We start from the raw sequence: 72,089 nt of genomic DNA, 5'->3' as shown, positions 1-72,089 counted from the left end.
CCTCATTTGATTACAGGAAAGTTTTCGGCATTACCGGGAATGTACCGGGAGTGACGAATGGGTTCCGGATGTTCACCGGGGGGGCAGCCCACCCGGGGGAAACCCATAGGCCTTAGGGGTGCTACACCAGCCCTTAGTGGGCTGGTGGGCAAGCCCAAGAAGGCCCCTGCGCAGGATAAAAGAAAATCAAAGAGAAAAAAAAGGGGGGAAGTGGGAAGGAAGGGAAGGACTCCACCTTCCAATCCTAGTTGGATTAGGATTGCAGGAGGATTCCTCCTCCCCCCCCCTTCGGCCGACCCCCTTGGGGCTCCTTGAGCCTCAAGGCAAGGCCCCTCTCCTCCCACCTATATATACTGAGGTATTAGGGCTGATTTGAGACAACTTTGCCACGGCAGCCCGACCACATACCTCCACGGTTTTTCCTCTAGATCGTGTTTCTACGGAGCTCGGGCGGAGCCCTGTTGAGATTAGATCACCACTAACCCCCGAAGTGCTGTCACGCTGTCGAAGAACTCATCTACCTCTCTGTCTCTCTTGCTGGATCAAGAAGGCCGAGATCATCGTTGAGCTGTACGTGTGCTGAACGCGGAGGTGCCGTCCGTTCGGCACTAGATCAGAGCGGATCGTGGGACGGATCGCGGGACGGTTCGTGGGCCGAGTCGCGGGGCGGATCGAGGGACGTGAGGACGTTCCACTACATCAACCGCGTTTCTTAACGCTTCCTGATGTGCGATCTACAAGGGTACGTAGATCGGAAATCCCCTCTCGTAGATGGACATCACCATGATAGGTCTTCGTGCGAGTAGGAAATTTTTTGTTTCCCATGCGACGTTCCCCAACAGTGGCATCATGAGCTAGGTTCATGCGTAGATGTTATCTCGAGTAGAACACAAAAGTTTTTGTGGGCGGTGATGTGCGATTTGCTTCCCTCCTTAGTCTTTTCTTGATTCCACGGTATTGTTGGATCGAAGAGGCCCGGAGCGACATTACTCGTACGCTTACGAGAGACTGGTTTCGTTGCTACGAGCAACCCCGTTGCTCAAATATGATTGGCGAGTGTCGGTTTCTCCAACTTTATTTTAATCGAATTTGACCGAGGAGATCCTTGGAGACAGGTTAAATAGCAATTCATACATCTCCGTTGTGGTGTTTGCGTAAGTAAGATGAGATCCTACTAGATACCCATGGCAACCACGTAAAACATGCAACAACAATTAGAGGACGTCTAACTTGTTTTTCCAGGGTATGCTTGTGATGTGATATGGCCAACGACGTGATGTGATATATTGGATGTATGAGATGATCATGTTGTAATAGTTAATATCGACTTGCACGCTGATGCTACGGCAACCGGCAGGAGCCATAGGGCTGTCTTTCAACTAAAGTTTGTGTTTGCAGATGCGTTTACTATATTGCTAGGACGTAGCATTAGTAGTAGTAGCATAGCATACACGACAACCTCGATGGCGACACGATGATGGAGATCATGATGATGGGGATCATGGTGTGGCGCCGGTGACAAGAAGATCATGACGGTGCTTTGGTGATGGAGATCAAGGAGCACTTGATGATGGCCATATCATGTCACTTATGAATTGCATGTGATGTTAATCCTTTATGCACCTTATCTTGCTTAGAACGATGGTAGCATTATGGGGTGATCTCTCACTAAAATTTCAAGACGAAATTGTGTTCTCCCCGACTGTGCATCGTTGCGACAGTTCGTCGTTTCGAGACACCACGTGATGATCGGGTGTGATAGACTCAACGTTCACATACAACTGGTGCAGAACAGTTGCACACGCGGAACACTCGGGTTAAACTTGACGATCCTAGCATGTGCAGACATGGCCTCGGAACACAAAAGACCGAAAGGTCGAGCATGAATCGTATAGTTGATATGATTAGCATAGAGATGCTTACCACTGAAACTATTCTCGACTCACGCGATGATCGGACTTGAGATAGTAGATTTGGATCATGTACCACTCAAATGACTAGAGAGATGTACTTTTTGAGTGGGAGTTCTTAAGTAATATGATTAATTAACTAATTGTCATGAACATAGTCTAATGGTCTTTGCGAATACGATGTAGCTTGCGCTATAGCTCTACTGTTTGTATACGCTCCTAGAGAAAATTTAGTTGAAAGTTTATAGTAGCAAGCTTTGCGGACTGAGTCTGTAAAACTGAGGATTGTCCTCATTGCTGCGCAGAAGGCTTATGTCCTTAATGCACCACTCGGTGTGCTACACCTCGAGCGTCTTCTGTGGATGTTGTGAACATCCTACATACACATTTCTGATGACTACACGATAGTTCAGTGCAAAATACTTAATGGCTTAGAAGCAAGGCGCCAAAGACGTTTTGAAACGTCACGGAACATAAGAGATGTTCTAAAGAGCTGAAATTGTGATTTCATGCTTGTGCCCTTCTTAAGAGGTATGAGACCTCTGACAAGATTCTTTGTCCATGAAGTAAAGGAGAAAAGCTCAATCGTTGAGCGTGTGCTCAGATTGTCTGAGTTCGACAATCGCTTGAATCAAGTGGGAGTTAATCTTCCAGATGAGATAGTGATGGTTCTCCAAAGTCACTGCCACCAAGCTGTGAGAGCTTTGTGATGAACTATAACATATCAAGGATAGATACAATGATCCTTGAGCGATTCGCGATGTTTGACACTGCGAAAGTAGAACTCAAGAAGGAGCATCAATAGTTGATGGTTAGTAAAACCACTAAGTTTCAAGAAAGGCAAGGGCTAGAAGGGATACTTCGTGAAACGGCAAAACAGTTGCTGCACTAATGAAGAGACCCAAGATTAAACCCAAACCCGAGACTAAGTGCTTCTGTTATGAGGGGAGCGGTCACTGAGGCAGAGCTACCCTAGATGCTTGGTAGATAAGAAGGTTGGCAAAGTCAAAAGAAGTATATTTGATATACATTATGTTGATGTGTACTTTACTAGTACTCCTAGTAGCGCGAGGGTATTGGATACCGGTTCGGTTGCTAAGTGATTAGTAACACGAAATAAAAGCTACAGAATAAACGGAAACTAGCTAAAGGCGAGGTGACGATACGTGTTGGAAGTGTTTCCAAGGTTGATATGTTCAAACGTCGCACGCTCCCTCTACCATCGAGATTGGTGTTAAACCTAAATAATTGTTATTTGGTATTTGCATTGAGCATGAACATGATTGGATCGTGTTTATTGCAATACGATTATTCATTTAAAGAGAATAATAGTTATTCTATTTGCTTGAATAATTACCCTCAATGGTTTATTAAAACTCGATCGTAGTGTTACACATGTTCATAATATTGGTGCCAAAAGATACAAAGTAATAATGATAGTACCACTTAGTTGTGGCACTGCCACTTGAGTCATGTTGGTATAAAATGCATGAAGAAGCTCCATGCCGATGGATCTTTGTGCTCACTCATTTTTGAAATGTTTGGGACATGCAAACCATACCTGTTGGTATAAAATGCATGAAGAAACTCCATAGAGATGGATCGTTTGGACTCACTTGATTTTGAATCACTTGAGACATGCAAAACATGCCACATGAAACAAGAGAGTAACTTGTTGGGAGTAATGCATTTTTGATGTGTGCAGTCCAATGAGTGCTAAGGCACGCAGTGGATATCGTTATGTTCTTACTTCACTGACGATTTGAGTAGATACAGGAATATTTACTTGATGAATCACAAGTCTGAAATATTGAAAAGTTCAAAGCAATTTCAGAGTGAATATTGTCGTGACAAGAAGATAAACTGTCTACGATATGATCATAGAGATGAATATCTGAGTTGCGAGTTTTGGTACACGGTTAAGACAATGTGGAAGTTGTTTCGCAGTTCATGCCACCTGGAACACCATAGTGTGATGATGTGTCTGAACGTCATAGCCATGCCCTATTTGATATGGTGCATACTATGATGTCTCTTATCGAATTACCACTATCGTTTATGGGTTATACATTAGAGACAACCGCATTCACTTTAAATAGGGCACCGTGTATTTCCGTTGAGATGACACAATATAGATTATGGTTTAGAGAAACCTAAGTTGTCGTTACTTGAAAGTTTGGGGCTGCGATGCTTTGTGAAAAAGTTTCAGTCTGATAAGCTCGAACCCAAAGCGGATAAATGCATCTTCATAGGATATCCAAAATAGTTGGATACATCTCCTATCTCAGATCCGGAAGCAAAGTGTTCGTTTCTAGAAAACGGGTCCTTTCTCGAGGGAAGGTTTCTGTCGAAAGAATTGAGTGGGAGGGTGGTAGAACTTGATGAGGTTATTGAACCATCACTTCAACCAGTGTGTAGCAGGGTGCAGGAAGTTGTTCCTGTGGTGCCTACACCAATTGAAGTAGAAGCTGATGATGGTGATCATTAAGCATTGGATCAAGTTACTACAAACCTCGTAGGTCGACAAGGTCGCATACTACTACAGAGTGGTACGGTAACCCTGTCTTGGAGGTCATGTTGTTGAACAACAATGAACCTACGAGCTATGAAGAAGCGATGGTGGGCCCGGATTTCGACAAATGGCTGGAGGCCATGAAATCCGAGAGAGGATCCATGTAAGAAAACAAAGTGTAGACTTTGGGAGAACTACTTGATGGTCGTAGGACTATTAAGTAAATATGGATCTTTAAAAGGAAGACAGATGATGATGGTGATAAGTCGCTATTAAGAAAAGCTCGACTTGTCGCAAAGATGTTTCCAACAAGATCAAATAGTTGACTATGATGAGACTTTCTCACTCGTAGCGATGCTAAAAGTCTATTAGAATTATGTTAGTAGTTATTGCATTATTTATGAAATATTGCACATAGGATGTCAAAACATTGTTTCCTCGACGATTTCCTTGAGGAAAGATTGTATGTGATACAACCAGAAGGTTTTGTCGATCCTAAAAATACTAACAAGTATGCAAGCTCCAGCGATCCTTTATGGACTGGTGCAAGCATCTCGGAGTTGGAATATACGCTTTGATGAGATGATCAAAGCTTTTGGGTTTGTACAAGGTTTATGAGAAACTTGTATTTCCAAAGAAGTGAGTGGGAGCACTATAGAATTTTTGATAACTATATGTGGTTGACATATTGTGGATCAGAAGTAATGTAGAATCTCTATAAAGCATAAAAGGTTGTTTGAAAGGAGTTTTTCAAAGGAATACCTCGATTGCGCTACTTGAACGTTGAGCATCAAGATATATGGAGATAGATCGAAACGCTTAATAGAAGTTTCAACAAGATGCATGCCTTGACATGTTTTTGAAGGAGTTCAAAATAGATCAGCAAAGAAGGAGTTCTTGGTTGTGTTGTAAGGTGTGAATTTGAGTAAGACTCAAAACCCGACCACGGCAGAATAAAGAGAATAGATGAAGGTCGTCTTCTATGCCTTAACCGTAGACTCTAAAGTATGTCATGCTGATGCATAGACAAAACACTGTCCCTAGTAAGCCTCTAGTTGACTAGCTCGTTGATCAAAGATGGTCAAGGTTTCCTGACCATAGGCAAGTGTTGTCACTTGATAACGGGATCACATCATTAGGAGAATCATGTGATGGACTAGACCCAAACTAATGAACGTAGAATGTTGATCGTGTCATTTTGTTGCTACTATTTTTCTGTGTGTCAAGTATTTATTCCTAGGACCATGAGATCATATAACTCACATGAAAGTGCAGTCATGCCCTTAATCGTGTTTTGGTGTTGCTGACAACACACATATAGATAACTAATCACTAATCCCCTTTAAGCTGTTGTTAATGATCATGTGTTGATAAGGACTAGCTCATGTGCTAACAAGGACAAGATCAAGATAAGCATTCCTGAGTACTACATGCTTGAATCTTGTGGATGCTCACATGGTGGACAGATGAAGATGAATACACAAGCTAGGCTTTCCACATTGTGTATGGGAGAGCTTCTTGAAGACTTCATCATGTCTTGCTTTCAACTTGAGTCAAGAAGGAACAACAACACCAAGCTCAAGTGAAAGGCTAACTCAAAGGTATCAGTTCCTTTGACGTTAGTGGTGCGGAGTGATGATCAGCGAATAAAAGTATACACGCAAGTATAGATCATCGGTACCCCTTCTTTTTATGATTCTTGAGTCTTTAGGGATCCCGCACTATTAAGAGGGGATCACTGGGTATTGCGATAAATTTTCTCAAAACTACATCTCTACTTCTCTACTCAAGCCTCATCTCCTCTCCTCTTGTTTGATTCCAAAACAGAACCAAAGCCTCGGACATCCGGCTACCTCCGGATGCCCGAGGGCCGGACGCCCGACCACTTCGGAAAATCGGAGCCTTATACCTGATTCAAAATCTCAGACATCCGGCTTCCTCCGGACGTCCGAGGGCCGGACGTCCGACCTCTTTCGGAAATCCGGTGCCCTTGAACAGAGCTGAACTCTCGGACATCCGACCCTCTCTTCGGACGTCCGATCCTTCTTCGACTACACTGTGGCCAACTGATATGAACACTCCTTCGGTCGTCCGACGCCTGTCGGACGTCTGGAAACCGTCGGACGTCCGACCACTGTTAGACTTAAGTGACCCCAACGGTTACTTTAGTCTCCCCACTATATATACCCCCCTCCCACTTCGTGAGAGGGGGTCCAACACAGCCATATCTTCATAAGAACACATTTCTACCTCACACACATTTGCTCACACCAAATCTTAGATCCCAAGAGCATTTTTGAGCCCCTTTGAGAGTTGTTCCAATCAAAAGATAGATCGTCTCCCTCTCCTCCTCTCAATCCAAGCTATTTGAGATTTGAGCAAGTTCTGGGCATTCCCCGTGATCTTGTTACTCTTGGAGGTTGGAGACTCCTAGGCGGTAGGAGTTCTTCGGAGAGGAAACAATCCGTGTGATTACCCCCGGAAAAGTTTGTGACGGTTTGGAAGCCACCTCAAAGGCTTACCACTAGTGGTTGAGAAACCCCTTCTTTGTGTTATCTCAAAGGGAGAATAGGGTGAGCCTTTGTGGCGTTGGTGTGCCTTTGTGGTAACATCCACCTCTCTAACGGTGACTAGCTTCCCTCCAAGGAAGTGAACATCGGGATACATCTTTCTCTCAGTGACCTTGGTTATCCCTTACCCTAACTCCTTACTTGTGGTTTACTTGTGTTACTTGAGCATACATACTTTGCATATTGTTTGTGCTCATTATATTGTGTTGGCTATTTCTTTGTACAAGATTAATCGTTCAAGCATACCCTCTATATCCACACGTTCACACTTGCAGCTTTTGATATATCGTGTGCTATAGTGTGATCTAGTATCTTGTGTCGTTCACCTACTCGTCGTGTGATATAGATCAAGTAAGTTTGTGTAACTTACTTGTGCTTGTTAGTAACCGTGTTGGGTCCATCTTGGTAGATCGTGTTGTTGGTGCACGTTGCGGTGCCTATTGCATTTAGGATTTGTGCTTGAAAAGTATCCTCTTAGTTTATTTCCGCATTAGGTTTAAGCCAAATCCGAAAAAGTTTTTAAATAGCCTATTCACCCCCCCCCCCCTCTAGGCGTCATCGTGGTCCTTTCAATTGGTATCACAGCGAGGTCTCTCGTTAATTAGGTTTCACGACCTAGAGAGTATCGATGTCGACTATTGGACTAGTGCACAATGACACCTTTGACTTTGATGGCACAAATTATACCCTATGGAGAATTCGTATGCTCCATCACTTTCGGGCCATGGGCCCAAATATTTTACGAATTGTTCTTGTAGGGATTGCCGACAAAAAGGATGATGCATCTTCATCTACTAATGAAATGTATCTTGATTGTGAGGCTTTTCTTGCCATTCATCGAACCATAAGTCCTGAAGTGTTTAAGTCTATCTCGACTTGCAAGTCAGCTCATGAAGTTTGGACTAAACCTGAAGATATATATGGTGGGTCCAATCTTGATGAAGACGATATTATGATGAAGGAGTTGGTGCATGAGCTCTTCACTCTTTTCGATCATAAAGAGTCCACCACTACTTCCATATCCGATTGCTTGCACACCTCAGCATCTTCAATCTCACAAGGTAATGACATGGTGAGTGAAGAAATATATGTTGATGAAAATGTCATAGCCTCTATGGACACGAGCATATCTAACACCACACATAGTGTAAATAATTGTGCTGATAGGTCATCCATTTCACCTAAAGATCCCTCGACAAATGTCTGTGATGATATACCTGCTTTCCCGTGTCCTCTTGATCAAAATATCTTGTTTCTCCCTAGTCGCTCTATGACTAATCATTTACGGGAAATCAAGAAATATGAAGTACTTTTGACTAATGAAGAATCTGATTCACCAAAAGAATCATCATCAACTCCTCCAGTTCACATGTGCCTCATGGCAAGAGGTAATAATGAGGTATCATCTTCCCTGTGCAATAACAATGATATTTGCGATGAGGATGATGATGATGACTTGACTGAAAATATCTATGTGATCAGTAAAATTCTTCATAAAGCTAAAAATAACGCTCTTCAAAGATTCCAAGATGTTCTTGCTTACTTTGAAAATTGTAATGATTCACTTAATCATGAACAAGCTAAAAGTGAACAACTTGAACATGAACTTGAGAAGAGTCATCAAGCATGTAGAGACTTAAGATCTTTAAAAGGAGAGATTGAAGTTGCTCATGATAAACTTAAAAAGGATTTTGAGGTCCTTCTACTTGAATGCAATAATGTCAAGGGAGAACTCATCAAAACCTCTAAGATCTATGAGGAGCTTCAATCTACTCATGAGAAGTCTCTATTTGCTACTTACTCCTCTCATATTGTTGATGATGCTTGTACATCTAACTCTACCTCATTTGAAGTATCAACATTGAAGGAGAATGTTGAGCTACGTGCTCAACTTGATTTACTAACTAGCAATTATGGGAAATTGGAAGAAAACCATGTAATGCTCACAAGCTCTCATGCCGATCTTCTAACATCCCATAATGTGCAAAAGTTAGCTCATGAGGCTATCATCACCAAGGTAACATCAAGTGAGCCTCATGTGGACAATGGCACTACTTCTAGTCAAAGTACTATATTTCCATGTGCTAGTCCTCGTAATTCATCTACTCATAATGTTGCTAGCTCGTGTGATGAATTACTTTCCTTGCCTTGTTGCTCTAACATTGAAGCTTACACTTCCTCTAGTACTTGCGTTGATACTAACCATGCAGAGGAAATCGAAGAGCTCAAGGCCCAAGTCACTTCTTTGAAGGAAGACTTGGAACAGTGTCATGAAGGGATGTCCACACTCTACAACGTCCTGTGTGAGCAAACATCTCCGAATGACAAAAATGATGTTGGATTAAACTCAAACAAGAACAAGAGGGGCCTAGAACAAGTCAAGAATTCGGCCAAAATCATTTGCTTCGAGTGCAAAGTTAAAGGGCACCATGTTAGATCTTGCCCTCCGAAGATGAAGTCTCAAAGTCACAAGCAACAAGGGAAGCAGCCACAAACTCAATCACATACTCAGCTACAAGTTGAAGGAAGGCCTCTTCCCAATAAGACCCAAGCCAACACTCCCCGAGGTGAGAAATCAACTAGGAAGAAAGCAAAGGGTAGATGTTGCTACTTATGTCGTGAGAAGGGTCACGTCGCTTTGTCTTGCATGAGAGGTAACTTATCCAACCCAATCACTATTGATGATATCTATTCCCTTGGGAAGGATAAGGTTGGCAATGTGTTTGCCAAGTTTGTTGGTGCTCAAAATGGTGTCAAGAAAAGAACCATTTGGGTTGCCAAGCCTATTATGACTAACCTCTTAGGACCCAACGTAGTTGGGGACCAACAAGCTCAAACTTGATCAATAGGTGACTTTGGAGGACATTGGAGACTTGGATACACAATGAAGATTTGAGGACTCTTCATCATTTGTATTATCTCAAGCCAAGTCATTTGGATTATCTAGCTCATATCCCATATCCAATGTGCCTCTTTGCGATAACTTGTACTTAAATTGTTTACATTGAAAGTTGCCTGCCCCACTCCTTCTCATGTCTAGGTTTGGTAACTAGCATGTACTTTGACATGTTGCGCCTACTAGTATGATTGTTATGTGTTATCTATCATGTGTAGGTCGTTATGTATGTCATATAGTTGTGTGTAGTCCTGATCATTACTTTTATCCTAGTTGCACCGTTGTGTGGGTCTTTTGAGACGTTAATAGCTCATCACATTAAGGGGGAGTGTTCTGTTCTACGCACATCACTAACCCAAAATGTGTATATATATTGGACTCCATCTAGTATCCACGGTGCAAGATTATCCAATCATTTCGTTGGATGTCAAAGCCATCCGAAGTTCAAATTGGCATCCACTTATCAGCTTAGTTGGATGATTGATTGCCTTGTATGATAAAAACATGGATTATCACATTAAGGGAGTGTGATATGCTTTGTGCATGTCACAACCCTTGGTAAGAAAAACATCCGATGTATGCCACTCAAAATCTACCACATGGGGTTATTCTATAACTATGTGGCTTGTCGTGCTCCACGTGACTTAATTCGCATAATAACCCTTTTGGTGTTTAAATCCCTTAGATGTGCGTGAGTATGACATTCTCCTACACCTATACTCATGGCTTAGTCGCTAGATCGTACTTGAAGGAAGGGCATATATGATGCAAGCCTTTCAAATCATTTCTCTACACTATGTTCTAGCTAATTGGGATGTTAACGTATGGTATCTAAACATTATGCTTATGGATAAACTCCCATATCACACTTGTGTGAGTATAAAACGATCTGTGTGCTCGTTTGGCATCTACCACCACTGAAAATTCCAAATACCATTGTGTTCACTCACACATGGTATCTCTTGCTTGGTAGTGTTTCCATAGTCATCCTATTTCGGCCTTTCCTCCATTTGACCTACATAACTTGCCGAGAAATTCATGTGTCTTCCGGTAATCTCCCATGCATGTGTTTGAGGTTGTATTATTTACTTTATAATGTTGTGGGAGTTATAATCGTATTACCTACACTGATATATCTACTGGAGTGAGACATGCATGTAAGTTTATGCAAAATGCATACCTTACATGGTTTGATGCTTTGGCCGGTTCATGTGTTGAACTTGGGGTGCTATCATATGTTGATTTGTCACCATGATCCATCTTGGACAACATGAATGTTCCGTAATTAACAGTTATGTGTTCATTTGTCCAATTTGTATATTCTTGGTTTTTGATAGGCTTGTGTAGGCATATCTACTATGTGTAGATTCACATTCCTTGTCTATCGTATCTTTGATCCAATATATGTATATGGTAAATCTGACATATCCATTAAAAGGTTAAGGTGTGCATGAAAGTAAAAGTTATATCTATGAGCACATAATTAAGTGATTTTACCCTATATATATGGTAGTTGGACTAACTACTTCGGACCCAATGAGTTTGGGGACCATATTTTACTTGAATGGTGGTTTAGGTACTTTGGAGAAGCATTGCTATCTTGACTTATTCTCAGAAGAAGTTGGTGGTGCTGGTCACGAAGAAAGAGTCAAGGCAGGACTCCGCTACTTCTACGCCATATCAATGCTTTTCGGTAACAAGTATTTACTTCATGCATGTATAACATTAGAGTCAACCCTGTGTAGGTTGCATCATCGCATGAACATAATACTTTTTCCAGTGTGTAATTTCCTGCATGTCCTTGTCAATCACACTGATGAAATGCTTAGTGTTGGTGCTCTCTTAGCTCTCCATGGTCATATGTATGAGACAAATTTGTGCCATGGCCCTTGTGTCATGTGCCTTGCTCTTATAATAGGTTAACATGTGCATAACACTATGCACTCATGCGTCTGAACGTATTTTGGACCCACACTTATCATAGTAATCGAGTTAGAAGATTTACAGCATACCTTGTCCAAAATATGTTAGTTGAGAGGCTCTTGGTTGCTACACACGCGAAAATGCTCCTTATCACTTCACCATCATGAGCATGACAGAAAATGCTTAAGTGTCCCTGTCTCGATGTAGCACATCAACTTGGTGGTTAAACCCACCACATACTCCGTTGTTCGAGCGATGGGAAGGTATAGTTACTATATGAAATAACTGTTGGATGCTACCTCCGCTCGATTCACTCAAATCACCTCATCATCAAGATTCCAGAAATTGGCTCTGCCTACTTCCCTCTCGGACGTCCGACGCGCCTCGGACATCCGACGACTGACACACTCCGGACATCTGGCACCTGTCAGTTGTCCGACGGCTGATGCCCTCCGGACGTCTCACGCCCGTCGGACGTCCGACCCATCGGGAGCCTCTATAAATAGAGGGGCGCGGGCTGGCCTTGCCCTAGCCACCACGCGCCCTCTCCCTCTCCCTCCACAGCCGCCGCCAGCCACCACAAGAGCTCTTCCCCGCGATTTCTTCTTCCGGTTGCCCTCCTCCTCCGCGGGATCCTTCTTCCGGCCATACCCTTGGCTGATTCCATCCCTTTCTCCTTCCAATCTGCAGGTAAATCTCGGTTTCCCTCTTGATTGGTTCCCCTTCTCACTAGTTCATGTGTTCGTTCATGTGTCTTGACCGTGACCGTTCCCCATTGGGTTTCCAATCGTGTAGGCCTTCCAATCATGACCAAGATTAAGCACACTGCCCGGAAGAACTCTGCTGGCTCATCCGCTCGTGTCGCTCCTGGCACGGGATCGGATGACACCGATGTACCACACCGTCCCTACAAACGGGTCACCCGGCGTCCTCCTCCACAGCCTATCTCCTCGTCTGATGGCTCTGACTTTGAAGATGAGCTTGAAGCGGAGGAACGTGATGAGCTTGAAGTGGAGGAACGTGCTGAATACGTTGCCGTTCGGAAGACTGTGCCGAAGTCGGGGACTCGCAGGCCCTCATATATGCCACCGCCTCCTCCTGAACAGCCAGCAGGTGATGCTCGACGTATCTCCTTAGAGCCTCCTCCCTCCTTGGGTTGTGCAGTCAAGGACTTCACCAAAAAAAACCAAATCCGCCTATTTTACTTTTCGTAGAGATGTCAACCAATTCGATGCTGAACGTGATTCTCTGGATTCACGGTTTCGCACAGATGTCCAAGCGGACATTTTCTCTACTGTCATAGTTCCTAAAGGTATTTCAGTTCATCATTGCATTGACCTTGAGCACATCCGCACTCACCCGACGAAATATCCGGGTGCCATTGGGCTTCTTGAGTCCTCGGGGCTAGCTGCTCCCCTTGCCTTTAAGTGCGATTTTAACACTGGCGCCATCCACCAATTCTATGCCACTTGTTACTTTCATTCTGATGACTCCGTTAGCTGGATGACCTCTGATACGAAGTTTAGGGCCACTTATGCGGAGTTTGTTGCCGCTCTGGGTTTTCCCGACACCAGTTTCAAAATTCACAAAAGTGACCCTAACCATGCTCCCAAATCCATTGCGGCATGTGGGTCTCTTCTCAAACCACGTCATGAACTTGATGCTGATGAAAAACAGAAAGATCTCAACCAAGTGTCTATCTGGCGGTCTCCATACTTTATCATTTTTCAAATGCCTTATCCGCACCATCTACCCCAAGATGGGTGACACGGGAACCTCCAGCGGCTACTGCATTGATATCATGTCACACTTGCATGATTTTCCCAAGCGCAAGATAAATGTGCCTCATTTTCTGTGGCATGAGATTTGGCACGCTAGTCTTCAATACAAGCGAGCCTTCCCTCATGCCCCTTCATCCAGGCCTTCATCAACTTTATTGCTGCTTTCCCGGTTGCTCCTACTCACACGCACCACAAGTGGGTCATCCCCACTCATATGGCGGATGACTATGCTCCTAGGAAAACCCCATCCACCTCCACTCGTCGTGCTGCTTCAGGCCACACACTCCTTCATCCAGCTCTGCCCCTCTCAGTCGCTTTGCCAAATTCATTGGCAAAACCCATTCTGCCATGATGAAGGCGTTCTCCTTCCAGTGCGCTCAGAACTACGATGTGCTTTCGCGCCTGATCACCTCCAAGAATGCCCTCAAGGCTCGTCTGAGAGACTCAGGCAATCTTGATGTCAGTGACGATGAGGCTCTTCCTGCTATTCCTCCTTCTGATTTTGGCTTCCCATCTGGTCCTGAGTGGGCTGATTTTCTTGACGAGGCTGGTGGCAGTGGCTTGCCTGAGGATGAGGATGATGAGGATGATGGTGATGATGATCTCTGAGCATTGTGGATGTTTCTGATGCCTCCCTTTTCGGTACTTGATGCCAAAGGGGGAGAAATGTATCCTAGTTTTACTCTTTGGAGTTTTAACTTTTGAACTCAATTTGCATGTGGAACTACGATAATGTATGGATAAACGACAATGATGTACTATGTATGAATGCCATGCATCATCGTATGCTATTATGTTTTGTTCTATTACTCCATGTGGTGATCTGCTGCCATATGATTTCTTTGATACACATATTAAGGGGGTGCTCCCGCATTTACCTGTCTTACCATGCATATAATCAGGGGGAGTTTCGACAAAACTTACTTTTTTGGAGAGCTTTATGTATGTTGTCATCAACTACCAAAAAGGGGGAGATTGAAAGTGCAGTCATGCCCTTAATCGTGTTTCGGTGTTGCTGACAACACACATATAGATAACTAATCACTAATCCCCTTTAAGCTGTTGTTAATGATCATGTGTTGATAAGGACTAGCTCATGTGCTAACAAGGACAAGATCAAGATAAGCATTCCTGAGTACTACATGCTTGAATCTTGTGGATGCTCACATGGTGGATAGATGAAGATGAATACACAAGCTAGGCTTTCCACGTTGTGTATGGGAGAGCTTCTTGAAGACTTCATCATGTCTTGCTTTCAACTTGAGTCAAGAAGGAACAACAACACCAAGCTCAAGTGAAAGGCTAACTCAAAGGTATCAGTTCCTTTGACGTTAGTGGTGCGGAGTGATGATCAGCGAATAAAAGTATACACGCAAGTATAGATCATCGGTACCCCTTCTTTTTATGATTCTTGAGTCTTTAGGGATCCCGCACTATTAAGAGGGGATCACTGGGTATTGCGATAAATTTGCTCAAAACTACATCTCTACTTCTCTGCTCAAGCCACATCTCCTCTCCTCTTGTTTGATTCCAAAACAGAACCAAAGCCTCGGGCATCCGGCTACCTCCGGACGTCCGAGGGCAGGACGCCCGACCACTTCAGAAAACTAGAACCTTATACCAGAGTCAAAATCTCGGACATCCGGCTTCCTCCGGACGTCCGAGGGCCGGACGTCCGACCTCTTCCGGAAATCCGGTGCCCTTGAATAGAGCTGAAGTCTCGAACATCCGACCCTCTCTTCGGACGTCCGGTCCATGTTCGACTACACTGTGGCCAACTGATATGAACACTCCTTCGGTCGTCCGACGCCTGTCGGACGTCCGGAAACCGTCGGACGTCCGACCACTGTCAGACTTAAGTGACCCCAACGGTTACTTTAGTCTCCCCACTATATATACCCCCTCCCACTTCGTGAGAGGGGGTCCAACACAGCCATATCTTCATAAGAACACATTTCTACCTCACACACATTTGCTCACACCAAATCTTAGATCCCAAGAGCATTTGTGAGCCCCTTTGAGAGTTGTTCCAACCAAAAGATAGATCGTCTCCCTCTCCTCCTCTCAACCCAAGCTATTTGAGATTTGAGCAAGTTTTAAGCATTCCTCGTGATCTTGTTGCTCTTGGAGGTTGGAGACTCCTAGGCGGTAGGAGTTCTTCGGAGAGGAATCAATCTGTGTGATTACCCCCGGAAAAGTTTGTGAGGGTTTGGTAGTCACCTCAAAGGCTTACCACTAGTGGTTCAGAAACGCCTTCGTGGTGTTATCTCAAAGGGAGAATAGGGTGAGCCTTCGTGTTGTTGGTGTGCCTTCGTGGTAACATCCACCTCTCTAACGGTGACTAGCTTCCCTCCAAGGAAGTGAACATCGGGATACATCTTTCTCTCAGTGACCTTGGTTATCCCTAACCCTAACTCCTTACTTGTGGTTTACTTGTGTTACTTGAGCATACATACTTTGCATATGTTTGTGATCATTTTATTGAGTTGGCTATTTCTTTGTACAAGATTAATCGTTCAAGCATACCCTCTATATCCACACGTTCACACTTGCAGCTTTTGATATATCGTGTGCTATAGTGTGATCTAGTATCTTGTGTCGTTAACCTACTCATTGTGTGATATAGCTCAAGTAAGTTTGTGTAACTTACTTGTGCTTGTTAGTAACCGTGTTGTGTCCATCTTGGTAGATCGTGTTGTTGGTGCACGTTGCGATGCCTATTGCATTCAGGATTTGTGCTTGAAAAGTATCCTCTTAGTTTATTTCCGCATTAGGTTTAAGCCAAATCCGAAGAAGTTTTTAAATACCCTATTCACCCCCCCCCCCTCTAGGTGTCATCGTGGTCCTTTCAGACACCGGAGGAATACCTTGTGTGTATCAAACATCACAACGTAACTGGGTGACAATAAAGATGCTTTACAGGTATATCCGAAGGTGTCCGTTGAGTTAGTATGTATCAAGACTGGGATTTGTCACTCTGTGTGACGGAGAGGTATCTCGGGGCCCACTCGGTAATACAACATCACACACAAGCCTTGCAAGCAATGTGACTTAGTGTAAGTCACGGGATCTTGTATTATGGAACGAGTAAAGAGACTTGCCGGTAAACGAGATTAAAATAGGTATGCGGATACTGACGATCGAATCTCGGGCAAGTAACATACCGAAGGACAAAGGGAATGACATACGGGATTATATGAATCCTTGGCACTGAGGTTCAAACGATAAGATCTTCGTAGAATATGTAGGATCCCATATGGGCATCCAGGTCCCGCTATTGGATATTGACCGAGGAGTCCCTCGGGTCATGTCTACATAGTTCTCGAACCCGCAGGGTCTGCACACTTAAGGTTTGGCGTTGTTTTATGTGTATTTGAGTTATATGGTTGGTTACTGGTTGTTGTTCAGAGTCCCGGATAAGATCACGGACATCACGAGGGTTTACGGAATGGTCCGGAGATGATGATATATAGAATGACCTCATTTGATTACCGGAAAGTTTTCGACATTACCGGTAATTTACCGGGAGTGACGAATGGGTTCTGGATGTTCACCGGGGGGGCCAGCCCACCCGAGGGAAGCCCATAGGCCTTAGGGGTGCCGCACCAGCCCTTAGTGGGCTGGTGGGCAAGCCCAAGAAGGCCCCTGCGTAGGATAAAAGAAAATCAAAGAGAAAAAAAGGGGAAGTGGGAAGGAAGGGAAGGACTCCACCTTCCAATCCTAGTTGGACTAGGATTGGAGGAGGATTCCTCCTCCCCCCCCCCTTTGGCCGACCTCCTTGGGGCTCCTTGAGCCTCAAGGCAAGGCCCCTCTCCTCCCTCCTACATATACGGAGGTATTAGGGCTGATTTGAGACAACTTTGCCACGGAAGCCCGACCACATACCTCCACGGTTTTTCCTCTAGATCGCGTTTCTGCGGAGCTCGGGCGGAGCCCTGCTGAGATTAGATCACCACCAACCTCCGGAGCACCGTCACGCTGTCGGAGAACTCATCTACCTCTCTGTCTCTCTTGCTGGATCAAGAAGGCCAAGATCATCGTCGAGTTGTACGTGTGCTGAACGCGGAGGTGCCGTCCATTCGACACTAGATCGGAGCGGATTGTGGGGCGGATCGCGGGACGGTTCGTGGGACAGTTCGCGGGGCGGATCGAGGGACGTGAGGACGTTCCACTACATCAACCGCGTTTCTTAACGCTTCCTGCTGTGCGATCTACAAGGGTACGTAGATCGGAAATCCCCTCTCATAGATGGACATCACCATGATAGGTCTTCGTGCGCGTAGAATTTTTTTTGTTTCCCATGCGACGTTCCCCAACAAAACTATCATGTCTTGTAATCACCACATGTATCAACTTAACATCGTGGACATCACATGATAAACACGGGATCAAATCGATCTTGGTATTAACAATACCGTAATGATTATTACATAACCACAAGGAGCTTGATCTTTACCCGGAATCATCACATGACATCATAAACCACAACCAACTTCGGTATCCATGATACCACTTTGATCCTCTCATGATTACATAAATATCAACCAACTTCTTTCCTCATCGAACACAAGTTGTTTATTAATCAAGTTATTATTACTGTTGACTCATAGTGTGACCTACTACGAACTGGGCCCATATCCGCAGGCGCGGCTATCGCTAGATTATACACACTCTTCAGAGGTTAGCACACTGTACCCACACTATGGAACCCAAGGTTTCATGCTCCCATTCGGGTGGACCAGCGGCGTTCCGGCAAAACCGATCTATTGCAGGACACTCTCCCGGCCACTCCGACAAACTCCCCTTTGGTCTAAGTCATGGGTGGCCCTGGATGCCACTCTGGACATCACCTGGCCACTATTGTGGCAAAACAAAAAACGGTCCCAAACGGGGACAACGGTACCATACAACAACAACAGGCACACAAGGCTTATGGCTGCCTACCCGATCAAGGTAGCGCGCCCACCTACCCTTCCCTGGTTGGAGGCACCGGTGAGAGGCATGACAATAGACTGCATTAAGGCCTCTTCATACATGCAAGCGTGGATGCACTGGTCAGCTCGACTCGATGGCACTATGACTCAGCCAACAGGTGTTAAAGTTTAATTAATATCCAGCTAACTTGAAAAGTAATGAGCTGAGTCATAATAAAAATAAAAAGGATGAAATGACAATGCATATGAGCATGACATCAGCATGAACATGGATGGGAATTATAACCATTTAACATGTGAAGCGGTTGCATCAACAATAACAAAGCACTTAGTCTACTGGAAGTAGATGAACATGGCATAGTGATGATCATGCATATTACACATAATTTTCATAACTAATGATAATCATGCATCATATGAACAATACTACCAACAGGAAATAAGAATCATGACATATGAGAACAATACTAGCAAGTAATCACATAACTAACACGTTGCATAGGAGCATAGCATGATGGCATGCATGGATCCACAAGCATAGCCAAAACAGGAATAATATTAGTAACCGAGCAATCAATTATTACACATTCAAGTGGAAACCATGGCTACTGCAAGGCCATCATGCAAGTGGATATCGTGGCTTGCGTGGTGATGAAGGATTCACCGGGAAGAAGGGCGAGAGGCTCGTGGAAAGATTCACCAGAAATACTTCTCTCTCGAAGGGGGTTAAACAAGGGCAAGGGCAAAATGGTCATTTTCCGAATGTGACAACATCATGAAAATGATATCAACACAACAAGCTTGACAATACAAAGACGAGGGCTTTGGAATCACCTGAATCGATGTTACAGCCGCGAAGATATGGATGGACAAAGATCACGGACCAATGTGCAAAAAGAGCCTCACAAACAGGCCCGTGGATGAAAAACAAAAAACGCCTTTCATAGGAATACGCCTTCTGCAAACAGAAAACATACCTCAGCCCGAAGAAGAAGCAGAATACTCTTTCTAATTCGGGAGGCGTACTCTGGGAAATACACTTCTACTTAAAAACGGTCACCGCGCTGGGCCGGTCAACACCGAGACGCTGATGGGTGGGACCCACCGCAACGCCTCCCTGGTCATCTCCTAGCTTGTGATGGGGGAGCAGAGGGGCTCGGGCGCCGACGCCATCGTCGTATCTCTGCTCTAGGAGTCTGGTCGGCGGCGTGGGAGCCCAACCGCTCCTCACCGCGCCCAAGGGTGGCCGCGGGGGTAGTTGGGGCGGCCGACAGCACCATTGCCCCTGATGGGGCCATGGAGGCCAAGAGCTTCGAGTAAGCATCGCTGGCGGGGCTTCCTGGGGGAGAGCAGGGCAGGTGCAGCTTGAGAGCTTCCAGGGGGCTCTGGGCACAGAGGAGAAGAAGGGAGAGAGCTACGGGGAGGACTCGGATGAGAGGATCGCCGACGGCCACTTCGGCCATGGGAGCAATAGGGACTCCAGAGGCTTGGGGAGGGGCTTGAGGGTCTGCGGGAGAGCTTGGCCACGCTCTAAATAGGCAAGCGAAGGGATGTGGACGACGTGGGCAACATGCCAAGGCAGGGGAAGACGACGTGAGTCACGGGCATGTGTTGTTCCTCGACGGGGATGGCGTGAAAAGGAAAAATCCGGAGGGGGAGAGGGGTCCAGGCCGAGGGCGACGACGAATGGAAGCTGCTGGACATGGAGAGGTGGCACGAGCTTGAAGAAATAAACAAGAACACAGGAGTTCTACTGCGAGATGCGGCATTGGCATGCCATGTGCGTGGTCACGCGTGAAAGCAGCGGTGACATGCACTCTAGTCGGCCAAACCTTGTTTACCTAATGGGTCATTCACCGAAGAGTGCCAATATGCAAAAGAACAAGCATATGGACTCAGGATGTGACCACAACTTGATTGAAGACAATAGAACAACAAGGTGTTTGTTGCTTCCCGAGGAAAATTGGTCTGGGAGACACTCGGATCTTTGGCTAAGAGTGATCAATCACTAGGATGATCATCTATGCAAATTTTCACCTCAATTGGATGAACCTAGATAGCACTTGTTGTACAATGTACCCCACTGGACAAAAATGAAAATTAGGAAGAGGCACTCACATGGTTTCTTGTATTGATCTGAAATTTGGAGGATATTAATGGTTTGGGCATATGAACACACTGCAAAGAATTTATACGAACTAGATACACCAAAATGGTACTTCTTTTACAATGCTTATCTCTCGACATAAACTAAGAAAATTCTAGAGCCATATTGGCTGAGTGAAATGATACCATATTTGGCGGAGGCAAGATAAATGGGTAGGTAAAGGTGCTGGTAAATTTTCATCAATAATGAAGCAATATAAAATAAAGTTGCTTCACAAACTGAAAATTTAACCAGAAACTAAGATTTGATGCTGAGATTCAATGGATGAAGGAGAACTTCACAAATTTGGAGGAGAGCCATTATTTGAGCATATGAAGGTCATGTAAAAATTTCAAACCATTTGGATATGCCTAGATAGTACCTCCTTCATAAAGTTCCTTTCTAGACAGAAACTTTGGAAATTGTCTAAGAAAGATTTACTAGGAAAATTAAAGGAATATCATTGAATTATTTTTTAACTAGGCAAGGAAATATTTTGACATATTTGAGGAATATATGACCAAAAAAATTATGATAATTAATTGGGAATTTTTGGAGAGACATAAATATAGGTTGCTTCACAACATAGAGCAAATAGGGTGATTCCTTTAATAGAAAAAGGAATATTCCCAAGAAAAAGAATATGGCTTAGGGATAAGATGGAAATGAAATGGCCTTGGGAAAGGTTTGAGAATGGAAAGCCACTTTGGAGACTAGGAAGAGATGATCTTCCCAAGTTTCCAGACCACACAGCCACAGAAAGGAAAATTTTAAATAAAGTCTTGAAGAAATTAAAAAGAAAAATAAAGGGACAGAATCTAGGGTGTCACAATTGATCACTTGATCTGGTGGGTATAGGGGATATAAGAGGTTAAACGGAATTATAGGAGGAGGTTGATATTATAGGACTCATATCTAATATGTTTAACAATGCCCAAAACGACCACTCCAATGATTGGTCGTAGATCAAAGGTCTCCATTGTATCATAAGCTTGGGATCTGTTGTTTGGCGAGTAAGAGCAAAAGAGTCCCCCACGGGATGAATTATGAACGAGAATTAAGACCATGTTCATGAGACTCCATTCTCTAGTACCTTTTCAACTCGTCTTTGCTCATCTCCTTCTTCTCCTTTCAACTTTCAAATCACGGTAAAACTTCTATGTATGGACTTACACTGATCTAAGCAAATCCTTTGACATAATTATCATGCTTCAGAAATGTAAGCCCCAACTTTCAAAATGGATATTTCACTACGTCGAGTTTTCGAAAACATTTCAACACACGTCTCACCAAAAAGTATAACATCCTCTAAATTTAGCTTCCATTGCACAAACATCTACTTCTACAAGACCATGGCTCCGTATTTCATCCCATAGAAACAACCATACGCAAACACAAGAAAGTCGGTGGAAATACGGAAAATATAGTCGTCGCTCATCACACTAGAGAAACGGGAAGACCAGAAAAACATAGTCATTGCTCCTCAATCTAGAGAAGTCGACCATGCACCATGGTGTTGTCCAGCTATGCTCTGAAACCATCCTGGCATTGAGTTTTTGAAAGGATGGATGGTATCATGAGGTCACCCTGTCGAGGTAGTCTCTAGGTAGAGAAGGAAGGAGGGAAATGAGCAGAAGTGTCAACTTAGTTGACAATTACATTGACAAAATTAGTGTTGTGACAATGATAATGAGCATGATAACTCCTCCGACAAGTGTTGTGCTGGTGTCGTGGTCCTTGCGTATATAAGAAAAGAGACAACGAGGAGATGGGGTGACCGTTGTTGAAAATTGCAGTGACGACAAGAGGGTGGCGTATCAATTCCTCTCACATGTATTACGGTCGCACATGATGGGAGAGGTGGTAGATTCCATCATGAAGATGGGAAGAATTGTGGAACGCTTGGAGGGAAGACGACGAGGCAAGGATCCCATGTTCATGGGGATACAAGGACAATCTAGGTCCCACACGACCACCCCATGCAACCTGCATCAGCTAGCCACAGGTGACTGTGAAAGGGTAGATCCACTTAAACTCTTAAAATGACTTTCTATACAACTTCTAATTTAATTACATATCATAGTCTCTCAACCATTTGGACTGTATGACATTGTCATGGACAACAAAAACCATATGGTCTAAATACATAAACAAAAGGAACATTAAGATAATATACTCCAACTATATGTAAACTATGATACCATATTGTTAGATAGAGATGACTAACATAAATTTCTATCTCTCATAAATCTTATGTATCCATATCCTGAGCTTTTCTTTACCCTTATTTAATGCACAAATATACTTGTCCTAAAGACAATCCTATATATTTTTTCTATTAACTCTTTGTCTAGAGTTACGTTACCTCACATAAAATCTAGAGAACATAACTTCATAGGGGAGAAGAGAGTAGGAAAAAAAGCGACTGCATATCGATGGCATTTGCTATGTAAAGAAATGCTTACCAACAAAAGAAAGAAAAAAACTAATCTATACATAATAATAAAAGACGTTGCATTTCCCTGATTTTTTTGTTTGTCCACTATTCTAAGACACACATAAAGTTGAATTAAATTACCCACCGTGCCACCCGTAAATGAAAAAACTCTTCATTATTTTTTTAATTTTTATTTGTCTGTCATTGAAATTGCAGCTAAAGTTAAAGTAAATTACTGTGGAAGCTCAAGATGTTGGGAAAAGTCAAAATTTCCATTTGGAGATGTCCATATAACACTCTCCCTTTTAGAAGTACACTTGCAAATTGTCACATTCCGGTCAGTGGAGAATCTCATGCTGGATAGAGGACTCGAAGCACACTTTGTTTGGGTGTAAGCGAGCTAGATCGGTGTGGCTCGAATTGGGCCTCCTCAATCATATTAACGAAGCTACACCGATAGACAAAGCAGACGCGAAGGTAATGGAATTTCTCCTATGTGATGACAAGTTTTGCCAGAATTATACACACGTTGTTGATATCCTGGAGGTCATTGCTTCTACATGTTGGTACCTATGGTGGCAAAGAAGGTACATGGCCAAAGGAGAGCAGATACATGACCCATTCCGCACATCGATGTCCATTTGAGCACTGTCACTGAACTATATACGTGTTGTGAGTAAGCCAAGTCTGGTGGATCGTCACAAGACATGGAAGAGGGCGTAGGCTTGGGTGCAAATTTTGAATGTGGATGCAGCTTTCACCAAGGAAGATCACACGAGAGGGTGTAGGATGGTGGTGCGCGACCACGTCGGAGGGTTCATTGCGGCAGCAACAACGCTAATGAGACAAGTTGGTGATGTGATATCAACACAGGTGGAGGCCATGTGGTAGGGTATCATGTTTATACGGGGCCTTGGCTATGATAAGATCATGATCCAGTCTGACAGTACGATCAAAGTTGTCAGAATCGCGATTCTGAATCGGATCGGAGCTCCGTTACTAGGATCGTGAATCGTAGAATCTTAACTACTAGGATCATAGAAACTTAGATTCTGTGAGCAAAATCATAGAATCGGAGGGGCTAGTTTGGATCGTAAGATCGTAAGATTCTAAGACTTGAGTCACGATTCTAACAACTTTGAGTACGATCATCACGGATGCTCTAAACTTGAATGAAGAGCACACACTGATGGGTGCACCAATTCTAGATGATTGTCGTAATTTACTACTCCCTTCGTTCGGAAATACTTGCCATAAGAATGGATGTATCTAGAGATGTATTTTGGTTCTAGATACATCCATTTTTATTTATTTGTATCCATCAAGGCCTTTCAACAAAATTTACCTACCGCGTCACATGTAAGTGAAAAAAACTCTTCATTAATTGTTTCTCTAAATTTTTCACCTGACATCGAAATTGCCCCTAAAGTTAAAGTATATTGTTCACCCTGCAACCTGTAAAGGTGGAAAAACGAGCATCCCTCCGAATTAAAATACATCCATTCTTATGACAAGTATTTTCGTACATGGGGAGTACGTCATAGGGCCCTTTAGTGTTTCATCCATCAAGAGTGCAAGCGCTAGGCATCAGTCTACAGGCGTTTAGCATCCATCAGACTGCCTATGCGCCGTTGGATGCGGGTGATGGGATCCCTCAGATTAGATTAGATGTCCTGCTTCCTGAGGCTTTTAATACCTGTAATTAAGCTGTTGGGTGTACGTAATAAGTGGCCCTGAATGCACGCCCTGGACACACGCTTCCTCCCGCGGGAGAACAGTTCCTCTCCCCTGTGTCTTCTCCATTCAGATTTGTGGTGCGAGTGCTTCCATCAAGAGACAAGTGGCTGCAAAAATGGCGCACCTAAGACGAGATATTGAGTATGGAGGGATTTTGGATGCATTCTGGCGGCATGGATCGGGTAGTACGACAGGTTCGGGAGGCGTTTGGGGTGCTGCTGCTTCGAGTAATCGGACGAACATGAATCCTCCTGTGGTGAATATTGGAGATTATGAGGTAAAATGAACACCTTGATACATGTTCGCAGTATTTAGATTTCTATTTTCTGATGTTGGTTTTAGTTTTGATGTGTACTAGTAGTATGATGCATCATTTGGTTGGTCTTTTACACACCATGGGGGATTGCTGATGAATCTGTAGGATAAATGTGAGAGAACGTAGTTAGAAGCACTGTTTGTTGCCATTCGATACATTATAATTTGCTGCTGGAAGCTTAGATTTTAATGTCATGGGCTATGTTCAGACTATGTCGTGATATGTTTAGCACCGTATATGTCCAGATGCATTCAGATATGGTCTGTGTTCAGATATATTCAAATTTTGCCCAATGATTTGGCTCTACGATTTCATGTTTGCAATGATGATGCTAAAAAATATGCTTCATTGTAGGATGAAACCATGGAGGACATTGAAGGGGGGACATATATTCCATTTGCTGATGATGCAACAACTACTCGGCCAGATGCGCCATATGTTGGATTCGTCTTCGACACCATCGAGGAAGCACAAATGGTGTATAATAGCTATGCTAAGAAGCTGGGTTTTGGCACTAGGATATGTTACACTAAGAGGACTCAGAAGAAGGGGTGTAACCACATAATCAGGAGAGAGTTCGAGTGTGTTCATGCAGGAGGGGAAAGCACCCAAGATGGAGGAAAACAAGTTGTGTGTGATCCGGAGTAGTATGAAGCAGTAGAAGAAAATGTCACTGCATCAAGGAAGGAACCAGATTTTGGCAATAAAAAACTTGTAGCACAGGGGAAGAGAAACGGAGTCAATAGGCATGGATGCAGAGCACGGATGGCAGTGGTGTTGAGGTATGGAAAATGGGAAGTAACTGTTTTTGAGGAGCAACATACACACACAATGATGAGTAGGGGGGAATGGACAAGGTTTTACAGATCTGATAGGAAGGTACCGTATGAGGACTACATGTTTCTGAAGACATTGCATAATCGGTACATACCAACAGCGTTGATCATGGCAACGCTTGGAGACTTGCATGGGGAACTTGGCAACCTTCCGTACACTGCCAGAGATGTTGCAAACATTAGAACTAAGTTGAGAAATGAGGTGTCTTTGAATGATATGGCGAAAACGATGGAGTATTTTGAGAAGCTTCATGCAGAGAGTCCACGTTTCTTTTATGCAAAGCTGGAAGGCGAGAATAAAGCAGTGAGGGCACTATTCTGGGTTGATGGAAGGACCCGGGAGGCATACAAAAAATTCAAAGATTGTGTGTTCTTTGACACTACGTTTTGTACGAACAGGTATGATATGTCGTTTGCACCGATCGTTGGAATAAACAACCACATGCAAACCATAATGTTTGGATGTGCGTTGCTTCCAGATGAAAAAATTGAGACATTCAAGTGGGTTTTTGAGAAGTGGATGGATGCAATGGGGCATGACCCCCCAGGGTGTATAATGACAGATCAAGACCAAGCCATGTCAAAAGCTATTAGCATGGTTTTTCCTGGAATAGTACACAGATGTTGTAAGTGGCACGTGCTGAAGATAGTGAAGGAAAAACTGGGTATGTTGTTCAGGACAAGAGCAGATTTTGAGGAAGAATTCTAATACTGTGTGAATGGGACCGACAGTGCAGTAGAATTTGAGGAAGCATGGCAGCGGATGGTGTTGAATCATGAGCTTGGTGAGCACCCACATCTGATTAACATGTGGGAGTGCAGGCACACCTGGGCACCGGCGTACTTCAAAAGAAACTTCTTTCCCTTCACAGGCACGACTGGCAGGTCGTAAGGCTTGAACTCGTTCTTCAAGAAGCTTGTGCACCCTCATGACTCGGTGTGGCAGTTTGTGAAGCAGTACGAGTACATACAGGAAACTAGGCTTGACCGGGAGGACAATGCTAGTTTCCTTGGCGAGGCTACAGTTGCTCCGTTGTGGTCAAGGTATGAAACGTACAATTATACTAAATGTGGAAAAAATGTTGATATAATCTGCAACATGTGGAGGAAAAGTTTGCTTCTTATATGTTGTTATCATGCTTCTGTATTCCTGTTGAAAACGGATGTATTTTCTTCCGCTAGGTACAAGATAGAGGAGCAAGCATCAAAGTTTTATACCAGGACTGCCTTTGGAAAGTTTAAGGAAATGATGGAGGAGACAATGGCATTGATGATTAATCCGGTTGAAGGTAATCGGTTTAAGTTTGAGCTACGACGTTGCGATCCTGATTCAAGTAAAATACGTGTGGTTGTTATCGACCCAGTTGACAGGTCGTATGAGTGCTCATGCAACAGATTCCACATGAATGGGATCTTGTGTCATCACATTCTAAAGGTAATGGTGCATACTAATGTGCAAGAAATACCTGAGCAATACATGATGTATAGATGGTCTGAGGAAGCAACAATTAGACCTGCAAGAAGCGGAAATGTTGGTTCAGAGGTTCCGGAAACAAATACTCTCACGTACAATGACCTGTGCAGCCAGATGTGTACACTTGCTTCGGATGCATGTTTTGGTCCGGAGACGTACAAGATTTTTGTTGGTGGAGTGGTTGAGCTAAGCAAGCTGGTCTGGAAGTGGAGGTTGTGAGGTGGTTTGCCAGACCCAGACCCACCAGCACGTGTTGATGTTGAAGTAGTAGGAAGCAGAAATGTGAAGAATCCGCCAAAATCTGCCAAAAAAGGTAGACCAAAAGGTAAAGAGAAAAGGAGGAAACCACTGGTGGAGCTGAGGCAGGAGAAGGCACAACAAAAAGCAAAGAAGAAGGGTGTGTGTTCTTATTGTAAGGAGGATTGGCACGACAAGAGGAATTTCCCGTATCTCGCGCTTGAGAGACAGAGACAGAAGGTTGAAGCTGAAAAACTTAGGCAAGAGACGGAGTTGACACTGTAAATAATTTTTTTCCGAAGGTTACCGCGTACTGTGATGTGGTGTAATAAGTTGCTGAGATTGCGTAAAATAATTTAGACATTTATGGGTTGTAAGCGATAAGGATTTGATTGTGGTTAAGTCTAAGTTTTGTTTGGTGGAAACTATGATGAACTTGAATTTACTTTGGCAATGCAAAATAATATGTGGACTTCTGCTTCACAATTTTTGTGAATATAGTTCTGATATTTGAAGTTGTGAAAGTATGTTAACGACACGCTGGAAGCACAACGATTTCATGAAGCAGACTTCATGTAGGGTGGCTGCAGAATTCATGTGAATATATATGTTTCAGGTGAGTGAAGTTTGCAAGAAGCAAGCATAGTCATGTTTATGTACTGGGATTTTGATTGAGGATAAATCAAGGTTTTGTTTTGGTGGAAACTATGATCAATGTGAATTTTTGTTTGACAATGCAAAGTAATATGTAGCATTCCGCTTCACAAATTTTATGAAGATTGTTCTGGTAATTCATGCAAGAATGTATGTTTCAGGTGAGTAATGTTTGCAAGAAGCAAGCACAGTGAAAAGTAACGAACACTTTGTTTTCAGTGTTGGTAGTACGTAGACGACAAACAGCATCATGAAGCGAAAAAACAATGCTCTGTTACTTCCAGCTTGAAAAGTCATGATTGAGTACAAAATAGTACCAGATAAAGGACACAAAAATATCAGCACCAGTTGGTAACAAAGTTGAATTGTGTAATAAAAACAACTAGCTGGAAGTAAAAAAGAAACTTGGAAGCACATAGTTTGCACAAGCGCGATCGTTTATTCTGTTGAATGCTCGTCGGCGTGATTCTCTACGAGGAATATTATTTGTTTGATCGCGACTAAGACGGTTCCTCAGTTGGTCTTCAGTACCCTGGTTGGATCTTGGTTGTTGAGTTGCGAAGTTATGATTAGTTCGGTGATATTCGCCCGATGGTCATATGTATCCTGCGGTAGAAGTCGGGTGAGTGGTTAGAACAATGAAGCATGCACTTTTGTAGACGGGTGCACTGAAAAAAGGCATAATTGGTTGCATGCCAAAAACAAATATGATTGATGGAAACTTATAACAGTGATGATAGAAGCATTGAATTAAGACATGAGTAGCTGCTTGGTTTAGGAGGGTAATACCTTGGAAAAGTTGGCCATGTTCTTCCCATCCCATTGCTTCATGAAGAGCATTGTGAATATTCCACAATCGTAGCTAGCAAAAATATAGAAGAGAGCATCATACGTAGTGTGAATTTTCTTCATCACCGACTTGAGGTGAAAAAGATTGTATAAACTTACTGCATTTTCTGTTGGGGGCAATCAGGGGGGTTGAAGCACGTGAACTTCATGAAATCCAACTTTGTGAATGCTTTGGCATGCGCGGCCAGTGTCATAAAGTTGGTAACCTAAAAATAAAGGGATGCAAAATGTAATCGACGCATCACCAGAAAAACATCACACAGTAATTAGTTACTGTTAGTTTAGGAGAGTGCTCACCAGATTGTTTGACAACTCGTACACTTCATCATTTTTCAGCTTCTTGTCTGAATCGAATATGTTGATCTGTTTGTAAAGAAGGTTGATGCAGCATAGTATCCAATGTTGTTTGTGGGGAATGGTGAAGTAAAGCTGCAAAATATTATGGGTATGAAGGGTATGAATTTGTTTCCAGGTGGTCATAGATTGTAAATTTAAACGATGTCTTGTGCGTCAGTACATGATACGTTGCAAATTGGAAGTTTGGAAAAATTGATATAAAGTGATGAGCACAGTGTTTTATGGCGTGAGAAGTGTACCATATCCTTTGACTTGAGCGAGCCATCTTGGTAGGCATTGTTGAATTCATGAAGGCAGTTGGTTGCAACGAATTTATCCTCGGGCACGCTTAGTTTTGCCTGATGAAAGTTATGAAATACAATGTAAAGAATATTAAAATAAGTGAAGATGGAAAACCGAAGAGATGTGTTGCGAAGGTTGTTACCGTCAAGGACTGTGAGAAGGCGTATTTGGTAGGAAGGGCAGAGCTGCATGCTTCCATTGTTTGTTGAAGGTTGAACTGGCGAATGTAGAGCTCCATTGTACAGGTGTCAACCCATCCGCGTGGCTTGAGTGCGTCACGGAAGTGTTCATATGATATATGGTACCCACCGTAATCGATGAAAGGTGGCCTAATACAAGGGTGATTGCGAACAAACGTAATCAGATGAAGCATTTTTTGTAAGTATAAACACATTACTAGGCAACCAAGGAAGCATGAGTTGCTTGCAGGTGAATCATAAACTTAATATAGGGTGCGAGTGCACGGATGTGATAGAATGAAAAAGTTGTGAGATGTAACCTTTTACCAGTTTTTTGGGAGGCCTTAAACATCTGGCGGTGATGTACTTGTTGTACAGTTCTATCAAAGAGCTTGTAACCTTGATTTTCTTCAGCCTTGTGTCCTCAGTTTTCCGAAGACAAGCTCTCTTCTTCCTATTCTTCTTCTCCTGAGTTTGTGTGCCAATGGTGTGAAGGACATCTCCGGTGGTGGGTTGACCCCCCTGGATGGATGATAGGTTGTACAAATATTTTATCGTTAATGGTGTAGACTGAATTTTGTAGTAGGAGTGTGAGTGAGTTGGAAAAGGGTGGAACCGTACCTCGTTGACATTATGTCTCATGTTTGGTCCTTCGGATGTGTTATCCCAAGTAGACGCATGTAAATTGTTGGACACGTGTCTTCGCGTTTAAATGGAAGCTGCGAAAGGGGTTAGTGGATGCATTTTTCAGAAAGTGTAAGAAGGTGCACCTGTGTGAGTTGTGTGGGGGATGTTGGTGTTGGTGCATGTATTGGGGATGATTCGTGACTACTGTGTGCCAGATTTGCTTCCACTGTTGCCATGGTTGTAGGTCCTGCACGAGCAGATATACGTGCAAGTGATTTTATTGAAAAAAATAAGTGAAACCGAAATGAGATTGTAATATGGTATGTGATGCACGTACTTGCAGTTGTGGTTTGTACTACAGCTGTAGAAGCGTCCACAATTTCACCTTCATGTGTTGATGGAGGTGGTTCAGCGAAAGCTTGGGTCCAAGTCTGACCGGGGGGGTAGAAGACTGAAACTCGGATCTTTGTAAGAATCAATGACCCTCCGCAATGTTTCTTCATCGCTGGTGGAATGCTTCGTGACAGGAGGTGTTGTAACAGCGTCGGCAGCTTGGTCTTGATGTGATGAGGGACGTGGTTGGGTGCAAACTTGGTTCGCACCAGGAGCGGATGTTGAAGCTACATCCTGGTTATTCTGAGATTTTTTTGTAACGGTTTTCTCCACCTCATCGGCATATGCAGTTGCTTCCTTCCAAAACCTGGTGTCGGGAGTTTCTTTTGGACCAGGTGGCTGTGGTTGTTCGGTATGTGTGTCCTGGAGTACCCTATGAGGTGAAGAATAATTTGTTGGATCTGGAGCATTATCTTTTGTGGCCACTAAAACATCTTGTGCAAACTCTTCCATGCGCTTGGCGTGCAGTTTAGAAAGTCTCGATGTAGCTTTTGATATATCCTGTGCCCATTTTGCTTTGTGTCTTTCAATAATTTGTAGTAAGAAGGCCGGTAGTTCCGGCACGAAAGCATGGAGCATGTGGTGAATGATTTGAGAACATGATTGTGCATGTAAAATAATTCTGGAAGCATGTATAGTACAGCAGGAAGACATTTTTTATTAAGGTGGAAGCATGGGTTTGATGTATAGAATTTACTCTGGAAGAATGTGTATTACAGCATGAACAAATTTACTCTGGAAGCATTTATATGACAGCATGAATACATTTTTTATTATGGTGGAAGCATGGGTTTGATGTATAGAATTTACTCTGGAAGCAAGTATATTACAACAGGAAGACATTTACTCTGGAAGTTGTTACTTTGGAAGCATGCATATTACATCATGAAGACATTATTTTATTATGGTGGAAGCTTGGGTTTGATGTATGGAATTTACTCTGGAAGCAAGTATATTACAGCATGAAGACATTTACTCTGGAAGCTTTAACTGTGGAAGCATGTATATTACAACATGAAGACATTTTTTTATTATGGTGGAAGCATGGGTTTGATGTATAGAATTTTTTGTCATGTTCATGTTTCTTCAAGTTAGAGGGAAGCACGTAAGTTACACAATGGAAACCTTAAGAAAAGATGGTAGAAACATGCATTGGAGTATAGAACTAGTAGGTTTTCAGAAACTAATTTGATATCGTTGTACCTCCGGATGCTTGATAGGAAATTTAGGGGCCTCGTGATGCATGTCCTGATTTTCTTCAGTCTATATAAAAATTTAGAATACCAGATGAGTAAAAGTTGTACAAAAAAGCTATGTTACAAATAAGCACAATAACAGTGGGTACCTGTGGTGGATGGTTGGTACAATTGTTTTCTGTTTGTTGTATATATGGTTGTGTAGCAGGTTGGTCATCATAGTTTGACCGTTGGATGGCATATGGTGTGCTTTCGGGTGCACGGAACTACAAAAAAATGCAGCATTTTAGCACACTTGAAGATTACAAATTCTTATATGGAGATGTACATGCACAAACGGGGAGCGTCATATTGGAAAAGATTGGCATCTATCTTAATGAATTAGTATCGCATTGGAATAGAAGGCAAGAAATTTTGTATGGCCTTACCGGTCGCGCACCATAAATATGTGCGTTGAGGGTCAATCTGCTTTTATCATGTAGCATGACAAATTTGAAGTCCTCATCTGTTACGTGGGATGCTCTAGGGAGTGAGTAATTTATGTGATGCGTCGAAATAGATGATTCAGGAAAGTCCAGATGGTCCATGTATATAATCTGAAAATAAAAAGGTAGGATCAAAAAATGTGAATAAAATAAATAATAACTACATAAAAGATAAGGTATAAAAAGTAAGTAGGCTATGTGTATACCGCAACCAAGGGTAGGCAGCTGCCAACCCAAATTTTTTTGAAAGCTTCATCTAATAGTGCTTTCTTCTTCTTCTTTTGGAATGTATCGATCTCAGTCATGACATCTTTCAGAATTTAATCTCCCCATGCGTACTCGCAAACCTCGGATGCAACTTCAAGGCTGCCTAAATACTCCAAAGGCACCATGTTTCCAGTTCCTGGTGTCAAATGAGTAGCCAATGCTACTAGGAAGAAGGTCCTAAAAAAGGTCTCGTCATCTAGATCAGCTTCTTTTTCTAGAATAGTTGCAGCATAGTGAATGGGCGCCCGTCTACCATGATCATAATCTGTCTTGTAGAATTCTCGGTGAGGGGATTCTTCATGCTTGCTTATGACAACAACAGGCCTAGTCCCATGAGGAAGTCCGAGGACCTTTTCAACCATTTCTAGAGTGAATAGAATGTTGGTATTGTTTCGTGGGTTCCGAAATTCACCAAGCTTCGGGTCAATCCTGTCAATGATCCATTCTAGGAGTCCCTCGGGGGCTGAGAATTTGCTAACATCCAGGAGATTGCCCCATTTTTTGGTACGAATGAGGTTTTTCCTTGCTGGGGCGAGACCTAACACGATATCATGTAACCGGCCAGCTGCATATTGACTCTGGAGCATGAGCGACTCTTTATCTTTTTTAGTCATTGTTGATTGTCACCTGAGAAAAAGAGTGATGTGATGGGTTAGCAATATTTGTATGTTGTATTAGGCACGGCAGCAAAATGCAGTACAAAAAACTAAATGCATTATTTATGGTCAGGAGCACAAAAAATGGTCACACGATGAATACGGCGCATGACAGAGGCATTAGTAAGTTGCTTCCATTGAGTGGATGCTTTCCCTGGTGGCATTGTTTTGGAAGCAGTTTTTAATATGATCGAATCAGAAAGTGGCCACTGCAGAAGCATCTATGTTTGATGCATTTTAAGATGCAACATGGTTCAATTTTTCTCTATAATGGAAGCAAGGAATTTTTAAAAAGGGAATAGATAACAAATTTGCCGCCAAGTGTTCGTGTACATGTGACACAGGAAGCTTATTGGGATGTATTTGAGAACATTTGCATAGATAGGAAGCACGGGTGCCACATATGAAAATATTCAAAAACAAATGCTAGTACACGAATGAACATATGAAACATTTAGTCTACTGGATGAATTAGACATCAAATTTCATTGGAAAATATGAGAAAAAAATCCCAAATCTGGGACAACACACAACAATATAGTTTACCTACGAACTGGGATGGGGAGCTCCAGCAAGTGGCGGCCGATGTAATGCGACAGATTCAAATAGACGGGATGTACGCCTTGGCGATGTTGCGGATGGGATGACTGATCCACTCGCCACCGGCGGGGTGTTAGATCCGATGTGGGGCGAGCTGGTGGTGCATGGCGGGTCGAGCACGGGGGGTGGGCTGGATGTGACAGTATGCTTCGGTGGACTGTGAGGGTCGCGTTGATGGCCGGTGGGGGCAGCGGGGTCGGTGGGCTGTAGGGGCAACGACGGTGGCTGGTGGCGGTGGAGGAGATGCCGCTGCATGCGACGAAGGTGGGGTGGCAAACAGAGGAGGGGGCAGAACACGGGCGCGAGGTTGTGCCTGCGAGGACGCTCCGACGGACGGTCCGGTGGACGGTGAGGGTGGCGTTCGTGGCCGGTGGGGGCAACGGGATCAGCGGCTTGGTTGGTGGCGGTGGACGAGATGGCGCTGGAGTCGGCAATGGCGAGGTGGGAAAACAGGGGAGGGGGCAGGCATGGGCGATTGTGGGGCGTTAATTGGAGTGGATTACACGCGGGATTTAGGGGATACGGTTTTAGTTTCTAAATCGCAGATGAATCTAGAGCGTCGGGATTCTTCTGGATCGACGGGAGTAGATGGGTCTGACGATTGGAATTGTTCCAGACTATGGATACTAAGTGTTTACCTTTTCTTTTCCTTCTCATACACACACCAAGGATGAAGTCAACATGATCCATTGTGAGCATTCTAGAACTTGCGTCCGCATGCACAAATATTCGAATACATGTAAATACATGGGGTGCGAAACTTGATTCGAAGATCACGATTTTATTGTCCCGTTGCAACACACGAGCCGTTTTGCTAGTGTACTATAAATGATGCATGATGCGTATGGTTGATGGTTGCATCCAAACAAGCAAAAACTCCACTTAGCTCCTACCTCTGTAGTTTCATAAGTATGTTTTGCATCAGAATATCTACCCGATGTTAACATCCTGAATTTAGCAACATATTACGGTCGAATATCATCAATTATATTTACAACTAAAACAGAATATAAGTGTTTCCCTAAATTGAAGAAACGTCAACTCTTGGCATAATTAACATTACAGCGGATATTCCTATAAAGCTTAGAAAATCACATATATGTACTCCCTCCGTCCCATAATATAAGAGTGTTTTTAACACTACACTAATGTTAAAAACACTCTTATATTACAAAACGGAGGGAGTAGATCCTTAATTGTCAATGTGCTAAACCAGTACCACTAGAGCAAATATTCCTTTAAGTGAAGCTGCAATTGATGCATGTGGACTGAGATTCCAAAAGTTCCGGTATATGTTAGGGACTCTATGTTAGATGTTCAACAAGAGTATGTGTTTTGATATGTTAGATATTCAACAAGAGTGACTAGCTATGCTCCTGGAGTTCACAGTCCGCTCTCAGAGAATCTGAGTCAGGTTGTGTGTTTCCCATATCTCTGGTCTTGTGCAGAAGAAATGTCCCCGCAACAATCGTCACAAACCCACACACCTCACTTGCTATCTGTGTTGCATTCTGAGAGTCCCAGTCCTGCAGTATTAAAGTAGCAACCATCAAATGTTATCTCTGTCGCATTCATAAATCAATATTACGTAACAATTTACTCAAGTCCTTAATATGATAGAGGATTTAGAAATGGGATTTCAACTCAATATCACTAGTTCATACTGCTGCGTTTCAGAATGCTTATGTAGTATCGTAGTGGACACATTTTCAAATAGGAATTCATGTGAAACTTCCATATCTTGTCTTTATGAAATGGGAAAATGGCTAACTTTGCATTCAAAACTATTGCATTCATGAAACTACAAAAGGAAACGATATGTGCATCACCTTGTACATGATCATGTTCGCAAGAATAGTAAGAATGGTGAACATCACATAATATACAGGTGCGACCACAGCTGTATTGAATGAATCCAAGGCCTGAAAATAACACAAGGGAAAAGTTGTTGCAAATATATTGTAATGCCGTGCCCAAAAGATTTAAATTACTGACATATATCAGAAAATGTAAAACTAAACCTAGTAGGAACTTGTGAGAGATTCTTACAGAAGCACTAGCCTTTCACCACAAGTGCTAAAGAAGCTATGAGAACTTCTAGCTCACAAATGTGTGCTCAAACAGCTTCAACTCAAATTAGTATGTTCTATAATTATTTATTTTATGCAACACAAACTTCAGAATTCTTAGACATCTGCAATGACATATTACAGATGAGGTCAGAGCAGTATATTGTGCACACCATTCAGAGATGGGATTTGTCACAAAACTGTTGCCGCAAAGTGCAAGGTTCAGTACACTACTTGTAATTCCCTAAGAAAAACAGTGCTTCTACACCCATCAGTACAAAAAAAAGACGTTTCAGATCAATACTTTGGTGATCTAAAACGTCTTATAAAAATTTACAGAGGGAATACTTCCCAAGTAATTACCATTTTACCAACAGGAGAACTCCAAAATCAGTGTCTTAGATTGTAGATATGCTTAAAAAGATTGCTAACCATAAAAAAATATACTGGATGAATGGCAATCGGCAAGCATCTTGTTTTAACAGACCTATTACCATGGGAATTACAACCATTGCACATTTATGTAGTTTGGGATGCAAGCAGGAGCCTACATAAACCAGTATACAAGTATAATAAAAGTCAACCCAGTGCAACTTATATTTTAGATTAACATAGGACTGACTTTTGATATACTTGTATGTGGGTTCACGGAATGCCCGCTTGCATCCTTCAGTTTGTCTATAGTTGTTCTAGTGACAAGAGTATTGGCAATTCCTTATCAATTTTATTTTATTTTTTGCAGAAAACTGTATGTTAGGCCCCGAAGTAATGCAATTCATATGTATGGCAGTATACTTCAGTTGATCGAATATGACGGGAAAGCTTACCTTGTTTAAATAATTCAGCTGCACTAAACAGCATATAATCACAACAGATATAAAGAACCATGTTTGGATGTAGACAAATTGGTTCACTCCATTAAATGAGAGCTTTAAGGCAATGGCCACTGCCTTAACACTGATAACCTGTTCCAAATATAGTACTTCATCAGGGCATTATAAATCAATTTGAACAACTCATATCCTGGTATGATGTATTGCAAACCTACCGTAAGGGACCCGAATAGTGAACATATTGCAACATATGCGAGCATTTTCCTTTGCTCAGTATGGTGAACAACCCAGAACATTAAAACAAGTGCAAGAGCTACAGCCAAGCAAGAATAGACTATGAAACCTGCCAGCACAGATTATAGTTGCATGTCAAAAATGGATTTGATAACATAAATATTATACTGAAAAAGTGGGATAGAAAACATAACCACAAACATAAAGAATGTTGCACAAAGGGAAACAACTTTCCTCAGATACTTTCTTGGTGGCGTAACACCATATACTTTTTATGTAAGTATTCCCACAGATATAGTGCATATAAACATAGATGGTATTAACTCCAGTAGAATGACACAACATGTCTTGTCCACAAAAACAAGCAAAGAAATTGAACTGTTAACTTTGAAATTGATTCCTGTATGTAGCATTTTCTTTTTTTAAAGCCAAATCAGTAGCACTGCAGCACTGTCATTCATTAAAAGAATGAACAATAGCAAACACTATAAGGGAACAAGCACAAAAGGAGCGGCTAACAGAAGGATATATTTTTTTGTTGAATTATGTTGCCAAGATATTCCTGAGCCCTACTTGGGAAAAATATGAAACTAACTGGAAAACTCTGGTGAGAATTAGAAAATATTACTGCATCCGTTGTTTACCGAACAATGTGTTTCAAACAACCACTGATGGTAAATTGGTTATAAAGGAGACTATATTATTAAGGACACATGGTCACAGTGAACATTCGTTCAAAGGAAAAACTATGAGAAACGGCAGCTAGAACTATTTAAGGACTTGAAAAGGGATACCTGGTTCAGTTGCGAGTTGCCATATTTCGCTAACTGAATCAATCTTTCTTTCCATTGGGGCATGCAACACTATATCAACTGAACCAACAACACACAATGCACAACCAACCACGCCAAACATATGCAACCTCTCATTCAAAATGAAGTGTGCTAGCACTGCGCTGCATGAACAAAAGAGAATTAAGGAAACATTCTACTATCAGTTCACCAGAATTATGGCTTAGGAAGGATGGCATGTGGAAAACCTAAATATGATGCTCAATGCTCCCAGAGGAGTAACAAGTATTGCTGGAGCAAATGCATATGCTGCAAAATTGGCCACCTCACCCAGAATCACTGCAAGAAATAATGGAGGGCGATAAACATTACTTCAAGCCTTCCAAATAAAACTATAGTAAAACTAGACTCCTGTGTTCTAGTATTGTAAGGAGGTGATCCATCGTTCTTCTCATCAATGGTACAAGCACGGACACTATCCTCACCTGACATCTAATGCCTGACATAAAAACTACCAAAATATACATCTATTCGAAGATATTTGTGTGGCAACAAAAGTCGGTTTTTTTGTGGGGTGTTGCCCCACAAAGAAAAGAAAATTGGGTTAGTATCTCTACTGAGTGCCTTTGCTGTAACGCCACCACATAAAGAAACAACTCAATGTAAGTGATACTTACTAGTTACCATTCCTATCCACCATAACGGTTCATACAAGTATGAGTAGCCTCCAGAACCTATAAATCATGAGCGTAAAAAGCGTAGATTAATTATTAATGGATTCAAGCAGTAGAAATATTAAAACTTTATCTTTAACCTTGTATGCGATGAAAAAAACATTGAAATAGATATAGGAGAGAGGCACAACCTGCTCTTACCCCAACGTCCCCAGCTTTCTTCAGGCCAATCTTCTTGATTACAAAGCTAGATCCAATAAAAGCACTCGATGACGTGGCTAAGGCGAAGCCCCTTAAATTGTCTAGAGACATCACCATGTTTGGCAATCTATTGGCAATCAACTACAAAATTCAAGTCCTATCCTACATAAGAAATAGGTTTACATTTAGTACACCATTTATAAATGTTCAAATTCAACATATTCAATGGAACACCAGGACCTTGGGTTGCTTTTAATTGGGCTTTTCAGGAACAGTTCCCTATAGGAATATAGAAGAACACGATGATATATTATGAGAATTAAAATGATATTCGCCTAAAAAGTCTTAAAATTATAAGTGAAATAATCAGAAACTAGACTGTCACAAAAATCGCAACACTACAATGGCAATACAAGAACAATATGCAACATGCTACTGATAGAGAACCTGTCATCCTCAGAGTAAGTAGTTTTACTTTTTCGCTATTTCAGAAAAGTATTGGGATAAATGGCAGCTCAAGGTCACGTATATAGCCTAGAAGAGAAACTCGTACATGCAAATAGAAACTTCCAGACATAAAAAAACTCCTACACATAAAGATAAATGAAATGACTGTTTGTACAACGATGTAAGCAATCCAGAGGAGGCAGACCACCATTCACCCCAAATGTCTTCCGTCGAACATTGTAAAAAGAAGTTAAGACTGAAAGACATACACAATGTGGTATAGGGGCGGCAAACCATCCTAATCACTCAAAGGAACAAGGACAAGAAAAGTAAAGGTACTCCACTAATTTGCTGAACCTTAGTTGTACCACCAGAAATTCTCAAAACGGGGTTCCAGATTTTGAACAGGAGTGCAGCACACACAAATCGTGAGAACATGATTCGTTTCTACTCGGAAGCCACGTGTGTTTCACGCCATTCACGGGTGCTTTTTTGTTCTTGGACAGGAGGGGTGGATTCAGTGTGTGGCGGCGCGAGTTCAGTTGAACCCCAAAAGTTTTCAGCCTAACTGACACCGATCGAGATCGATTTGCGCTCTCGGGAAGTAAGCACGCAGGCAATCTAACTATATGAGTAGCCAGAGGGAGCTAGGGTTCCTTACCGACAAAAGGTGAAGCCGATCCGAGCCCGTGCGGAGCCGCCGCCGCCGCCGCCGCCTGCCCCCGCGACGAGAGAAGATTCGGCGGAAGGTGGCGGCTGGGAGTTGCCGTGTCCAGTCGCCGGCTCCGGGGTCCTGGGGGCGCCGACGATGGGATGGGGTGCAACTGATTTAAGACTGGGGATTTGGTTTGGTGTCGTCTGGGGAGTTGGCGGAGAGGAAGAGCAGCGCTGCGTCTGCGTGGGGAGGAATCGAAGAACCGTCGGGCGCCTCCTTCACGTTCGCTGGAACGGCTCCCGCAGCCCATGCAGAAAGAGGAAAGCGGGGCCCGGTATTCGGTAGCCAGCTGTACAGGTGTGCGCTTACGAGGAAAATTGAAGCGAAATAAACCTCAGACCTCAAGTGTGAGCTGTCACGTGTAATCACGTTCACGCACAAAATTACTTGGACCATTTATTCGTGCCAAAAAAGATCCGGCTAGCCATGCTTGGTGACCCCTCGAAGGCTCCGTGTTTCCATTTCCGAAAGAGATCAGCTGGTTAGGATTTGCGAATTGATCTTAAGTTTTTTATGGTCGAACCAATCCACAAAGGTTTAAGTTTTAGAGCTGGGCACTGATGTGCTAGTATTTTTAGAGTTATTTGAGTCCTTTTAACAATGCTCGTTCAATACGAGTCAACTACGGCATATGCTTTTTTTTGCGAGTGAAATATTTGTATTACTCAAGCATCAAGGAGTCACAATCAACGGTAGCTGGCTCAACCGCATAAGAGGGACTAGGGTCGAACCAAGTCATTGTTCTTTCCTATACACGAGAAAATTCGCTAGACTATCGCTAACCTTATTTTGATCACGACTTAAATGACTAATACATTTTTCACGAAGAGATAAGAGATATTTGATCCCTTTAGCTAAAGAAGCATAGATAGACCTATCCGGATCTCGCCTTTGGATCATCTTGACTGCAACTAGTGAATCCATCTCAACGGGAAGCTCGCTACGTTGAACCGCAAGCGATAATCCTTCCATGCAAGCACACAACTCTGCCTCTAACCCTTCACGGCACGAGTACAACACCCTCCAAGCGGAGAACATAATGCATCCCTGATCATCTCGAAGCACCATACTTGCACCCTCAACACCGACTAAATGAGACCCGTCTGAGTTGAGATTAACCCACCCACCTGGCGGTGGAGACCATGGCAGGGTAGCCGCAGGTGCAACTTGAGCTGGAGTTTTGTGGATCATACTGTCATATGATATGACTGTCTTCCCTTTCTCTTTATCAACATTGAGTTCAACTTTATAACAATTAGGGACCCAAGATAGCTGATAAGGAACGTCGTGAAAACTTCAAGTGGTGGGGGCTTCTTGTGGCGTACAATCTCATTACGGATGAACCAACAACGCCACATCATCATGAGCAGCATGCACCTTTCCGTTTCATGTAGGGGTTGTAGTACATGAAATAACCACTCTTTCCCTACGTTTTTACTTGATCAATAGTCGGAAGCTTCCACACCTTTGCCATGTGGCACCACAGCTCACGAGCTCTAGGGCATCGGCACAAGGGATGAAAGTTATCTTCCGATTCCAATCCGCAGATAGGATATGGGAAAAACCTTATAGGCAGGAGCCTAGTAGTAGCGCTGGAAAATAGCCAGCACTGCTGCTACGCAGCAGTAGCGCTGGAAATATTAAGCGCTACTGCCAATGGCCTTAGCAGTAGCGTTGGAACTATTTGCAGCGCCACTGCTAAAAGGGGCCCAACCAGGCCACCGATAGTAGCTGTGGTAGCAGCGTGCGCTTGTGAAAAGCGCTACTGCTAAGTGCCATAGCAGAAGCGCTCCTCTCGAACCAGCGCTACTGCTATTGCACTCACTTAGCAGTAGTGTTGGCTTGACAAAAAGCGCTACTCCTACACGTGGTTGTGGGCGTCTTTTCACCCACACACACACCCTCTCCCCCTTTGCCCTCTCCCCTCCTTTCTCCTCTCCTCTCTCTAAGTTACTTCTCCACCATTGTTGCCCTTCTTCTCTCTTCCTCTACCTATCTTCTCTCCCCATTAATGCCCCCTCCATCCTAATTAATTCTCCTCCATAAATATGGCCTTCTCACTCTAGCTACCTTCCACACTTATTTGGTTCTCGCTCCTTCCATAGATCTATATCTAGCTAGCTAGGTTATCTCTCTCCCTCTCCCCTAGTTAGCTAGAGTCATCTCTCCTCACAACAACTAGATCTAGCTATTTATTTAGCCGTTTACAATCACTCTCGGGATATATATAGGTGAGTAAAAAGTTGTGCATTTCAATAATGGGAATATGCGTGTTTGCGATATGAAGGGATATGTGCGAGTGACATGACCCGTGAGTTGCTTATGTTCTGCCGAAATGTCGATTTATTTCCGTTTCGGCAAATTTCGAGCAAATTCGATATGTCCTATTTTTAGGCAAGGTCATGCCAAATTTTTATATGCATGCATTTTGTTTATGACCCTTTTGCTTGTTATACCTTGCAATCATGAAGGTGAGTGGTAGGAAGGTGGAGCGATAATTGCAATCGGCGATGATGGACATGTATGCAAATAAACGGACTGGTATTAGATGTCCGTGTACAAAATGCAAAGAAGGAGTAATTTTCGACCCTTTTGATGGTGGCAGTTTGAAGGCCCACTTGCTGATCAATGGTTTCATGGATGGCTATACTCTTTGGATAAGTGAATATGATGATGAGGACGTCCACATGGTAGGGAATAACGACATGGGTCTAGACAAAGAGATGACTAGTCGACACGAAGACGATGGCGCCGAACACGACGGTGGTGAAGAGTCCGAACACGGTGGCGTGGATGAGTCCAAACACGGCGGCGGGGAAGAGTCCGGACATGGCGTCGGAGAAGATTCTGGACAAGGCGAAGAAGCAAAGTCCGTACATGGCGGAGAAGAGGCGATGGACACGCCGCAGACTTCGACTCTACTAAGTTCAGTCATGCAGGACGCTCATGTTCGAGACCTCCTTCGCAAGAGTACGAATAGCGACAGAGTTGCTTCTAGAGAGGAGGCCAAGCTGGCGCAACTTGAAGTAGACTCGAAGACTCCATTATATGACAGTTGCGATCCTGAGGTTACCCGCTTGAGTTTCACGCTCGAACTTCTAAAGACGAAGGCCCAAAAAAAATGGACAAATAAAAGCCTCGATGATCTATGTCCTACTAGTGTCGACGAGGCAAGGAAAATCGTTTGCCCTTTTGATCTCCCGGACATTAGATACCACACATGCACCAACGATTGCATCATTTATCGCGGTGAGCAGGCGGAAAAAACCAGGTGTCGAGTGTGCAATGCTTCTCGATACAAGAAGGCGGGAAAGAAAGCTCCTCAGAAAGTTGTATGGTACTTTCCAATCACTCCCCGTCTGCAGCGGTATTTCATAGATCCTAAGGAAGCAAAGCCCGATGATGGAGATGATCTGAAGCTGAGACACCTCGCAGATGCTAACCAGTGGAGAGCATTCAACGTCGAATATAGCTTTTTGGAGAAGATGCAAGGAACATCGTGCTTGGTGCATGTACCGATGGCATGAATCCGTTTGAAAATGAGAGCACCAACCACAACACATGGCCCATCTTTGTATGGATGTACAACCTCCCCGTCTTTGTAGGTATCCCCCGGGAGGTAGACATGATACCCGACGTAGGTGCGGAGCGTTTCCATGTCGTTGGCCACCCGATCCTACCTCAGAAAGCGGTAGAGAGCATAATGAACAATGATCTAAGGAGACTTCACGATGATGTGCTAGCCATAGAGATGAGACTTCTCATCTCAGAAAAACCAGGATACCCACTTTACCCGGTTCAGGTTCCGGGTGTGAGTGGATACGTCGACACGTGGCCCGTGGAGAAGTTCATCCTGCGATTTGACTACATCTACGACATGTTCCACATAACCAGGCTGAATTTTCAGTTCATCCGCATGTACGCGCTGCATCTCAACTACGTCATCAGGCGCGAGAACATAGAATATATGTGCGTCATGGACCCGTACTATATGCACGCGAGCCACATGACCAAGAATTAATGGAATTGGGGGCAAGTTTTTCAACCATGTACGAGCCCGTCCTTTCAACATCATGGTCAGGTACTTAGCGCATACAACATCGCTGATATCAAGCATGTTCATAGGTAGCTCATAACTTTCGATCCACGCTGCCGGCTCGAGATCAATCGTGTAATTGCGAACCTTGTGAGGTCCTTCTGAAGTCCTTGGGCATACACTCGCTGCATAGGGCTGGAGATAAGCATGGAACTCCAATTATCCTGCTACTTAGACCCGCCATTGAAGAGTCAGGTCGGGTCATGGAGGGTGGTACTTCACCCGCCATCGTTGTTGCTGCTTCCGCTTCTCGTAGGGCTCGAGTCGCGTCCATTATTTCTTGTGCATCCGAAACTACATTCTGGTTTAGGGAATTTTGAGCTATTACCTACGACCACCACTGGACATCAGTGGCGAATCGCGACGACTCTTGATGTAGCTTGTGTAAGGTGTAGAATGAACCTCGTCTCGACTATAGGAGTATTGCGCCTATTGGGTGACTGTTGGTTTCAACATATTGTTGAAAATATGCCCTAGAGGCAATGATAAAATAGTTATTATTATATTTCCTGTTTCAAGATAATCGTTTATCATCCATGCTATAATTGTATTGAATGAAAGCATAGATACATGTGTGGATATATAGACAAAACAATGTCCCTAGTAAGCCTCTAGTTGACTAGCCAGTTGATCAAGGATGGTTAAGGTTTTCTGACCATATGCAAGTGTTGTCACTTGATGACTCGATCACATCATTAGGATAATGATGTGATGGACAAGACCCAAACTATGAACGTAGCATGTGATCGTGCCATTTTGTTGCTATTGTTTTCTGCCTGTCAAGTATTCATTCCTATGACCATCAGATCATGTAACTCACTGACACCGGAGGAATACCTTGTGTGTATCAAACATCACAACATTACTGGGTGACTATAAAGGTGCTCTACATGTATCTCTGAAGGTGTCCGTTGAGTTAGCATGGATCAAGACTGGTATTTGTCACTCCGTGTGACGGAGAGGTATCTCGGGGCCCACTCGGTAATACAACATCACATATAAGCCTTGCAAGCAATGTGACTAAAGTGTTAGTCATGGGATCTTGTATTACGGAACGAGTAAAGAGACTTGTCGGTAACGAGATTGAAATAGGTATAAGGATACCGACGATCGAATCTCGGGAAAGTAACATACCGAAGGACAAAGGGAATGTTGTACGGGATTATATGAATCCTTGGCACAGAGGTTCAACCGATAAGATATTTGTAGAATATGTAGGATCCAGTATGGACATCCAGGTCCCGCTATTGGATATTGGTCGCGGAGTGTCTCAGGTCATGTCTGCATAGTGCTCGAACCCGCAGGGTATGCACACTTAAGGTTCGGTGATGTTTCGGTATAGTTGAGTTATAGTTATTGGTGAACGAAGGTGGTTCGAAGTCCCGGATGAGATCACCGACGTCACGACGGTATCAGGAATGGTCCAGAAACGAAGATTGATATATAGGATGGTTTCATTTGGTCTCCAGAAAGATTTCGGACATTACCCGCAATGTACCGGGAGTGACGAATGGGTTCCGGGTTTTCACTAGGAGGGGCCCACCCACCCGGGAGTGAGCCTAATAGCCCAAGGGTGGCGCACCAGCTCTTAGTGGGATGGTGAGGCCAGACCCAGTGGGCTATGTCGGCTAGGAAAAATAAAACCAAAGAAAAAAAAGAGGGAGGTGGGAAGGAAGAGGAGGACTCCTCCTTCCCCAAACCGAATTGGGGTTGGAGTCCTCTTCTCCTCTCTCGGCCGGCGCCCTTGGGGCTCTCTTGAGCCCGAAGGCTAGCCCCTCCCCTCCTCCTATATATACTAGAGGTTTTAGGGTTTTTGAGACACAACTTTTGCCACGTGCAACTCAAACCTCTACTTCGTAGTTCTTCCTCTAGATCGGTTTTCTACGGAGCTCGGGCGGAGCCCTGCAGGAATAGATCATCACCATCACCGGCGCATCGTCACGCTACCGGGGAACTCATCTACTTCCTCGTCTCTCTTGCTGGATCAAGAAGGCGGATATCGTCATCGAACTGTACGTGTGCTGAACGCGGAGGTGTCGTCCATTCGGCGCTAGATCGGAACGGATCGTGGGACGACGGTGATTTGAATCACGAAGCTGTACCACTACATCAACCGCGTTTCTTAACGCTTCCCGCTTAGCGATCTACAAGGGCATGTGAATCCGATCTCCCTCTCGTAGATGAACATCACCATGATAGGTCTTCGTGTGCGTAGGAAATTTTTTGTTTCCCATGCAACGTTCCCCAACAGTGGCAGCATGAGCTAGGTTCATGCGTAGATGTAATCTCGAGTAGAACACAAAAGTATTTTTGGGCGTTGATGTTGGATTTGCTGCCCTCCTTAGTCTTTTCTCGATTCGACAGTATTGTTGGATTGAAGCGGCCCAGACCAACATTACTCATATGCTTACGAGAGACCGGTTTCATTGACTAACATGCAACTTGTTGCATAAAGATGACTGGCGGGTGCCTGTTTCTTCAACTTTAGTTGAATTGGATTTGAGCGAGGCGGTCCTTGGAGAGAGGTTAAATATAAATTTGCACATCTCCATTGTGGTTTTGCGTAAGTAAGATGCGATCATACTAGATACCCATAGCAACCACGTAAAACATGCAACAACAAATTAGAGGACGTCTAACTTGTTTTTGCAGGGTATGCTTGTGATGTGATATGGCCAAAGACATGATGTGATATATTAGATGTATGAGATGATCATGTTGTAATAGTTAATATCGACTTGCACGTCGATGCTATGGCAACCAGCAGGAGCCATAGGGTTGTCTTTAAACTAACGTTTGTGTCATAACCCACAGATGCGTTTACTAAATTGCTAGGTTGTAGCTTCAGTAGTAATAGCATAGATAGCACGACAACCTCGATGGCGGCACGATGATGGAGATCATGGTGTGTCATAACCCACAAGTATAGGGGATCGCAAAAGTTTTCGAGGGTAGAGTATTGAACCCAAATTTATTGGTTCGACCCAAGGGGAAGCGAAAGCATATTCTCAAGTATTAGCAGTTGAGTTGTCAATTCAACCACACCTGAAACATTTAGTATCTGCAGCAAAGTATCAGTAGCAAAGTAGGGTGATAGCAGTAGTAGCAACAGTAACCAGTAGCAGCAAAGTAACAACAGTAGCGACAGAGTAACAGTAGCAACAGTGACAGCAGTAGCGGCAAAGTAACGTAGCAAGGACCAGTAGGAAAAGACTCGTAGGCATTGGATCGGTGATGGATGATTATGTCGGATGCTATTCATCATGTAACAGTTATAACACGGAGAGATACGTAACTAGCTCCAGTTCGTCAATCTAGTGTAGGCATGTATTCCGTATGTAGTCATACGTGCTTAGGGAAAAGAACTTGCATGACATCTATTGTCCATCCCTACCGTGGCAGCGGGGTCCTAATGGAAACTACGGGATATTAAGGTTCTCCTTTTAATAAAGAACCGGACCAACGCATTAACACTTGGTGAATACATGAACTCCTCATACTATGGTCATCTCTGGGAGTGGTTCCGGCTATTGTCACTCCGGGGTTGCCGGGTCATAACACATAGTAGGTGACTACAACTTGCAAGATAGGATCAAGAACACACATATATTGATGAGAACATAATAGGTTCAGATCTGAAATCATGGCACTCGGGCCCTAGTGACAAGCATTAAGCATGGCAAAGTAGTAGCAACATGAATCTCAGAACATAGTGGATACTAGTGATCAATCCCCGTCAAAACTAACTCGATTACATGATAGATCTCATCCAACCCAACCCATCACCACCCAGAAGCCTACGATGAGATTACTCACGAACGGTGAAGAGCATCATGGAATTGGCGATGAAGGAAGGTTGATGATGACGATAGCGACGATCTCCTCTCTCCGGAGCCCAGAACGCACTCCAGATCTGCCCTCTAGATGAAGAACAGGAGGTGGCGGCGCCTTTGTCATGGTTTTGTCACGGTAGATGTCCTCGTGAAAGGACTTAGTGTTGGAGCCATCGCACCTTGGTGGCCACTCAAAGGGGTTGAACGGGAGCGAGAGACAGAGATTTACCCAGGTTCGGCCCCTCGAGAAGAGGTAAAAGCCTACGTCCTGCTTTGTGTTGTATTGATGGTGTTTCGATTACAAGGAGGGCGTAACTCGCCTGACCTAGCACTCGATGATTTCTAACCTGCCCCTCCTTCCCTGGGACTCGCCTTTATATATAGGTCGAGCCCTTAGGGTTTACAAGAGTCCTTGCCATCACACAAGTCATGATTCTTTCTATCTCTAAGTCGCCGTGCTTTCCAAGACTGGAGCACTCCCCGATAATTGGTTCTCCACGAGGATCTTTAACCGCCATCCAGCTCCCGGGCCTACTGGACCAAAGCTTAAATCGCCAAAGGATGAGTCGCCCACTTGGTGACCCGGCCCAACTAGGGCGGGTCACACCGCAGATAATATCCCCAACATTAGGCCCCAGATTGACTTGAACCTCTTCACGCCAATACTCTTACCTAGTTAGGGGCGACTCATTCTGCTCCTTTTATGCATCATACGCTTAAACCGCCATCTGTTGTGGAGATACCCAAGTCGCCAAACCACTCCTTGTTGGCATCATATTGTCCCTTTAATCTCGGAAGAGATGATGACGCAATCCCCAACGGATCCTTCGGCACAGATATCCCGAAAATTTTGGGCGCCATTATAGCAAATCTTTATCCCGTCGTCAGTTCCCGCGCGAGGCGCCTTGATTCCAGCGCCCGACCCAATAAATAGGCTGGGGGAAGGGGTAGGGAATCTTCCCACCTACCCATTTCGTCGACCCCTTCTTCCTCGCGACTGCACCAAGAGCTCCGTCACCGCCCGAAGACCTCCGTCTTCGGCCGCCGCGTCCGCCGCATCCCCACACCAGCTAAGCGTGCAGCACTTGCCGCAGATCTTCCTCGGACGCCTCCGGTCGCCATCACCAGGTCAGTCTTCCACCATTAGAGGTAGATCTTTGCCTCTCAAGGTTCATCGCTTGTCGGTTTCTTAGAACACCTCGAATGCCCCCATAAACGTTGATTACATCACAACGATAATAATAGGTACGATAGCATCGACCATATCCTCAGTTGATTAGCTCCTGTTTGAAGATCCAAAAAGGCTCCTGTCAAATCAGGTGTATTATTCTTACCCTAGCCATAGGCTGTTCTTTTTTTCCAGGCTTTTTTATTCATTTTTGCCTGCTCTGTAGATCTATATGTTACTGCCTGTTGTATAAAACTTGTTTGTAGATCCACACTTCACCATTTTAGCGAACATCTCTAAAGCTCTGAGCAATCTCTCTTAAGCAGTAGGAAATTCCTAAATCGCCCTTGTATTCTGACCCGACCCCTTGTTGGCGAGTCAACAGACTCCCTTAGTCACCTGATGAATGTTCGGCGAGTTAATTGATCTTTTAACCACTCAGTAAACACTCGGCGAGTTAATTTACCCGTAATCTCTCCCTTTGTAGCATGGGTACCGTTTTCAAAGCCGATTGGCTCCCGACCAAAGTTGATGAAGCTTTTCTCAACGACTGTGTGAAGACGGGAAATCTCGACCCGCAAGAAGTTATCGGATGGCGATCCGGGTTTGGAGAAGAAATTCCTAACCCGAAGGAAGGGAAAATAGTTGTCTTTGCTGAGCACCTCGAACGGGGGTTTAAGCCGCCAGGGTCAAAATTCCTCAGAGATGCCATGACTTTCATGAACGCCCGCCTCCAAGACTTAGGACCTAACTCGATTAGCAACTTATGTCAGTTCCAAGTGTTCTGCGAAGCCTACTTGCGGATGGAACCTTCAGTTCCTTTGTTCTGGTATTTCTTTCATTTGAATCGCCAGACCGAATTTTCCAATGACCCTAGCTTGGAACTTGGAGGCGTCAATGTTCAACGCCGCAGGGACAGCTCATTCCCATCACTCGCCATGCCGAGCCATCCCAAAGGCTGGGGCGAGTCTTGGTTTTATTATCAAGAAACTTCTCCTGAGGGTGAAAACAAGCTCCTTGGCTATAGGAAGGAACGCCTTCCTACAAACTTTAAACTTCCAGACAAGCTTACTGAAGAAGAGGAGTCAGATTTTATCCCGGTGCTATCCGAGTTACGACCTCTGACAAACAACGGTCTTACTGGGATTGTTTTGATCCGCTGCTGGGTTGAATGGCGCATCCTCCCCTTAAGTCGCCGAGACGGCTTAATGTCTGAGTTTGATGGCACCTTGGACCATCCCAAGTACTACTTCCGTACAACACTGACAGAGAATGACATTGTGTCGATCATCAAGAAGTTGATCGGCGAGCCCTTGGCCAAGTGTGGCCAAATAGGTCTTAAGCCATTCTGCAAGATCAACCCGGCACCTAAGGTAAATAACTTAACCCGCCTTTACTTTATGCCTTCCGACTTACTTGAATCATGATTCTCATAATAAAATGCCACTTCAGAAAGGTGAAAAATTCTGGTCCAAGAGGCCGAAAAAGATGGCCCTGAAGCAAGCTTGGCCGCCCCCAAAGAAGAAATCCAAGGGCAAAGGCAAAGCTGTCGTTACTGAACCGTCTGATGCGGACGAATCCCAAGTCGGCGATGTACTTTCGGAGGTAAAATTCTATCTTCTTTGTCTTTCCATTCATTGCTATAGTTTTGTGTTTACACCTCTGTATCTCTTGTGTAGAATGAGGACAACGAAATCCAAGAAGACTCCATAGAGGTAATTTCTGTTTCCTCCGACTCATCTTCTCCTCCGCCTAAGCCGGCCAGGCGGATTTGTGGGAAGGTTCCCATGTCTCACCCAAATGCTTGTTTGGATCCTAATTTCCTTTTCAAGAAAACGCAATATGCTTCCAATCGGAAAACTCGGAGTCATTCTGGAGACTTGGTGTCCGGGTTACCAACGAAAACTCCTACCAAGAAAAGGTAGAATGAGGTATCCTTTTAACAGCGTCCCCTTTCGTTTCTTTTTGGATCATACTTATAACTTGCTCATATCTTGAGGTATTACTTTTGCAGAATTCTCCCCTTCGTCAGGCGACTCAGTGATGTCAGCCCTTCCGCCGATGATCCGCGTTCCAGGGTAAATTCTTATAGTACTTACATTGTCCTGATGATGATGATGTCTGTTTTTAAGCACACCCCCTTCCCTTTTAGGGCACAAGCGAAGAAGAGGAACACTGGTGGGTCAACTTCCACTACAACTCCGGAGCCTATTGAAAAATCGGCGCCGACTCAGGATAACCCAGCCAAGGATAAATCAGATGACCAAGCGGATCTCCCAAATTCTCCTAAGGAAGGCATGGAAACGCCCAATCCACCGAGTCCGTTGAAAACGGCAGAGGATCCAGATGCTGTAATCATCACTGGTACTCGCTTCTCTAAGCCGGCTTCAGTAGTCTTGTCGAAGCACGTATCAACATCAGCCCAGCCTTCTATTGAACATGAAATTTCCAAGGCCAAGCTATCTCAATATGAAAATCTTGAATTTAAAGAGCTCTGCTCCGGCTTTGCAAGTCGCCTGGAGGCGAGTTATGAAATGGAAAAGAGTCTACTCCTTATGATGAAGAACAGACATGAGGTACGCCTTAATGCATACCATCCTCATTAACCCCCAAGGGCCGGGTCATCTGTTAAAAGATGAGCCGGGTCTTGATAGTAGAAAAAAATCCTTCGACCTGTAACCCCCAAGGGCCGGTCATCTGTTAAAAGATGAGCCGAGTCTTGATATTAGAAAAATCTTTCGACCTGTAACCCCCAAGGGCCCGGTCATCTTGTTGAAAGATGAGCCAGGTCTTGTCATTAGAAAAATCTTTCAACCTGTAACCCCCAAGGGCTGGGTCATCTGTTAAAAGATGAGCCGGGTCTTGGTATTAGAAAAATCTTTCAAACTGTAACCCCCAAGGGCCGAGTCATCAGTTGAAAGATGAGCCGGGTCTTGTCATTATATAATTTTGTCTAAAAAAATTATACATTAGCCCCCAAGTGTTAGAGATGTTGCTTGCAATAATTCTGAGACTTGCCCCTTGATAATATATTTTAACAGGAATCTCTTGCCCAAGCTGAGTCGGCATTTGGCGACTTAAAGAAAAGTTTAGCCGACCAGCAAGATGCACGGGCAAAATCAGAAGAAAAATATCAAATAATCTTATCTGAGATGGAGAAGCTGAAGGTCGCCCACAAGAAGGCTCAAGCTGATCAAGACACCGCGGTAAAGCGAGCGGAAAAAGCTGAAGCAAAATTGGAAGCCGTGCAACAAGAGCTGACCGGCTTAAGGCAACATATCTCCAACATGGCACATGCTATCTTTGGTAAGAAGCAAAACCCTGATCTTGCACTTTGTAAAAAAACTTAGTATGAAGAAGTTACTGACCATCATTATCCCTTATATAGGTCCGAGAGCCGCCAACCTTCAGAATGATTGCGTCCTGATGCTGAAGGCGATTTACACATTAACAGAGCAACTGTATACCGGAAGCGTGCTGACCGTGAAGGCAGTGATGGGTGCCAAGGAACACATAACATCAATCGAAAAGATGCTTGGCTGTTTATCTACCCTTCCGCCTCAGATCGGTGAGCTAACCCGGTCAGCTACCCGAAAAGGGGTACTGACTACGTTGAGTTGGTGCTTAGCGTACGCTCCAGAGTTAAAACCCGAAGAAGTAGCAGCAGGCTTTCCCCAGCTCAAGGACGACGGGTCAGAATTTTCTCAAGAGGATTACCAGCACGTTGTCAAGGAATCCCGCTTCGCGGCGACTCAGCTTGCAGCAAGCTTGGATTTATCAAAGTATCAAGCTGCTTATGATGACAAGAATAAGAAAGTAAATTCGCCAACCTTTGTGACAACCAGCTTGACTCCGCGTCGACCCAAGAATCCTTTTGATTTGGAGGCAGATCTCTCATCATTTCTGAACGATGAAGATGAATTTGCCGCCTTATCCAAGTGTAATTGGGCATTGGGCGACTTGCAAATTGAAGTCGGTCAGAGCTCAAAGCAGGCTGACCCGGGGACATCAGCGGAGTAGTTCTTCATGGATTTGGCCATCAGAGCCATGTAATAAGTCATTCGTAGGAAACAACCTTGTTCTGTGATTTCTTTATAACCCTTGTGTCGCCCTCAGGGCGTCTTATGATGCTTGACCCGCCATGGCAATAGTGATTTTGATCATCAACCTGTTAGGCTTAAAAACATACATCAAACCACCTCAGTGAGTAATGGATGATAATAAATAATAACCGACTCAAGATGTTAGGGTGAGTCGGAAAATTTTGAAAATCCTTGTGGCAGTGCCAGGAAGGTGAAAAATAAGAATTTCGTCGGCTCATTCAAGTCGCGACAGGATAGGACGAGTTATATAAACTCAAGTGCTACCCGAGGGAGACTTTTTGTATAAAAAAGCTCAAGTATTTAGACCGGCTGATCAGGCACGAGTCAAGCTTCGATGAAGCAGGTTCAGTGAACCAATGGTTTCTCTATTTTCCATGTGGGGCGGTAGCCGGTACCAGACATGTTTTAACCAAGGCGAGTTCAGGGTCCATAAAGCTGAGTAACTCGCCAAGAGTTCATGGGTCCATATGGCGATTCGGCCAACACACAGTCTAGTATAACCATTTGTAATGCCGTAATTTTTCGCAGGCCAAATGGGTAGTAAGGCTGATCTCAGTGAGAGGAAGCCCCCAAGTGACCTATGATTAGGGGAAAGACCGGTCATAGGATTGTAGAAGCGTATACGCTATTACCACAAAACGACTTGGGAACGAATAGCCCCCAAGTAAGCTGGCCTAATCCACAGAATCATATAAGGCGCCTATGATTGAATCATGCGCTTGTAGCGACTTGATCCTCTTTGGCTTATCGATACCCAGTGTTGTAATAAGTGCATCATGGCGACTTATGCTCTCTGGTATAGATAGCGTCCATGCTTGGGCGACTTGTTAAGGAGCAAAATAAAAGATCCATACTTTCAATAAGATGAAATAGCAGGAAAGCCCCCGAGCTCGTGGGCATCAATTTTATTGCTTCATAAAAATGAAAAACTTACAATTTTTCAAGAGAAGAAAAAACAAAGCTAATAGCTCAAGTGTAATAAGGCCGCAAGTGGGCTATGTTCCAGGGGCGAGTTGACTCAGCCTCCGTGGTTGCCGATCAGGCCGAAGATCCACCAGATAGTATGACCCGTTGCGAAGGCTTTTGCTGACGACGAACGGTCCTTCCCATGGTGGTGATAAATTATGCATGGCAGTGCGATCTTGGATCAATCGAAGCACTAAGTCGCCCTCCTGAAAGGTTCGGCTCTTGACCCGGCGGCTGTGGTAACGCCGCAAGTCCTGCTGGTAAATAGCCGATCGGGCGGCAACCAAGTCGCGTGCTTCCTCCAAAGCGTCCAAAGAATCTTGACGCGCCAATTCGTTGTCCTGTTCCACATAAGCCGCAACTCTGGGCGAGTCATGCCTAATGTCAGTGGGAAGAACAACTTCTGCTCTGTATACCAGGAAAAAGGAGTAAAACCCGTAGAACGGTTTGGGGTGGTGCGGATGCTCCACAGTACTGAAGGCAACTCCTCAACCCAACACCCTGGGGTGCGTTCCAGGGGAACCATAAGTCGGGGTTTGATTCCTCGCAATACTTCCTGATTCGCTCGTTCCGCCTGCCCATTAGATTGTGGATGAGCCACTGCAGAGACATCAAGCTGGATGTTCTCATGGTGGAAAAACTCCTGCATCGCTCCTTGTGATAGATTAGTACCATTATCAGTAATAATGCCGTGTGGATATCCGAACCGGAAGATCAGTTTTTTCAAGAACTTGACCGCTGTCTCCGCATCACAAGCACCAACAGGTTCTGCTTCGACCCACTTGGTAAATTTATCAACCGCCACCAGCAGGTGAGTTTTTTTGTTGGACGACATCTTAAAGGGGCCAACCATGTCTAGCCCCCAGACCGCGAAAGGCCAAGTAATAGGTATCATCCTTAGTTCTTGAGCCGGCACATGAGCCTGTCGTCCGTAACGTTGGCAACCATCACATCGACGAACTATCTCTTCTGGATCTGCATGAGCCGTCAACCAACAGAATCCGTGACGGAACGCCTTTGAGACCAGGGAGCGTGACCCGACATGATGCCCACAATCTCCGACATGGATGTCGTTCAGAATCACGCATCCTTCTTCGGAAGAAACTCATCGTTGGAATACTCTAGAAGTACTTCGCTTATACAATTCGCCATTGATGATGACCATGGATTTGCTCCGACGGACAATTTGGCGAGCCAACACCTCATCCGATGGTATCTCGCCTCGTGCAAGATATGCCAAATACGAAAGAACCCAATCCGGCGTAACACGGAGAGCCGCCACAAACTAGGACTCAGGGTCTGGTATTGCCAACTCCTCTTCTGAGGGCAGCCTTACGGAAGGATTATGCAAAATATCCAGAAAGACATTAGGAGGAACCGGCTTACGTTGTGAGCCGAGACGCGAAAGGGCGTCAGCTGCTTCGTTAAGGCGCCGGTCGATATGATCAACTTGATAGCCATGGAAATGACCCGCCACATCAGACACAACCCTTTTGTAAGTCGCCATCAGGGGGTCCCGAGAATCCCAAGTACCTGAAACTTGCTGAGCCACCAGATCAGAATCGCCGAGACATCTGACCCGCGTGAGGTTCATCTCCTTGGCGAGTCACAAACCATGAAGCAAGGCTTCATACTCTGCAGCGTTGTTGGTGCATGGAAACATGAGTCAGAGAACATAACAAAATTTGTCTCCCTCGGGCGAAATCAACACCACGCCAGCCCTCGAGCCTTCCAATTGCCTAGACCCGTCAAAGTAAATAGTCCAGTACGTGAGGTCGGGCCTGTTTTCCGATATCTGTAATTCGGTCCAATCGTTGACGAAGTCAACCAAGGCCTGAGACTTGATAGCCGTGCGAGGGGTGTATCGCACATGGTGCGGCCCAAGTTCGATCGCCCATTTGGCGATTCGCCCTGTCGCTTCTCGGTTTTGGATGATGTCCCCGAGAGGAGCGGAGCTAACCACCGTGATGGGATGCTCTTGGAAATAGTGTTTGAGATTTCGACTCGCCATAAAGACCCCATAGACCAGCTACTACTAGTGCGGGTATCGTTGCTTGGAGAGAGTTAGTACCTCACTAATGAAATACACCGGGCGTTGCACCGGATATTCCTTCCCTTCTTCCTTCCTTTCGACGGCCACTGCCACGCTCACCGCCTTGGAGTTTGCCGCAATGTACAGAAGCATAGGCTCGTTTTCAGTCGGGGCGGCCAAAACCGGCGGGTTGACCAGCTGCTGCTTCAAGGCTTCAAAAGCTTCATTGGCCTCGTCTGTCCAAACAAAATGGTCAGATTTCTTAAGCAATTGATAAAGGGGAATACACTTATGAAGCGACTTACAGTCGCGATACGACCCACCATACGTTGCACTTGATTGATATTCGCTGGTTTCCCAAGCGAAGTAATCGCCTCGATTTTGTCCGGGTTGGCCTCAATGCCGCTCTCAGACACCAGGAAACCCAACAATTTTCCTGCGGGAATGCCAAAGACACACTTGGTGGGATTAAGCTTCATCTGGTATACCCGCAGGTTGTCAAAAGTTTCCCTTAAATATTCCAAGAGCGTCTCCTTCCTATGAGTTTTAACCACAATGTCATCAACGTAGGCGTGGACGTTGCGTCCGATTTGGCCACGGAGACAATTTTGGATGCAGCGCTGGTAAGTCGCCCCAGCGCTTTTGAGCCCAAGCGGCATGGACACATAACAAAAAGCCCCGAAGGGGGTTATAAAAGCTGTCTTCTCGTGATCTTTCACAACCATCTTGATTTGGTGATATCCGGAATAAGCGTCCAGGAAACACAAACGCTCGTAGCCCGCCACTGAATCAATGATTTGATCGATGCGGGGAAGGGCGAAAGGGTCCTTTGGACAGGCTCTGTTAAGATCTGTGTAATCAATGCACATGCGGAAGGTGCCGTTCTTCTTGAGCACCAGGACCGGGTTAGCCAACCACTTGGGGTGGAAGACCTCTACGATGAATCCGGTGGCCAAAAGACGGGCGACTTCTTCCCCGATTGCCTTGCGTCGTTCCTCATTGAATCTGCGAAGATATTGCTGAATCGGCTTTGCTTTTGGGTCAACATTAAGATGGTGCTCAGCGAATTCTCTCGGTACACCAGGCATGTCAGAAGGTTTCCACGCGAAGATGTCCCGATTCTCACGGATGAATTCGATGAGCACGCTTTCCTATTTGGGGTCCAGACCCGCCCCGATAGTAAACTGCTTGGTTGAGTCGCCAGGGACGAAATCCACTATCTTAGTGTCATCCGTTGGTTTGAACTCGAGGGGCGGCTCAGCGTCTGTTGTTGGCTTCTTTAGAGGTGACATATCTGCTGGATCAACATTGGCCTGGTGATATTTGAGCTCTTCTGCAGCGCAGGCAACTTCTGCGTAAGCCGCGTCCCCTTCCTCACACTCTCTTGCTATCCTCCCGTCGCCATCGACCGTGATTGGTCCCTTAGGACCAGGCATCTTGAGTTTAAGGTAAACATAGCAGGGGCGATCCATGAAACGGGCGTAAGCCGGTCGCCCAAACAACGCATGATAAGGGCTCTTTAACTTGACCACCTCAAATATAAGCGACTCACTCCTGTAATTGGATGCTGTTCCAAACGCAACTGTTAGTTTAACCCGGCCTATGGGGTATGCTGATTTACCTGGGACAATTCCCTGGAATACCGTGGTTGAAGGCATTAAGTCTTTCTCCAGCAGGTTCATCCTTCGGAAAGTGTCGAAGTATAGTATGTTGATGCTGCTACCACCATCCATTAGTACCTTCGATAAGGTATATCCCCCGACTTGAGGAGTCACGACCAACGCTAAGTCGCCGGGGTTATCAACTCTGGGCGGGTGATCTTCCCTACTCCACGATATAATCTGCTCGGACCAGTGGAGGTACCTAGGGAGTGCCGGCTCAGATACACTGTACGCTCGGCGATTCACCTTTTTTATCACGCTTGCAGGCATTGGTGGTGAAGACGTGGTATTGCCCGTTGCTTAATTGTTTGGGGTTGTTGCGGAAACCACCATGATCATCTTGCCCCTGTGGAGCCCCTGTGGGGATGGCTGCTGAAAAGCCCCGGGTGGGTTATACCAGTGTTGGTTATGCACTAGATACTGGCCGCTGCTTGGCTGCGAGCTGCCCTGAGCCCCCGGTTCGGGGAAGCCGCCGAACGGGTTCTTGCGTTGATTAGGTGCACCGAACTGTTCCTGCCATTGGTCCGGGTCACCATTTTGGCCCTTTTTGATCGCCTATGCCCGAAATTCCCGCATCACGTAACAGTCCTCCGAGGAGTGAGTCGCCGATCCGTCCGCCATGGCGTGGTGCGGGCAGGTGCCCTTGAGTACCTCATTATAATTGCGCGGCTTCTTTCCACTGTAACCCCTCTTCTTCTGGCGCCGGTTGACGTTGTTGGAATTGGTGTTGGCGACGAAGTCCGTGGATCTTTCCTGCTGCCTTCTCTTGCCGTTCCCCCCGTGATTATGGTGGGCGCGTCCCTGAAGCCGGGTATGATTTTTGGATGACTCGCCTTACCTCGGCGAGTTGGCCTTGCCGCCATCTTCTCCTGGATCTTTGGTATCGTCCGCCTCGGCGTACCCAGTGAGGGTGTCCATTAGTTCCCCCATATCCTGGACCTTTCGCTTGAGTCGCCCCAACTTCTGTACCAAGGGCTCATAGTGGCAGTTTTGCTCCAAGATTAGCACAGCCTGAGCCGCCGTGATGTCGTCCGACGAGTGAATGATTTCCGTGACCCGCCGCGTCCAGTGGTGAGCCGACTCATCAGGGCGCTGAACGCTGTGCTGTAAATCGACTATTCTCATTGGGCGCTTGCAAGTTCCCCGGAAGTTTTTGATGAAACGCTCTTTAATTCAGCCCAAGTTTGGATGGAGTTGGGGGGCAGGTTTTTCAACCAAGTACGCACCGTTCCCTCGAGCATCATTGTGAAGTACCTGGCGCAGATTGCTTCACTTACATCGAGCATGTCCATGGCGATTTCATAACTCTCAACCATGACGCCGGCTCAAGGTCCGGGGTGTAGTTAGGCACCTTTCTTGGTCCCTTAAAATCCTTCGTCATTCGCTAATTGTGAAGGGCGGGGGCCAAGCATGGCACCCCTACCTGCCTGCCGCCTCCAACAAGCGGTGCTGGGCCGGTTTGGATGTCCGGGTGATCCCGACCCGGCGGGTCCCGATGGTCAGGCGGTTTAATCTGGGGAAGGGGTCGCGGTCCGCTGGTTATGGTGGGTGGTCCTCTGGCCGGCTCTTGGTGCGGCTTGCTTGGGGGGTGGAGTGCAGCCGATCGAGGCTGTGCGAGAACTGGGCATTTTGGACCACCGCCGTCTTCAACATCTCAATGGCGTTCCTTACTTCTATTTCAGCCGGGGTGTTGCCATGAATCGGAAGGGATTCTAAATGGCGAGTCGCGGCGAGCACGTTGTCCACCGGGTTGGAAAAGTGACCCGGAGGTGTTTAGAATCGAGGGACGCGATCAATCGCTGGCTGAAGCGGCGGGTTTGGCGGCTGGCCTGGCCCTCCTCCCGGAGCATCTCCTGCCCCACGAGTGCTAGGAGTGTCGAATAGGCGGGTAGGGTTGAGATCAGGGGTAAACGCCCCTGGTGCCTCCGCTGATGGAAAGCGTCAGATGCGCGCTGATGTCTCTCGAGCCGCTAGTTTTTGGTGTTCAAGCGGGCTGTCTCAGCGGTGATTTGAGCTTGCCGGGTCTCGATCCTGACGGCTTCTATTTCGGCGTCTCGCTGATCCTTTGCCACCCCATATCTTAGCTTTGTCAACTCGGCATTTATCGTGTCCTAGTTTTCTGCTTTTACAGGGGTCGCCATGAGCCTTGTTATCTCTGCCGCCAAATCCACCAAGATCGCAGCTGGGCTTATGGATGTTTCGCCAGTCCCGTCGTTGCCTGCCGGGTTTGGCGGGGGCTGAGTCGCCCCTACCATGTAAACAGCGATCTGACGGCGGGTCCGGTCGAGAACCTTGGGGTCCATTGCCAACGATAGGCCTCCGAGGCAGCCCCCATGTAGAGACTGAATTGAATATGAGTCGCCCATGGATGATTCGTCATCAGTGTTGACCGGCGTGGTCTCCTGAGTCGCCGATCGTTCTGGTTCCTCAGATCCCTGTGTGAAACCAACAAAGATCGGACGGGTTAGATTTGGCGTCGTGACAGGGCGGACATACCTGGCCGGCTCGACGATATCGGTGAAGATGTCCGGCTCAGGCATAGGCGATCCAACCATGCCGACAAAGATGTTGATCCTGCCGAAGGGGATTCTGTAGCCGGATTCAATTGAATCGGCCTCGGGCCCCCACAGCAGGTTATTGATGTAGTACTTCCCACGGCTGCTCCGAGTCATCAGCCCCGCTGCGTAGCTCCCTGACCTTGGTAGGGCTCACTTTGAGAACTCAACTCCACCGTGCGTTAGCCCGGTGGGCGTCAACTGTCGTGGTTTTGTCACGGCAGATGTCCTCATGAAAGGACTTAGTGTTGGATCCATCGCACCTTGGTGGCGACTCAAAGGGGTTGAACGGGAGCGAGACAGAGATTTACCCAGGTTCGGCCCCTCGAGAAGAGGTAAAAGCCTACGTCCTGCTTTGTGTTGTATTGATGGTGTTTCGATTACAAGGAGGGCGTAACTCACCTGACCTAGCACTCGATGATTTCTAACCTGCCCCTCCTTCCCTGGGACTCGCCTTTATATATAGGTCGAGCCCTTAGGGTTTACAAGAGTCCTTGCCATCACGCAAGTCATGATTCTTTCTATCTCTAAGTCACCGTGCTTTCCAAGACTGGAGCACTCCCCGATAATTGGTTCTCCACGAGGATCTTGAACCGCCATCCAGCTCCGGGCCTACTGGGCCAAAGCTTAAATCGCCAAAGGATGATTCGCCCACTTGGTGACCCGGCCCAACTAGGGCAGGTCACACCGCAGATAATATCCCCAACAGCCTCCGTATCGTAAAACACGATGAACTCTTCTCCTTGATTTTTTTCCGGGCGAGACGGACTAAATAGAGCTGAGATTGGAGGCGGTGGAGCTTTGTGGGCCCCACAAGCTTGCCAGGCGCGGCCAGGGGGGCCCGCACCTGGTGGGCTTGTGGTCTCATGGCTCCACTTCCCCCGCTGATTCTTGCGCCAGTATTTTTCATAAATCCCAGAAAAATTCTCCGTCAATTTTCAGGTCATTCCGAGAACTTTTATTTCTGCGCAAAAACAAAACCATGGCAATTCTGCTGAAAACAACATTAGTCAGGGTTAGTTCCTTTCAAATCATGCAAATTAGAGTCCAAAACAAGGGCAAAAGAGTTCGGAAATGTAGATACGGCGGAGATGTATCAACTCCCCCAAGCTTAAAGCCTTGCTTGTCCTCAAGCAATTCAGTTGACAAACTGAAAGAGACAAAATAAAAACTTTGACGAACTCTGTTTGATCTTGTTGTTGCAACTATGTCTAAGTCATAACCAGAATTTCAGCAAGATCACAAGCAAACCACATAAGCAAATGACATCTAGGTCTCACGGTAAACTCATATCAATGGCATAATCAACTAGCGAGCAAATAATAATAAGTCTCAAACGTCAACACTTCAATCAAAACAACATGAAGCAGTACGAACAGATGGTATCTCGCTAGCTCTTTCTGAGACCGCAAAATATAAATGTAGAGCACCTTCAAAGACCAAGGGCTGACTGAACATTGTAATTCAAGGCTAAGAAGATCCAGTCACAGTCATACTCAACACAGTTAAAAACAAAGCATAAAAATGACAGAGGTGCTCTATAATTGGTGCTTTTATAAGAAGAGGATGACTCAACAGGAACATAAATAGACATGCCCTTCGTAGAGGGAAGCATTGATTTGCAGAGGTGCCAGAGCTCAAACTTTGAAAACAGAGATAATAATTTTGGGTGGCATGCTTTCATTGTCAACGCAATGACTAAGAGTTCTCACCATCTTCCACGCTACACATGCTATAGGCGGTTCCCAAACAGAAAAGTAAAGTTTTGACTCCCCCACCACCAAGCAATCACACTCCACGACTAGCCGAATCCTCAGGTGCCGTCCGTACCAACATCAATCCAGGGGGAGTTTTGTTTGTAATTATCTTTTCGATTTGAGCATGGAACTGGGAATTCCAATTACCGGATCCTTTCTCGTGAATGATAGTGAATAAACACATATCGAGGATAACACGCCTAGCATGGAAGATACTGATAGCCCCCTGTCACGACATGAGCGGTTCGGGCATGCAAAACAAATTATTTCTTGAAGTTTTAGAGAGTGGCACATGCAAATTTACTTGGAACGACAGGTAGATACCGCATATAGGTAGGTATGGTGAACTCATATGGAACAACTTTGGGTTTATGGAAGTGGATGCACAAGCAGTATTCTCGCTTAGTACAAGTGAAGGCTAGCAAAAGACTTGGAAGCGACCAACTAGAGAGCGACAACAGTCATCAAAATGCATTGAGATTAACTAACATTGAGTGCAAGAATGAGTAGGACATAAATCACCATGAACATGAATATCATAGAGGCTATGTTGATTTTGTTGCAACTACATGCATGAACATGCGCCAAGTCGAGCCACTTGAATCATTCAAAGGAGGATACCATCCTATCATACTACACCATAGTCATATCAAAATTCATGTGGGCATCCAAGACAAACCATTATAAGCTCCTATCTAAATAAGCACGTCATCAGCAACTATGATCTCTAAGTTGTCATTGCAAACATGTTTCCCTCACAACAAAGTTGAATCAGGCACGATGAGCTAGTCATATTTACAAAAACAAAATAGATTGAGTTCATACCAGCTTTTCCAGGCTCAATCACTTCATCATATATCGTCATTATTGCCTTTCACTTGCATGACCGAATGATGTGAACAATAATAAGCGTGCTCGTGCATTGGACTAAAGCTAGAATCTGCAGGCAAACACAAAGGAGAAGACAAAGTAATATGGCTCTTTAACTGATAAACAGATATGCATGCGAGAGCCACTAAACATTGTAACCATGGTCTTATACCTTGACCCAAAGAAAAAGAAAACTATTTACACGGGAAAGCTCCCAACAAGCAAAATAAGAATAAGAAAATCTTTTTGGGCTTTCTCAAACTAGACAGACACACGAAAAGAAAACGAGAAAAAGAAATAAACTAGCATGAATGATACAGTGGCAAAGTGTGAACACCGACGAACAAAGCGAAAGCATAAGCAAGAATGTAAAGTTGGTGAGAAACACGTACTCCCCCAAGCTTAGGCTTTTGGCCTAAGTTGGTCTACTCCGAAGGATGGTCTGGGCGACACCCAAAATCATAATGGGGGTTATACGGGAGCACTGCAACCACTGCCTGAATAGCTGCCTCATGGAGACGAGCTACCTTTGCCTCCCTCTCATACTCCTGTGCCTCTCCTATGGTTATGTAATATCTTTGTTTTACCTGAAAGTCAAAGAAGGCAGGAGCAGGAAGGGTAATATGGAAAACACGCTGCCGATTAAATATCAAACGGTATAGGAGGGATTCATCATCCCTCTCAAGGAACTGGTAGCGTGTCAAAGCGACGTGGTCAAGGAAAGCTGTATGGAGCGGGGGATCTCCTTCGCAAATGGGTACTCCAAGAAAATTTGCTATGCGAGTGGCATAGATCCCACCAAAGAAATCCCCTTCATTAGCATTATTATTCAGCCTCCTTGCTATTATAGCTCCCATGTTGAAGCTTCTATCACCTGTTATTGCGCTCTTAAGGATACTAAGGTCGGGTGCGCAGAGGTGACAATGCTCAATCTTGCCATTAATGCATCTGCCTATGAAGAGGGCAAAATAATGCAAGGCAGGGAAATGAATGCTCCCCATGGTAGCCTGCATAATATCTCTAGTTTCTCCAACCGTTATACCAGAGAAAAAAAATCTCTAACCGAAGATTTAGGAGGATTATTGAGACTACCCCAAATAGGTATCTTGCAAATTCTATTGAAATCCTCTAAATCCATGGTATACGATTTGTCATAGAGATCAAACAGTACAGATGTATCACGACCAACTGAAAATTTGAATCTACGAACAAAAGAGGCAGTAAGAGCAACATACTGTTCATATTTATCGGAGATGAATTCTTCGAGTCCGATATTGTGAACAAGTGCATCAAACTCGTCTTTGAAACCTGCCTCAATCATGAATTCATCAGAACGCCATTCACATGGTTGTACCTGTGCATCCCTTGGTTGGTAAGGATCGGGCTCTCGAATCGCAAGACGGGGACCTCTCTTACTTGAGGAACCACCATGATAGTTTCTCCTGAACATCTTCCTTTTCTGAAATTTTCAGTGGCTCTAAGGAAAAGTGAATAAGGCTGAAAGAAACTCGTAGCAACTACTCCCAAAAGTGCCTAGAGGCCATAATACGCATCAAACCTACTTGGGACCAGCTAACATTAGCATGCAAAGCTCAAGAACATGGTCACCAAGGCAGCAAAAATACGCGAAGTATAAGGCACTAGAGCAAAAACTAAGTGGACCAATGGAGGAGTCACTTACCAATGAGTAATTTCCCCAAAACAGTTTGGAGAATGGTGCTTTGAGCAAGGAGATCGAAAATCCCAGCAAGAGGAGCAAGAACACGGGTTTGAGCTGCGAAACGATTTTTTCTGGAGGTAGGAGAAGCAGATGGGAGCTAGAATGAGTGGATGGGGTGCACGTGGGCCCCACAAGCCAGGTAGGCGCGGCCAGGGGGGGTACCCACGCCTCCAGGGCTTGTGGCCCACTGGTGCAACCCCCAGACTAGCTCTTCGTCTCGGTATTTTTCAAAAATTCCAGAAAAAATCATACTTGATTTTCACGGCGTTCGAAGAACTTTTATTTTCGGGGTAATTTTCTACGGGACGCTAAGACAGAAAATAGGGAAAACTAAACTAAATCTATCATTTTTCTTCTAAGCAACCAAAGGTGAAGGCTTGGAATAGAGGTTTTGACTCCTCGATTCATCCATCTCATGGTCATCGAAAGAATTCCGTCAACGAGGTTGATCAAGTCTCCTCGACAAACCTTTTCGAATCGCAAAAGAGAACGGAGAATTTTCGAATAGTCACTAGGTCACCTCAATGGGGATGTGTATCTCCCCAACAAGCAAATCATACTTCATCTTAACAGGAGGTATAGGGCATTCAAAGCTCCCAATAAGAATCGATGAAGTTTTTTCGATAGCATTGATGCAATGTACTCGATATTGTTTCTTTGGAAAGTGCACCGTGTGCTCATTACTGTTGACATGGAAAGTGACATTGCCTTTGTTGCAATCTATAAAAGCCCATGCAGTGTTTAAAAAGGGTCTTCCGAGGATGACTGCCATGGCATCGTCCTCGGGAATATTCAAGATAACAAAGTCTGTTAAGATAGTGACATGTCACTGGCAACCACAACAGGCACATCCTCGCAAATGCCGATAGGGAAAGCAGGTTATTTGTCGGCCATTTGCACAGAGATTTTAGTGGGTGTCAACTTATCCAGTTCAAGTCCACGATAAAGAGAGAGAGGCATAACACTAACACCGGCTCCAAGGTCGCATAAAGCAGTTCTAACGTAGTTTCGTTTAATGGAGCAAGCTATAGTGGGCACACCGGGATCACCTAGTTTCTTAGGAGTTACACCCTTGAAGGTATAGTTAGAAAGCATGGTGGAAATCTCAACCTCAGGTAACCTCCTCTTATTAGTCACAATATCTTTCATGTACTTAGCATACGGAGACATTTTGAGCATATCTGTCAAACGCATTTGCAGAAAGACAAGTCTAATCATTTCAAAAAATCTCTCAAAATCCTCATCATCCTTTTTCTTGGATGGTTTGGGAGGAAAGGGCATGGGTTTCTGAACCCATGGTTCCCTTTCTTTACCATGCTTCCTAGCAGCGAAGTCATTCTTATCATATCTCCTAGTCTTAGGTTGTGGGTTATCAAGATCAACAGGTTCAATCTCCACATCCTTTTCATTGCTAGGTTGAGCATCTTCATGAACATTACTATTGATATTATCATTAGGTTCATGTTCATCACCATATTGTGTTTCGGCATCAGAAACAGAGGCATCGTTTGGACTCTCAGGTGTATCAGCATCTGGGTTGCTAGTGTGCAAATTCCTATCATCTTTCTTCTTATTTCTAGGATGACTAGGTGCATCAGTGCTAACTCCTTGAGAATCTTGTTCAATTCTCTTAGGATGACCCTCAGGATACAAAGGTTCCTGAGTCATTCTACCGCTTCTAGTGACGACCTTGACAGAATTGTCATTCAACTCATTGAGCAAGTCATTCTGAGCCTTAAGTACTTGTTCTACTTGAGTAGTAACCATAGAGGCATGTTTACTCAGAAGCTTAAGATCATTGTCATTTCTGTCCACACAAGCAATTAAATGACTAAGCATACGAGCATTCTGCTCCAATTGTGTGCTAACATAATCACTGAAATTCTGTTGTTTGGAAACAAAGTTATCAAATTCATACAGGCATAGGCTAGCAGGTTTATCAAAAGGAATATCACTCTCATCAAAGCTACACAGAGAATTTACTTCTACTACCTGTATCGGGTTATCAAGACCATGGATCTCTTCGATAGGTGGTAGATTTTTGACATCTTCAGATTTAATGCCTTTCTCTCGCATAGATTTCTTAGCTTCTTGCATATCTTCAGGACTGAGGAATAGAATACCTCTTTTCTTCGGAGTTGGCTTTGGAGGTTGTTCGGGAATAGTCCAAGCATTCTCATTGCACAAGATGTTATTCAATAGGATCTCAACTTATTCTACAGTTCGTTCCCTAAAAACACAACCAACACAACTATCTAGGTGGTCCTTAGAAGCATCGGTAAGTCCATTATAGAAGATATCAAGTATTTCATTCTTCTCAAGAGGGTGATCAGGTAAAGCATTAAGTAGCTGTACGAGCCTCACCCAAGCTTGTGGGAGACTCTCTTCTTTAGCTTGAGCAAAGTTGTATATTTCCTGCAAGGCAACTTGCTTCTTATGGGCAGGGAAATATTTTTCAGAGAAGTATAAGACCATATCCTGGGGTATATGCACACAACCAGGAGCAAGAGAAGTGAACCAAGTCTTAGCATCATCCTTTAGCGAGAAAGGAAACAACTTGAGGATATAGTAGTGGCGGATATTTTCCTCACTAGTGAATAGGGTGGCTATATCGTGCAGTTTGGTAAGATGGGCTACAACCGTTTCAGACTCATAACCGTGAAAAGGATCAGATTCGACAAGAGTGATTAACTCAGGGTCGACAGAGAACTCATAATCCTTATCGGTCACAAAGATAGGCGAAGTAGCAAACTTCAGGTCGTATTTCATCCTAGCGTTAAGAGATTTTTCTTTCCACTTGAGCAGTAGTTTCTCAACATCATAGCTATCCTTACATGCAAGAAAGTCCTCAGCTATCTCTCCCTCCATAACATAACGCTCAGGCGTATCAGGCAATTCATTTCTAGGAGAGCTAGTTCTAGCACGCAAAACAGGTTCTACTTCAATAGTATCAGCAGTTTTAGAAGTATCATCACATCTAGCAGCAACTCTAGCAATTTGTGCATCAAGGAATGCACCTAGTGGCAAAGCAGTATCAAGCATAGCATCATCAGGAAAAGCAGTATCAAGCATAAAATCATCAGGCAAAGCATCATGGGCAGCATAAGTAGCATCATCAAGCACAAGCGACATATCAAGATTTCTAGCAGGAGGCGGTGTCGCAAACATACTGATAACTGAAGGTGAATCAAGTGCAGAGCTAGATGGAAGTTCCTTACCTGTCCTCGTAGTTGAGGGCAAGACTTTAGTTCTTGGATCTATCAGATTCCTCATAGTGACCAGCAGACGTAAATTCAAGTGCCTCAGAGAATATAGCTGTGCTTCCCCGGCAACGGTGCCAGAAAAAGGTCTTGATAACCCACAAGTATAGGGGATTGCAACAGTTTTCGAGGGTAGAGTATTCAACCCAAATTTATTGATTCGACTCAAGGGGAAGCGAAAGAATGTTCTCAAGATTTAGCAGTTGAATTGTCAATTCAACCACACTTGAAAGATTTAGTATCTGCAGCAAAGTATCCGTAGCAAAGTAGGGTGATAGCAGCAGTAGCAATAGTAACCAGTAGCAGCAAAGTAACAACAGTAGCGACAAAGTAACAATAGCAGCAGTGATAGCAGTAGCGGCAAAGTAGCATAGCAAGGACCAGTAGGAAAAGACTCGTAGGCATTGGATCGGTGATGGATGATTATGCCGGCTGCTATTCATCATGTAACAGTTATAACACAGAGAGATATGTAACTAGCTCCAGTCCGCCAATCTAATGTAGGCATGTATGCCGTATGTAGTCATACGTGCTTAGGGAAAAGACCTTGCATGCCATCTATTGTCCATCCCTCCCATGGCAGCGGGGTCCTAATGGAAACTATGGGATATTAAGTTTCTCCTTTTAATAAAGAACCGGACCAACGCATTAACACTTGGTGAATACATGAACTCCTCATACTATGGTCATCTCCGGGAGTGGTTCCGATTATTGTCACTCCGGGGTTGCCGGGTCATAACACATAGTAGGTGACTACAACTTGCAAGATAGGATCAAGAACACACATATATTGACGAGAACATAATAGGTTCAGATCTGAAATCATGGCACTCGGGCCCTAGTGACAAGCATTAAGCATGGCAAAGTAGTAGCAACATCAATCTCAGAACATAGTGGATACTAGGGATCAATCCCAGTCAAAACTAACTCGATTACATGATAGATCTCATCCAACCCATCACCGTCCAACAAACCTACGATGAGATTACTCACGAACGGTTAAGAGCATCATGGAATTGGCGATGAAGTAAGGTTGATGATGACGATGGCGACGATCTCCCCTCTCCAGAGCCCAGAACGGACTCCAGATCAGCCCTCCAGATGAAGAATAGGAGGTGGCGGCGCGTCCTTATCGTAAAACGCGATGAACTCTTCTCCTTGATATTTTTCGGGCGCGACGGACTGAATAGAGCTGAGATTGGAGGCGGTGGAGCTTTGTGGGCCCCACAAGCCTGCCAGGCGCGGCCAGGGGGGGCCCGCGCCTGGTGGGCTTGTGGGCTCACGGCTCCACTTCCCCCGCTGATTCTTGCGCTAGTATTTTTCATAAATTCCAGAAAAATTCTTCGTAAATTTTCAGGTCATTCTGAGAACTTTTATTTCTGCGCAAAAACAACACCATACCAATTCTACTGAAAACAACGTTAGTCCGGGTTAGTTCCATTCAAATCATGCAAATTAGAGTCCAAAACAAGGGCAAAAGAGTTTGGAAAAGTAGATACGACGGAGACGTATCGGTGTGGCACCGGTGACGATGAAGATCATGCCGGTGCTTTGGTGATGGAGATCAAGAAGCACAAGATCATGGCCATATCATGTCACTTATGAATTGCATGTGATGTCAATCCTTTTATGCACCTTATCTTGCTTAGAACGACGGTAGCATTATAAGGTGATCCCTCACTAAAATTTCAAGATAAAATTGTGTTCTCCCCGACTGTGCACCGTTGCGACAGTTCGTCGTTTCGAGAGACCACATGATGATCGGGTGTGATAGACTCAACGTTCACATACAACAGGTGCAAAACAGCTGCACACGGGGAACACTCGGGTTAAACTTGACGAGCCTAGCATGTGCAGACATGGCCTCCGAACACAAGAGATTGAAAGGTCGAGCATGAATCGTATAGTTGATATGATTAGCATAAAGATGTTTACCACTGAAACTACACTCAACTCACGTGATGATCGGATTTGAGTTAGTGAATTTGGATCATGTCACACTCAAGTAACTAGAGGGATGTATATTTGAGTGGGAGTTTATTAGTAATTTGATTAGTTAAACTCTAATTGTCTTGAACATAGTCTAAGTCCACTTTGCAATATTTTATGTTGTAGATCAATGGCTCACGCAGTAGCAACTCTGAATTTCAATATGTTCCTAGAGAAAGCTAAGCTAAAAGATGACGGTAGCAACTTTGTAGAATGGGCTTGTAATCTTAGGCTCATCCTACAAGATAGGAAAAACAATTATGTCCTTGATGCTATGCTAGGAGATGAACCACCTGCTACGTCTGACCAAGATGTTTTGAACGCTTGGCAATCACGTAAGGGGGACTACTCAGTAGTTCAATGTGCAATCTTGTATGGCTTGGAACCGGGACTTCAACGATGCTTTGAACGTCATGGAGCATATGAGATGTTCCAGGAGTTGAAGTTTATCTTTCAGAAGAATGCCCAGATCGAGAGGTATGATACCTTCGATAAATTCTATGCTTGCAAGATGGAGGAGAATTCGTGTGTCAGTGAACATGTGCTCAAAATGTGTGGGTACTCAAACCGTCTAGCTAAGCTGGGGATTGAACTCCCGCAAGAGGCTATCACTGACAGAATTCTTCAATCAGTGTCACCTAGCTACAAGCGCTTTTTGTTGAACTATAACATGCAAGGGATGAACAAGTCACCCGGCGAGTTATTTGCGATGCTGAAAGTCGCAGAGTCAGAACTCCGAAAAGAGCATCAACTGTTGATGGTCAATAAGACCAGTGGTTTCAAGAGAAACGACAAAGGCAAGAAGGGTAGCTCCAAGGTGGGCGGCAAAACTGTTGCTACTCCGATGTAGAAACCCAAGGCTGGACCTAAGCCAGAAACTGAGTGCTATTATTGCAAGGGGATGGGTCACTGGAAGCGCAACTGCCCCAAGTATTTGGCTGATAAGAAGGTAGCTAACGCCAAACCAGGTATTTGTGATATAGATGTTATTGATGTGTACCTAACCAACTCTCATAGTAGTGCGTGGGTATTTGATACCGGTTCTGTTGCTCATATTTGCAACTCGAAGCAGGGACTGCGGAATAAAAACGAAGGCTGGCGAAGGATGAAGTGACGATGTGCGTGGGAAATGGTTCCAAGGTTGATGCAATCGCCGTTGGCACAGTCTCACTTCCGTTAGCATCAGGATTAGTTATGAACTTAAATAATTGTTATTTAGTGCCTGCGTTAAGCATGAACATTATATTTGGATCTTGTTTATTGCGAGACGGTTACTCATTTAAGTCAGAGAATAATGGTTGTTCTATTTTTATGAGTAATATCTTTTATGGTCATGCACCCAATGTGAGGGGTTTGTTCATATTGAATCTTGATTGTGATGACACATATATACATAACATTGAGACCAAAAGATGTAGAGTTAACAATGATAACGCCACCTTTTTGTGGCACTGCCACTTAGGTCATATTGGTGTAAAGCACATGAAGAAACTCCATGCTGATGGGCTTTTGGAGTCACTTGATTTCGAATCACTTGACACGTGCGAACCATGCCTCATGGGCAAGATGACTAAGACTCCGTTCTCCGAAACAATGGAGCGTGCAAGTGACTTGTTGGAGATCATACATACTGATGTGTGCGGTCCAATGAGTGTGGAGGCGTGCGGTGGATATCGTTATTTTCTCACCTTCACTAATGATTTGAGTAGGTATGGATATATCTACTTGATGAAGCACAAGTCTGAAACGTTTGAAAAGTTCAAGCAATTTCAAAGTGAAGTTGAAACTCATCGTAACAAGAAGATCAAGTTACTATGATCTGATCGAGGGGGTGAATATTTGAGTTTCGAGTTTGGTGCTC

At 44.5% G+C, this 72,089-nt stretch overlaps 1 protein-coding gene across 3 annotated transcripts; it reads right to left on the bottom strand.

The window, feature by feature from the left end:
- Positions 1 to 35,476: 35,476 nt before the first annotated feature.
- Positions 35,477 to 40,440, bottom strand: LOC123426483 (probable magnesium transporter NIPA1). Of its 3 annotated transcripts, none has more exons than XM_045110323.1 (9): positions 40,165 to 40,440; positions 39,047 to 39,218; positions 38,859 to 38,915; positions 38,430 to 38,520; positions 38,185 to 38,345; positions 37,372 to 37,499; positions 37,151 to 37,288; positions 36,084 to 36,176; positions 35,477 to 35,780 (listed from the first exon to the last, which is right to left on the bottom strand). In XM_045110323.1, the coding sequence occupies exons 2-9, from the start codon at positions 39,171 to 39,173 to the stop codon at positions 35,619 to 35,621; spliced, it is 957 nt and encodes a 318-aa protein (XP_044966258.1). In that variant the 5' UTR covers positions 39,174 to 39,218; positions 40,165 to 40,440; the 3' UTR covers positions 35,477 to 35,618. The 3 variants fall into 3 exon arrangements, with proteins under 3 accessions (XP_044966258.1, XP_044966259.1, XP_044966260.1); XM_045110324.1 differs by having other exon boundaries at positions 39,047 to 39,213; XM_045110325.1 differs by lacking the exon at positions 40,165 to 40,440 and having other exon boundaries at positions 39,057 to 39,128.
- Positions 40,441 to 72,089: the final 31,649 nt, after the last annotated feature.

Source organism: Hordeum vulgare, chromosome 2H (genome assembly GCF_904849725.1).
Source record: "Hordeum vulgare subsp. vulgare chromosome 2H, MorexV3_pseudomolecules_assembly, whole genome shotgun sequence".
Taxonomy (NCBI): domain Eukaryota; kingdom Viridiplantae; phylum Streptophyta; class Magnoliopsida; order Poales; family Poaceae; genus Hordeum; species Hordeum vulgare.
This window is presented reverse-complemented; position numbering and strand designations above follow the sequence as displayed.

Bases quoted from the DNA above. Each gene is read 5' to 3' on its own strand.
- LOC123426483 (XM_045110323.1), bottom strand. From the start codon at position 39,173: ATGGTGATGTCTCTAGACAATTTAAGGGGCTTCGCCTTAGCCACGTCA. The intron at 38,916-39,046 runs GTTGTGCCTCTC...CATGATTTATAG, and splicing joins GGACGTTGGGGTAAGAGCAG to GTTCTGGAGGCTACTCATAC. The intron at 35,781-36,083 runs GTGATGCACATA...TTAATACTGCAG, and splicing joins CGAACATGATCATGTACAAG to GACTGGGACTCTCAGAATGC.